At 50.4% G+C, this 59689-nt stretch overlaps 7 protein-coding genes across 20 annotated transcripts; 3 read left to right on the forward strand and 4 right to left on the reverse strand.

Moving 5' to 3' along the window:
* Positions 1–12596: 12596 nt before the first annotated feature.
* Positions 12597–17943, reverse strand: CFL1 (cofilin 1). Of its 5 annotated transcripts, XM_081281911.1 has the most exons (6): positions 17017–17154; positions 16535–16583; positions 15945–16226; positions 13755–14062; positions 13456–13532; positions 12597–13245 (listed from the first exon to the last, which is right to left on the reverse strand). In XM_081281911.1, the coding sequence occupies exons 3-6, from the start codon at positions 15945–15947 to the stop codon at positions 13133–13135; spliced, it is 501 nt and encodes a 166-aa protein (XP_081138037.1). In that variant the 5' UTR covers positions 15948–16226; positions 16535–16583; positions 17017–17154; the 3' UTR covers positions 12597–13132. The 5 variants fall into 5 exon arrangements, with proteins under 5 accessions (XP_081138037.1, XP_081138039.1, XP_081138038.1 ...); XM_081281913.1 differs by lacking the exons at positions 16535–16583; positions 17017–17154 and adding an exon at positions 17815–17943; XM_081281912.1 differs by lacking the exon at positions 16535–16583.
* A 515-nt stretch (positions 17944–18458) lies between these two features.
* MUS81 (MUS81 structure-specific endonuclease subunit) lies at positions 18459–24130 on the forward strand. 5 transcript variants are annotated; one of them, XM_081281858.1, is made up of 16 exons: positions 18459–18602; positions 18698–18872; positions 19044–19129; positions 19603–19701; positions 19865–19933; positions 20082–20167; positions 21152–21202; positions 21540–21635; positions 21726–21847; positions 21937–22034; positions 22597–22713; positions 22806–22901; positions 23055–23183; positions 23257–23360; positions 23793–23876; positions 23959–24130. In XM_081281858.1, exons 1-16 carry the CDS (start codon positions 18468–18470, stop codon positions 24023–24025), a joined length of 1614 nt encoding a protein of 537 aa, XP_081137984.1. In that variant the 5' UTR covers positions 18459–18467; the 3' UTR covers positions 24026–24130. The 5 variants fall into 5 exon arrangements, 3 of the variants coding, with proteins under 3 accessions (XP_081137984.1, XP_081137983.1, XP_081137985.1); XM_081281857.1 differs by lacking the exon at positions 21152–21202 and adding an exon at positions 21248–21388; XM_081281859.1 differs by lacking the exons at positions 21152–21202; positions 23055–23183 and adding an exon at positions 21248–21388.
* A 711-nt stretch (positions 24131–24841) lies between these two features.
* On the reverse strand, positions 24842–31599 carry EFEMP2 (EGF containing fibulin extracellular matrix protein 2). Of its 4 annotated transcripts, XM_081281870.1 has the most exons (11): positions 30766–30986; positions 30345–30462; positions 30069–30117; positions 29226–29432; positions 28556–28678; positions 28163–28279; positions 27901–28020; positions 26550–26669; positions 26335–26461; positions 25912–26107; positions 24842–25144 (listed from the first exon to the last, which is right to left on the reverse strand). In XM_081281870.1, the coding sequence occupies exons 2-11, from the start codon at positions 30453–30455 to the stop codon at positions 24983–24985; spliced, it is 1332 nt and encodes a 443-aa protein (XP_081137996.1). In that variant the 5' UTR covers positions 30456–30462; positions 30766–30986; the 3' UTR covers positions 24842–24982. The 4 variants fall into 4 exon arrangements, with proteins under 4 accessions (XP_081137996.1, XP_081137994.1, XP_081137993.1 ...); XM_081281868.1 differs by lacking the exon at positions 30766–30986 and having other exon boundaries at positions 30345–30756; XM_081281867.1 differs by lacking the exons at positions 28556–28678; positions 30345–30462 and having other exon boundaries at positions 30766–31599.
* A 2403-nt stretch (positions 31600–34002) lies between these two features.
* CTSW (cathepsin W) lies at positions 34003–37652 on the forward strand (the record flags this gene model as incomplete). The annotated part of the gene is made up of 10 exons (XM_081281885.1): positions 34003–34089; positions 34544–34628; positions 35395–35508; positions 35885–36036; positions 36297–36393; positions 36473–36553; positions 36637–36762; positions 36938–37002; positions 37077–37280; positions 37364–37652. 10 exons carry the CDS (start codon positions 34003–34005, stop codon positions 37472–37474), a joined length of 1122 nt encoding a protein of 373 aa, XP_081138011.1. The 3' UTR covers positions 37475–37652.
* A 119-nt stretch (positions 37653–37771) lies between these two features.
* On the reverse strand, positions 37772–42048 carry FIBP (FGF1 intracellular binding protein). 2 transcript variants are annotated; one of them, XM_081281886.1, is made up of 10 exons: positions 41867–42048; positions 41466–41664; positions 41142–41268; positions 40138–40238; positions 39467–39600; positions 39022–39130; positions 38882–38945; positions 38531–38617; positions 38347–38444; positions 37772–37893 (listed from the first exon to the last, which is right to left on the reverse strand). In XM_081281886.1, the coding sequence occupies exons 1-10, from the start codon at positions 41949–41951 to the stop codon at positions 37824–37826; spliced, it is 1074 nt and encodes a 357-aa protein (XP_081138012.1). In that variant the 5' UTR covers positions 41952–42048; the 3' UTR covers positions 37772–37823. The 2 variants fall into 2 exon arrangements, with proteins under 2 accessions (XP_081138012.1, XP_081138013.1); XM_081281887.1 differs by having other exon boundaries at positions 41884–42025.
* Positions 42049–44745: 2697 nt separating this feature from the next.
* On the forward strand, positions 44746–45739 carry CCDC85B (coiled-coil domain containing 85B). 2 transcript variants are annotated; one of them, XM_081281902.1, is made up of 2 exons: positions 44746–44958; positions 45114–45448. In XM_081281902.1, exons 1-2 carry the CDS (start codon positions 44890–44892, stop codon positions 45300–45302), a joined length of 258 nt encoding a protein of 85 aa, XP_081138028.1. In that variant the 5' UTR covers positions 44746–44889; the 3' UTR covers positions 45303–45448. The 2 variants fall into 2 exon arrangements, with proteins under 2 accessions (XP_081138028.1, XP_081138027.1); XM_081281901.1 differs by having other exon boundaries at positions 44746–45739.
* Positions 45740–45892: 153 nt separating this feature from the next.
* Positions 45893–52867, reverse strand: FOSL1 (FOS like 1, AP-1 transcription factor subunit). The gene is made up of 4 exons (XM_081281896.1): positions 52568–52867; positions 50222–50419; positions 47742–47849; positions 45893–47386 (listed from the first exon to the last, which is right to left on the reverse strand). The coding sequence occupies exons 1-4, from the start codon at positions 52667–52669 to the stop codon at positions 46967–46969; spliced, it is 828 nt and encodes a 275-aa protein (XP_081138022.1). The 5' UTR covers positions 52670–52867; the 3' UTR covers positions 45893–46966.
* Between the last annotated feature and the right edge of the window lie 6822 nt (positions 52868–59689).

Raw genomic sequence — 59689 nt, forward strand, 5'->3', positions numbered from 1 at the left:
AAGTTCAAGGCCAGCCTCAGCAAGTCTCAAAATAAAATTTTAAAAAGGGCTGGGATGTAGCTCAGTGTGGTAAAGTGCCCCTGGGCTCAATCCCCAGTACCAAAAAAAGAAAGAAAAAGAAAATCGGTCAATGCAATGTGAAAGATAAGAGAAGAAAGTGATAGCAGAAATTGATATTAGAAAATAAACATATATAAAGAGAAAACAATAATGTAGATTTTTGAAAATGTCAATAAAATTGATAAATTCCTAGCATATAAACAGAGTAACAGGAAAATCTATATGATTATTTCAAAAAGGTAGAAAATGAAAATCAACACTCTGGCCAAATTAGGCATAGCAGGGAGCTTCATTAATCTGAGAAAGTATATCTAGGAATATCTTCATTGAATTTTAAAAGCATCCCCTCAGTCAGGGGCAGTGTTGCATACCTGTAATCCCAGTGGCTCAGGAGGCTGAGGCAGGGGGATCGAAAGTTCAAAGCCAGCCTCAGAAATTTAGTGAGGCCCTAAGCAATTCTGCAAGACCCTGTCTTTAAATAAAATATAAAAAAAAGATGGCTGGGGGGCTGGGGATGTGGCTCAAGCGGTAGAGCGCTCGCCTGGCATGCGTGTGGCCTGGGTTCGATCCTCAGCACCACATACCAACAAAGATGTTGTGTCCGCCGATAACTAAAAAATAAATATTAAAATTCTCTCTCTCCCTTTCTCTCTCTCTCCCTCTCTCTCTCTTAAAAAAAAAAAAAAAAAAAGATGGCTGGGGATGTGGCTAAGTGGTTAAGCATCCCCTGGGTTCAATTCCCTATACCAAAAAAAAAAAAAGAGAGTGTGTTCAAAGCCAGCCTCAGCAATTTAGCAAGGCCCTGTCTCTAAGTATAAAAAAGGGTGGGGGTGTGGCTCAGTGGTTAAGTGCCCCTGGGTTCAATCCAAGGTACCCCTATCCCCCCCGCCCCAGGAAATAAAACCAAGACTTTCCTTTGTCGCCATAGAGTTACTTCGGTTTTGTACTAATTTCCCAGTGAGTGCAGTAAGGCGAGAAAAGGAACTGAAAGCATAAAGAATGGAAAGGGAAAATATCATTTTAGATTACAGGATTGTATATGTAGGAAACCAAAGAACCTATAAACTATGAAGTTAATAAGTAAATTTATTTATTTACTTTTTAATTTGTTCTAATTAGTTATACATGACAGTAGAATGAATTTGATACTTTGTACAGAAATGGTACACAACTTCTCTTTTTTTTTCTTTTTCTAATATTAATTTTCCAGTTATCGGCGTACACAACATCTCTCTCTTTTTTTTTTTTGTATGTGGTGCTGATGATTGAACCCGAGCTGCACACATGCCACTCGAGCGCGCTACCGCTTGAGGCACATCCCCAGCCCTGGTACACAACTTCTCATTCCTCTGGCTGTACATGGTGCAGTCACACCAGTAGTGTAATCAAACCATGTATATAAGGTAGTAATGTCTGCCAGTAAATTTAGCAAGGCATTTTAGTAATTTATAAAATTAAAGAGTAGGTGCTGTAGGTGTTGTAGTTCAATGGTAGAACACTTGACTGGCATACACAAGGCCCTAGGTTCAGTCCCCAGCACTGCAAAAATAATAATAAACAAACATACCTGGACACAAGGTAAATATATATTGTTTCTGTGTATCAGTATGATTGTAAAATTTTAAAATATGCCATTTAAAGAAAATTTTAAAAGAAAAAGAATTTTTAAGATAGCAAAAAAAAAAGATCATCAAATATCTAGAATAAATCTAACAAAAGCTATGTAAGACCTTTAGACAGAAAACTACAAAACATTACTAAGAAAAATTGAATTTCTTAAAAATTAGAAGATATTCCATGTTCATCGATTATAAGATTTAATATTTCAAAGATATCTGTTTTTTTCCAAATTTATCTACACATTTAATATAATTTCAATCAAAATCCCAACTTAAGGGGCTGGGGCTATAGTTCAATGGCAGAGCACTTGCTAGCATGTGTGAAGCACTGGTTTGATCCTCAGCACCAAATAAAAAATAAATTAATAAAAAAAGATCTTGTGTGTTCATCTACAACTAAAAAATATTTTTTTAAAAATCCCAACTTAAAGGGGCTGAGGGGGCTGGGGATGTGGCTCAAGCGGTAGCGCGCTCGCCTGGCATGCGTGCGGCCCGGGTTCGATCCTCAGCACCACATACCAACAAAGATGTTGTGTCCGCCGAGAACTAAAAAATAAAATATTAAAAATTCTCTCTCTCCTCTCTCACTCTCTCTTTAAAAAAAAAAAAAAAAAAAAAAAAGGTGGGGCTGAGGTTGTGGCTCGGCAGTAGAGTGCTCGCCTAGCACTTGCAAGGCCCTGGGTTCTATCCTCAGCACCACATAAAAATAAATAAAGGTATTGTGTCCAATTACAGCTAAAAATTAAATATTAAAAAAATCCCAACTTAAAATCAGCATACAGGCTAGGATTGTGGTAGAGCACTTGCCTAGTACATGTGAGGCACTGGGTTTGATCCTCAGTACCACATTAAAATGAAAGTATTGTGTCCATTTACAACTAAAAATATTTACCAAAAAAAAACCAGTATACTATAGTGATAATAGCCACATCAATGTTTATAGCAGCTCAATTCACAATATCTAAGCTATGGAACCAATCTAGGTGCTCTTCAACAGATGAATGGATAAAGAAAATGTGGAATATATACACAATGGAATATATTACTCAGCCATAAGAAAAATGAAATTATGGCATTTGCTGGTAAATAGATGGAACTGAGGCTATCATGCTAAATGAAATAAGCCAATCTCAAAAAACCAAAGGCTGAATGTTTTCTCTGATATTCAGATGCTAACACATAATAAGGGGTGGGTGGAGGCAAGAAGAAGTTCATTGGACAAAGGGGAATGAAGGGAAGGGAGGGGGATGAGAATAGGAAAGACAGTAGAATGAATGAATTTGATATAACACTGGTCATGTATTCCTATATAATTTGTTTATACACGAATACATGACCAGTGTAACTCCACATCATGTCCAACCACAGAATGAGAAGTTATGTTCTATGTATGATATGTTAAAATACACTCTACTGTGGATGGTGGTGTTGCTCAGTGGTAGAGCACTTGCCACGTGTGAGGCATTGGGCTCAATCCTTAGCACCAATATAGAAAAAAAAAATAAAGGTATTGTGTCTATTTACCAAAAAAAAAAAAAAAAGGTTTTTTTTTTAAAATACACTCTAAAGTCCTATATAACCAATAAATAAATAAATAAATAAATTTTAAAATAGACAAGTAGAGAGGGGAAAAAAATCAGTAAGTTTTTTGGGGGTAGAAATTAACCAGCTGAATTGATGTGAAAATGTAAAGGACTTATAATAGCCAAAATGATTTTGAAAAAGAACAACAAAGTTGGAGACTTTACATTATCTGATTCCAAAGCTTGCATATCAATTTACCATATGCAAGACTATAAGAGAGAATGTCATAAGAATAGTCATAAAAATGTATGAACAGGAATTTGGTTGCCATTTGGGTATGTTCATATACACATGAATGGATAGAAACATGTAGGAATATATATGTGAAAATATATATAGATATTCAAATTTAAAAAAGTAAAGTTTAAAAAACTGAGCACAAACCAAAAAAATAAAAAAGAATACACTTATAGATCAATGGAACGAAGTGATCACACTTATACGGTTTTTTGAATTTCTACCAGCATGTGCACCAAAGCAATTTAATAGTGAAAAGAAAGTCTTTTTTAATAGATAGTGCTAAAATATCTGGCTGATATCCAGCAAAAATGAACCACAGGGCTGGGGTTGTGATTCAATGGTAGAGTACTTGCCTAGCATACATGAGGCACTGGGTTCGTTCCCCAGCACCACATTAAAAACAAACAAAAAACCTCAATAAACAAAATGAAAGTACTGTGTCCATCTACAATTTAAAAAAATCAAAATGAACCACAATCTATACCTCACACTATATACAAAATTAATTGAAAATGGACCCTACCTGGCTGGGGATATAAGTTAGTAGTAGAGTGCTTACCTAGCAGGCACAAGGCCCTCAGTTCGGTCCCAGTGCTGAAAACAACAACAAAAACATAAGACCTAAATGTAAAAGGTAAAACTTAAAACTGTAAAAGTTCTAGAATAATAATAAATAGAAGAATATCTTCAGGACCTTGGGATAGTCAGATTCCTTCAATAGGACATAGGAGCTGGGGGTGTAGCTCTGGTAAGAATGGGTACCTAGTGTACTCAAGGCCCAGGATTTGACTCCCCACCACTAAAAAGGAAAAGGAAAATAGGACACAAAAAGACTTAACTGTCAGGAGCTGCCACATAGGAGTGAGCATGGACCCTTAGCCTTGAGCCATGGAGGTGTGAGACTGTCCCTGGAAACAGGTAGATCTCATCTCCACTCAGCAGGGAAATGAAGTTCTGAGAGTGGGTGTCACCCAATGAGACTGAGCTACACCCCCCTGAAACCCAATCCCTTGCCTCATTTGGGTGGAATTTTCTCCAGTGTCTTCCCTCAATAAATAGGGCTTCAGGCATGTGCTCTCCCTTTTTTGCTAGACTCCCTTGTGGGAGCTGGGGCAGAAGAGCCATCACTGAACCCCAAGAAAAAGGTACTTTCTGTGTCTGTGTGATTATTTCGTGCCAATCCAATTCACAAGTAGTGACCTGACTAATTTAGAGTTTCATGGCACTTAACCATAAAAGATATAACCAGGCATGGTGGCACAGTCTACTGTAATTCCAGCAACTTGGGAAGCTGAGGCAGGAGAATCACAAGTTCAAGGAAAGTTCAAGGCCAGCCTTGGCAGCTTAATGAGATCCTGTCTCCAAAAGAAACAAGGAGGGTTTAGAAAAGATGTTCTAATTTTAAAAGAGAAGGGCAAGAGAGGAGCAAAAGCCTGAGATAGGCACTTTACAAAAGAAGACATGCAGATGGCTGATAACAAAATACTGTCCCATATCATTCCTTAAGAGGTATCACACCTGTACTAACATGGCAAAAGTAAACAGGTGGTGCAACTGGAATGTTCAGACAATGTTGGTGAAAGTGTAAGTCGGTTCAACTGTCTTGAAAAAATGGCAGTATCTACAAAAGCATTTTAAATGTATGCCTGCCCCATTACAAAGTGATTCTCCTGGGCTGGGGATGTGGCTCAAGCGGTAGCATGCTCGCCTGGCATGCGTGCGGCCCGGGTTCGATCCTCAGCACCACATATCAACAAAGTTGTTGTGTCCGCCGAGAACTAAAAAATAAATATTAAAAATTCTCTCTCTCCTCTCTCACTCTCTCTTTAAAAAAAAAAAAAAAGTGATTCTCCTACCCAGCAGAAATAAGGCCTTCGGTATCTCAAAAGAAATATGCAGAACCAGGTGCCATGGTGCATGCCTGTAATCCCAGCAGCTCAGGAGCCTGAGGCAGGAAGATTGGTAGTTCAAAGCCAGCTTCAGCAAAAGCGAAGCACTAAGCAACTCAGAAAGACCCTGTTTCTAAATAAAATACAAAATAGGGCTGGGGATGTGGCTCAGTGGTCTAGTGAACCTGCATTCAATCCTTAGTACCCCCCCCCAAAAAAAAGAAATATTCAGAAGTATTCATGGCAATTTTATTCATAATATGTGGGGAGCCATTCTCGCACGTGATTGGGCACCTTCCTGATTGGGTGTGAGGGGTTCTGGCCAAACTGTATTGGAGCTAATCCCCACCCTCTCCAGGTGCTAGAGCCTGTCCGTGTGGGGGTGTGACTGACCATTGACCCTGAGACCAATCACTGACCCTGACCTTGGAATGCTGCCCCCCTCGACCTTCATTAGATGGAATTTTCCCCTCAATTTCTTGTTCCCCAATAAAAGGCCACTCCCTGGCGTGCTCTCTCTCTCTCTCTCTCCTGTTAGTCCTGAGTAAGCCTTGCTGCCCCACGGGGGGGGGGGCGTGGGGGGGGGTGGGGGGGTTCAAGGTGAGAGCTACGTCTGGGACCTGGTCAAAAAAAAAGGTAATTGAGTCTTGTGTGTTTACTTTGATCTCACTAGTTAACTTCTATGCTACAAACCTCTTGTATGAAACCAGTGTGCTGGTCGCGCGGTGAATATAATAGTCAAAAACTTGAAATAATCCAGATGCCCTTTCCCAGTAGAATGGGTACAGAAATTATGATATGATCACATAAGGGAATATGACACCGTAATTAAAACAGCCACTGCTCTATTCAGCAATAGGTGGATCTCACTCGAGAACAGGGCCACAAGAAGGCATGGAATAATAACATTTATGTAAAGTTCAAGATTATAGAGAATTAATCTATCATGGTAGAAGTCAGAATAGTCATTAGCTCTGGGTTGGGGAGTAACTGACTAGGTTGTAGATAAGAGGTAGCCTTTTGGAGTATAGAAATAGCTGAATATCTGGATTTAAATGGTGGTTTCACAAGGGTATACATATGTAAAGATTAACTGTGCTTTACACTTAAGATTTGTACACTTTATATCTCAATTTAAAAAAATAAAAAGGAGCCAAGTGCAGTGGTGCACACCTGTAATCCCAGCCACTCAGGAGGCTGAGTCAGAAAAATCACAAGTTCAAGGCCAGCAACTTAGATCCTGTTTCAAAAAACAAAAAGGGCTGGCATGTAGCTCAGTGATATAGCACCCAGGTTCAATTACCAGTACTGAAAAAAAAATTAATAAGTAATAAAAAGGAAGGGCTGGGGTTGTGGCTCAGCGGTAGAGTGCTTGCCTACCATGTGTGAGGCCTTGAGTTCGATCCTCAGCACCACATAAAAATAAATAAATATAATAAAGGTATTGTGTCCAACTATAACTAAAAAATAAATAATTAAAAAATAATAATTGGGCTGGGGTTGTGGCTCGACGGTTGAGCACACAACTAGCAGATGTGAGGCCCTCAGCACCACATAAAAATAAATAAAATTAAGGTATTGTGTCCAACTACAACTAAAAAACAAATATTTATTTTTAAAAAATTAAAATAGTAATAATAATAATAAAAAGGAGACAGATAACTTCATAATTGGTGATCTCAGGGTCAGTTCCTTCATGGGCTAACGCCAGAGGAGGGGACAGGTGTGGTTGTCTGCGTGCGTGGAGGAGAAATCACTAGACCAACCACAGATGTGCCATTGTTAGGCAGGGCCTGGTCTGTTTTGGGACCCATAGATCATTGATCCCCATCATAGGCGTCTCCAAAGCGTGCCAAAATCAATGAGAGGAGAGTGAGGAGGTCTGTAGGGGCAGGTGCCCATTTGTGGGTGAGCAGTGCTTAAAGGAAGGGCAGCTTCATTGATGAAGGCTCTTCCCTTCTCCTTGGCATCATCTGGCACAGTGGTGTGGACATATTCAATTAAGTACACATGGAAAAGAAATACACAAATACACACACAACACACACACACAAACACACACTGAATAGCTTAAAGCAAGAATGAACTGACAGAACTGGAGTTGTGGCTCAGCAGTAGAGCATTCACCTAGCATGTGCAAGGTGCTGGGCTCAATCCTCAGCACTACATAAAAATAAATAAGATAAAGGTATTGTGCCCAACTACAACTAAAAAATAAATTTAAAAAAAAATGAACTGATAGCTTGATGCTTCCTGGACCTTTTCACTTGGAGAAATGTTTATGCCTGAAGTCTCTTGCCTCTTGATAGCAAAAGTAGTGATTGGGATGGTTTTGGCAGCCCTCAACAGGTAAGGTGGGAACTTATTTCTTATGCCCAGGTGAAGGGTCCCTGAAGTACCAACAGGGAAAGGGGTAGGTCTAGGAATCAAGAAACTGAGTTCAAATATAACCCTGTTACTTTGCAGCTGTGTGCCCTTGGACAAATTACTTCACTTCTCTGTTAGACTCATCTTTAAATGGGGCGGGGAGGGTGTCTTTTTGGTTTCCAGAGCTGCCTCCCTCATTTTACCCACACCGAATTCTCAATTTTATGGCAGCATGGAGAAATTCATCTGCTTACATGACACCTATACAGGGAATGAGGACTACACCAGGATGGGCTGTGAGAGGCAGGCCAGATGCATGGGTGAGTGGCCTCCTCAGCAACCTATTCCTCCTTTGAGGAGATTCCCCCCGCCCCAGTTCCTCCCAGGCCAGGCTGAGTCTTCAAAGGAAAATCTGCAGAAGCTCCATGAGCAGGACAACTAACCCTAACCCTAATTAAGAATCTGCCAAAATGAAGCAGGAGCTAGAAGCATGAGTGCCACCTCCTCCTCCTTCTGGTGGCCAAGCCCCAGCCCCACTCTTCCCAGAACTCCATGATTTCTTACCTATGCCCCTATGAAAGTTCCTCTGGCCCCAGGACTGCTGAGGGGAAGATGGGCAGGGCAGTGGAGCCCAACAGGGCCCCAGAGTTGCCTACACTCCTACAAGCAGTCCCTGGCCATCTTTAAGATAGTTTGCAATGCATGAATTCTGCAACACTGGCAACCCACCCAGCCTGCATCAAGACCACAACTTTGTGGTTTTGGAACACTGCTGGGATGTGAGTCAGGCCAGAGTACTATGGTCACCTTCTGGGTGGAGTTGTCAAGCTAAAGAAGACTACCACTAGGCTCAAGCCCCTATCTCATGATTGGGGATGGGCAATTCAAGCACCCACCCCAGCATCTCATCTTCCTTTTGTGTGCCCCAGCTGAGTGTCAGAGGGAACAACAGGAAAGAGCTCATGGGGCTTCTGAAGTATATCACAAGGCTTGCAGATGAAGCCTCATCACTGGTATGTTAGGGCTCAAGGTGACCCTGGAGCCCCTCTCTGGATTCAACCCAAGTCCTCAAGCCTATGGCAAGGTTGGCTGTGGGAGGGAAGCCATGGACAGACTGGGCTGGGTTGCAAGATTTGCCACCCTAGGGGCCTGTGTTCCTATTCTGGTAACCTAGGTAAGCATCTTGTCTGGCTCACTTAGAAGGTGGATGACTTCTTTGAGCATGAGAGGACCTTCCTGTTGGAATACCATACCTGCATCTGAGATGCCTATCTCTGGGCAGACTGTGTCATGCCTATCCACAGTGGACACAGGGTCAGGGGGCCCTGGACACCTGCCTTCTCCTAGTGGTTTCACTCCTTGGGGGAAAGGAGAGCAGGGAACACCATGACATCTGTCCATCGTGATGAATACCAAGGATGAGGCTTGATGTTCCCACGTAGAGGCTCTGATGGCGGGTTGTTCCCCAACAGGCCCAGCAGATTATTATATTCTTTTCAGCTGCACTGAGCAGCCTGGGAACACAGGAAGTCAATCAACTAAAGATTTGAGGAATCATAACCTCTCTTGCCCTGTCTATGCCTGTAAACTGTGTGCCCATTGAAAGGTCACTCTGTAGAAGGCTGCTTTTAGCTCTAGGTAGGAGGTACACAAGTTCCCACAGAAGATTGGTTGGAAGAGAAAGGGGAGACTCCCAAGGAGGGGGCTGAGGGCAGGGAGGCTTTGAACTGCACCAGAGCCCTGTCCTAAGTCCTCCCCATCACCTAGAAGCTTGCCCAAATTGGCAGAGCTCTTTGAACAACTGAGGGCGAATACTGCCTTGTTATGCTCAAAGGCTTTCACAATGAGTCTCTGTCAGGAAGAAGAGTCCTGGGAGAGGGCAAAGCTGCAGGGCCAATTTGAAACATTAGTGATAGGTGGGCCTGGTGGCACTTTGGACTCCCACTAGACTAGTGTAATGAGATGTGGAATGAAAGAAAGGATCCTCAAGGGTGTGTATGAGATGAGGGAAGGGTAGGAAGTCGGCTTGGTAAGGCACAAGGATGTGCCACGTGCCTCTGGCAGGCTACCATGAGCCACTAACATCCCGCCCAGATACACTTCCTGAACTCTTCAAGGAAGTCACTGGAGTATGTCAACCTTTCTTCTTTTGGACTTCATCTCTTCCCCACCTGAGGCCTGCATGGGGGCCCTCCCCATTTCAGAACCTACCCAAGATACAAAGCCAAAGCCTTTAAACTTTACTTTTTTCTTTTAATACTTTTTTTAGTTGTAGATGGACACAATACCTTTATTTTGATTATTTTTATGTGGTGCTGGGATTGAACCCAGGGCCTCATGCATGCTGGGCAAGGGCTGTACCACTGAGCACAACCCCAGACCCTTAAAATTAACTTTCAAGCCTTTTGTGATCAGGCCACTGCTGCCTTTCTCAGCTTTGTCCAACATGCCCGCCCCCCCAACCTATGACGGTCCTCTGACACATACCAAGCCTACACATCTGCAGAGCCTTTGCCTCTGTCTGGCTAACTCCATTGCAAAGGCCCAGATCAGAGACCACTTACACTCTGAAGTCTTCCCTGGATGGCTCCCTTGAGCATCAGGGCTTTCTGACCTGTAGTGGTTACCAAGTGAGTCTCTGCTGGATATTTTGAGGAAGAGGGGGACTCCCACACCTTAGCTGCCCTTTTGAAGAACTTGCTTCCCAGTCCCCACCAACCTGATGCACAAGTCGGAGGGCCAGGTGGCCTGTCAGACATGCTGATATTACATACTCATGGACAGTCTAGGTCAGGCGCAGCCCCAGGGAACCCTCAGAGCTGGAAGTCAAGTGTGGGGAGGGTGGGCAGGCTAAGGCTGTGAGCAGTGATTACCCTGTGACTGGTGGCTGTAGGACCTACTGTACCAGCAGCTACCGGCAACCATGAGAATGCCAGTAAGGATTTGGATAAAGCATGCACCAGGAACTGGGAGATGGCCAGCTGAGAGCCACCAGCAGCTGTGTTGCCAGTGATTTGATTGCCTGACTCTGCCAAGCAGGGTGATCCCCACAGCCCATAGTCCCCAAACTGCTACCCAGCTATACTGCCTATTCCCAATCCTCCTCCACCTTGCAAGAGCCTGTGGTCTGCAGATCCTGCTGGGTCTCCTCTTTCCACAAAAAAGTTGGTAGAGCTGGAACTCAACATGTGAAGGTGAGAGCCCCCAGCTTCTCCAAAGTGTGTGCCTGTGTTGGGCAGGGTTCAGGTGGCCTATTAGCAGCCCCATCTTGGGCCAGGACCCATCCCTGTAGAAAGGGCCCAAAAGCTGAGGTGTGGAAAGGAAAGCTCCCAGCTTAAGGAAGGAGTAGGGAAATTAAAGGATCTCTCCTTTGCAGGTCAGCACCCTACTCCTCCAGAAAACCCTTGTTCTAGAGATTCAGCAGCCAGACCCTGCCCTGGGACCTTAAATAATAAGGGCCTCAATTCCTCCTCCCCTAAAAATGGTCACCCAGCCATAGCCTCATCCTGAATCCAACTTTCCCATCATTGAAGTTCATTAGACACTGTTGCCCCACCTTCGTTCTTAATAAAGAGCCTGACTTTGGGGCTGGGGATGTGGCTCAAGCGGTAGCGCGCTCGCCTGGCATGCGTGCGGCCCGGGTTCGATCCTCAGCACCACATACCAACAAAGATGTTGTGTCCGCTGAGAACTAAAAAATAAATATTAAAAATTCTCTCTCTCTCTTTAAAAAAAAAAAAAAAAAAAAAGAGCCTGACTTTGCAACAAGGGGACCTACTTGTCTTTGCTTCTCACAGCTCAAGGTACACCTTAGGACAGGGCAGGATGGTATCGGGCTCTTCAAAGGAACCTGTAAGACCCAGAACAGCCAAGGTTTGCCTCACAAATCCTAGGAAAGACCATACTTCAGACTAATCACATTTTCTTGACCAAGAAAATGGAACCACATCTCCAGCCTCCCTCCCAGAACTTGCAAAGTTAAGGAATGGCATTAACTCCAGAATTTTCCTTCTCTCACTCCAACCAACTACTATGATTATTATTTTTGGTCCTAGGGATTTGACAGTTCTATGCCACTGAGCTACATCTTCCAGCCCCTTTTGGGGTCTCCCAAAGTTGTCAAGATTATAGGCACACGCCACTGCCCCCAGCTTGATTGGGGTAGTTTTAAACTTCATATTACCTCAACTCACTCTGCCCTGGGCCAGGCTTCTTAGCTATTTGTGCCTGTTAGGCAGTGAAAGCCCCAAGTGTAGGCTGGAAAGAGCCCACAGCAATACTGGCAAGAGGCTAAGGACCTTGGTTATATACAGAGAGGTGGGGCTACAGACACCTGAGTCTCAAGTCCTGGGCTCCACCTGGCTGGCCCCACCCTGCATGGACTCCAGCCAAATCTAGAGAAGGCCAAAGGCTTGGCTTAGCTTTCTGACTCAGAGCAGCCACTCATAAATTATGTTAATCAGCCATCCTAAGGATGAGGAGAGGAAAGATAACCCAAGAAAACCTTGAGGGTGGACAAAGTAGTTCAACAGAGCACTTGTAACCTGCACTGCAACCCACACCAGACCAGGGACACCCCACCTCAATAAGGGTCCAGGGGCAACTAATTCCGGTGTGAAGCTATTTCTGTTAGTGTTCCTGCATTAATAGCAGACACACCATGTGCTCTGCCACCCACCTGGTAACAATTGCAACATTAAGAGCACCAACTATTAGAAGGGAGTCTCAGAAAGTCATCAGGAAGACAAGGGGGTGGGGGTGCAGAGGAGAGAGGCTGTTCCTTTCAGTACACCCCCCTGCCAAGCCTCAACTAAAACACACACCACATTAACAAGCCTTTTTATTGTTGTCTTTTTTTGTTTGTTTTTTGTTTTTTAATTGAAGGTCGCTTACTGATCCTGCTTCCGTGAATGGTCAAGACCAAGAGAAAAGGGAGGGGAACCAGCCGGCACAGGGAGGGATCATCTCCACAATATTCCATTTATACACAGAACTAAACAGACAAGCACAGAGTCACTATTGCGGTTAGAAGTTGGCAGCATGGGATGAGGAAGGAACAGGTGTGAAATAGGGGTGTCGTTAAAAAAAATACAGCCCCCCCCCCCACTGGGTGCCTGGGGGAAGACTTGGTCTGTTTCAACCCAAGAGGAATAGAAGATCAAAAGCAGTTTGGGAAGGCCAGAACCGTCAGGGATGGAGGGAGGAGGAAGGTCCAGGGGGTTGGGGGGCTGTTTGGCAACTGGGGTGAAGGGAATGCCCTCCCCCTGCTGGGATCCCCCCAGCCCCTCCGGTCTGGCAGGAAGGGGGCAGCCTGCAACCCCCTAGGGCAGGTCTGGGGTTGCCAGATGCTCCAGGCAGGGGGCTGGAGGGGGCTCACAAAGGCTTGCCCTCCAGAGAGATGACGGCACTGCCCCCCAGTTTTTCGGCCAGGGTGCAGCGGTCCTTGACCTCCTCATAGCAGTTTGCTTGTAATTCGTGCTTGATCCCTGTGGGGAATAAAAAAGAGCATCTGTGAACAGGAAGCACTGGGGTAGGGGGTTTCCTGTGGCTGGGAAGAGAAATCAAGAGCCATCAAGAGCAGATGGACGAGATAAGAAACCACCCAACAGGAGTGAAGATGGGAGGGGAAACCCCCTCTGCCACGACATTCACCCCACCTGCAGCCAATACAGAAAAGTACACATTGTGGTCTCTACCTGTCAGCTTCTTCTTGATGGCGTCCTTGGAACTAGCATAGATCATTTTGCTCTTAAGGGGTGCGGATTCAGGGGCCCTAGAGACAAACCAAGAGTCAGGAAACTTGCCACCAACTGCCCTCAGGCTCTGCACAACCCAGAGAAACACTTGAGCTAACCTCCAGCACTGAGGAAGTTTGTCAAGTTCCCCACTAACAAGTGTTATTTTACAAACCCTCCTCCAAATCCCCTCTAACTAGTAAGACAAAAGTCAAGCTCTTCTGAGAAAGAAGACAAAACTGCCTGAATGAGAAGCTCACCAGAAGATAAACACCAGGTCCTCTTTCTTGCTTTCCTTGGTCTCGTAGGTAGCGTCATAGAGGGCATAGCGGCAATCCTTGTCTGGCAGCATCTTGACAAAGGTGGCGTAGGGATCATCCACAGTCTGGCCCACATCACCTACCAGGATCTCCTTGCCCTCCTCCAAGATGATGTTCTTCTTGTCCTCACTCAGGCAGAAGAGCACTGCCTTCTTACGCTTCTTCACTTCCTCTGGCGTCGAAGACTTGCGTACCTTCATATCATTGAATACCTTGATGACGCCATCAGAGACAGCCACACCAGAAGCCTGAGAAATGAAACCAGACACACCTCATAAGAAAAAGAATTCTGTAGAACTGCTCCTTACAGTCCCTCCTTTCTGTTCTCAAGAGATCTGTCTGGATGCCACATACAGTCCTTAGCCCTAGTCTCAAGGGATCACTAATTCCCTTTCCAAGGCAAGTCATTACTTTCCCACTCAAGTTACCACCAAAAAACCAAACAGCATACAACCACTACATGGCAGCCATGGAAAAGACCTTCAGTTACCTAATTCAAAATCCCCTGTCCCCCATCTTATAGGATAGCAACTGAAAATCTGTAAAAAGCAAAGCCTTGGCTGCACTGTGAACCCAGAATTAAAAAAACCCATGGGCTAAGAGTTTGGTTCCTACTCTTCGTACTCCTTCTCAGTCTTTGGATAAAGGGATGCCTTTGAACTTCACAGGCAGAAGGACCAAACACCTGGGCCCTAGTCTCCTCTTCAAAGAGGAAACCAAGATTCTACAACACTCCAGATGGGTCACCAACAGGTATACAATTAGTTTTGGCAAGCCCATCAGAACGGCTCTATGCAGTTATTACAAAACGACACTCTTCCCTTCAGAGATCTTCCCCAAACAAGAAAAGAATTCTAACTCCCAAATAGGACCCTGCTGGACAACTCCCTGTCCTCCGGGAGTGGTTCTGGATCCCACAGTTGCTAATACCAGGCATAACTCTAGTTCCCAGCATCTTCGAGCCCTCTTTAAACTATGCTGGATCGTACTAGAGGAAGCTCTAAAGAGAGGCGAAATCCGCCTCCCCGCCCGCGGAACTGCAGCGGAAGCTGGCCACGTGACTCGGCCACTTCCGGAGTAGGCGGAGAAGAGATGGGCTAGGTCCGGCCCCCTCCCCAAGAGAGAAACCCGTTCGGGAAAGGCAGTGGCACCTCCAGGACCTCAACATCCAGAAAGCGCCTTTAAGGACGAGTCGACTGTAGGCCTGTCAGCTACAGGCTGTAATCTGGGAGCTTACACAAACCTTAGTTCTCGAAGCCTTCGGGCTAAATATAGGGGGCGGGACGGTTTCCGGGCGGTGCCCGCCTGGGTCACTTCCCTAAACTCGGCTCCACCCTCAGGCCCCATCCGGCAAAGCCAAAGGCCCGTTTGTCCGGAGCTTTCAGCCCCGATGGACAGGCTTGAATGTATGCGCACGCGCCGGCCGGTCGACAGTGCTGTTCCAACGCTGGCCGGCGGTACAGGCGAAAACCCAGTTCGCAGTGCGCGCTCGCTCGCTCCCGAGTAGGTCCACGGCCTCTAAGATCCACTCCAAGCCTTACAGTGCAAGCCCCTAACCGTCGGCCCGGCGCCCCAAACAGGACGCCGTCGACATAGCATCCCCCTAGGCACCGCGCCCCCGCCTCTCCCGGGAGCCGGCATCCCCTGCCACCTGCTCCCGAGACAGACCCGGCCGCCGAGGGAGGGTAACGAAGAGAAAGTAACAGCCCTTGGGTGGGGCGCGCGCGCGCCGAGACCTCTCGCGCGCTTTTCTCTGGCCGCCCCCGGGCCAGGTTTGGACGCCGCGTGCTCTGCCGGGGGCGCGCCCTCGTGAAACGCGCTACGCCGGCTGCTTCGCGAGGGGCGCGTACCCGCGAGCCCCCTCCCCCACTCTCCGTGTCCGCGCGGGCGCACCAGCGGATGGGGGAGGGGAAAGGAGTCCAGGGGGCGCGCGAGCGACGTCCCAGCCGGCCCTTCCTCGCTCCCACGGGCGCGCACGCGCGGGCCATCGCCGCCCGCCCCTCAGAGCGAGACCCTCATCCCGCCTGGGGCGCTGGGGGAGGGGTTGCCGACATCAATCCCCGGTGACCCCCGCGCGCAAGCGACCGATCCGCAGCCGCCTCCCCTCGGGCACCGTGACCTGCCGCTCACCATGTTTCCGGAAGCGAAAGAAGACGACAAGAAGAGCCTACGAAGACGAGAGCCGCCGCAGCTGCTGCCGGGATCCGACTGAACGCGGCCTCTCCCGGCCCCTTCCGTTTAGTAGGAGCCGCACAATGAGGGGCGGGGCGAGCTTCCGGCGCTCCCCGAGCGGGCCGACGGGAAATGGAGTCCAAGGGTCCTGCGCCGTCGTGGGGTTCTCTGGGTAATAGTCTGTCGCATGGCCCACCACCCTGCTCCGCAGTGCATGCGTGGAAATGTAGGCCGAGGCAGCTGAAGGGGTGGAGACATGGCGCGGAAAGTGAGCCCATTGGTGGAATTTCCCAGGAAACGTTCTGATCTGAGCTATAGTCCCGGCGCTGCGTAAAATGACCTGAAAACCTTTCCCTACTAAACCGTTCCCCAGTGAAACGGTTTTTCTACGACCCATCTGTCACTTTCTGAATCCCTTAGTCTTAAGTTTTTATCTGGAATAGAATTTTGCTTCTCTGAATCGAAGCAACTATTCATTGGCCTGGAATCTCGTCCTAAAGCAAGGAGAATCGCAAGTATAAAGGTGTCCTAAATAAATATTTGAGTACCTTTCGTATGCGAAGCCACTGTGGTCTCCGGAGGAAAGGTCATATGCAACTTCAACAAAATAAGAATAGGAGGGAGAAAGGCCATTAGGAAAAATTTGAAAGGGGAGCTTTGTTCTTGCTTAAAGATGTTTGTAAAATCCATTAGGCAATAAAGAGGGGAGGCGAGGATTTGTGCATTCAAGAATTCTTGTGCCTTTCACCATATAGGGAGAAGAGGGGAAAGATACCAAGCTAGATTTGAACCTAGTTCATAGGGTTATGGCTATTCTGATACTCGCAAAAAGGAGCAGGACCTTAAGGGTAAACTAGAATGGGAAGCTCTGGGAAAATTTCGTTAGCCTAGAACAATGGCCATGACTTCACATTCTGCAGGAAAAGAAGGCAAGGTCACGAACATGTCAGAAGCAAGGGGAATTGGCGACCTTAATCCCATTAGCAGAATAAAGAGTGTAAATGGAGAACAGTGCCAGGGAGTGGGGTACCTCACAGAGCATGCCGGGGGTTGTAGTCGGGGACACCCAAACGCACCGCCGACGGGCCAAACTCCTGGAGCTTCAGGTAGAGGCGGTAGCTCGACTCCGCCTCCCCCAAGCGGGGGCGCTTCAAGAGGCTACTAGCACCACCTTTTAAGAAATTAGCATTTTCCCAGAGCAACGAGGAGGGGGAGGGGGCTTCGCAGTTACCCTGGAGAGCTCTGCGCCCGCCCCCGACCGCGGGATGCCCTAGATGTCCTTATTAGGACAAGAGACCGGAGGGGGTGGGGCCAGGCCGAAAGCCGACTTCAGGCTCCTTATAAGGCCTCGTGGGGAGGGAGGCGGGAGCCGGGAGCCTGCTGGGGATGCTACACCGCTACCTAGGCGGAGTCTGAAGGGCGGACCTGAGGCCTGGCGCCCGCCCGCCTCTCTCCCTGCAGGCCCACACCTCCCGACTTCCGGCAAGATAGCTAGAGGCCTGGGCGGGGAGCGGGAGGGGTTGCTTCAACCCGTGTCCTGCTCCATTGTAAGTGTCCGTCAACCCGGAACCTCTTTTAAGGGTCCTCAATCCATTCGAGGATCCCCCACTTCGAATGAGCCACAGAAGTGACGAGTGTTCTTTTCTACCTTTGTCTACAGCGGCCACGCGAGATCCGACCACGTGCCCACCTGAGGCCTCCCCACTTAGTTGCCAGGACTGGCGGCATCTCTTTCTTACTGTCTTTCTCCTACTTTTCCTCTCCCTCGGTCCACCTAGCTTGGGCTTTCTGTGCACATCCCCGACTTCGCAGCCCCAGTCACACTCACACGCCGCACACGCTGCACACGCAGGGTCCCGCGGCTCCGGATCACTATTTCCTCAGATCCTTCGCTCTTTCTGCCTTACCCTTGGGTCCTCATCCCTTGCACACCTTCCTAGATGTCCCTCCCACAAATATAATTACACTCACTTGCCCACACCTCCTACAAATCTTTTCAAGTCCAGTCTCTGTCCTTTGCAAAGGTGAGGCTGAAACTCAGACCTTGGAACAGCCAAATTAAGGTTGCTCGGTTAAGCGCCGGCTCAGTCTGCCCTCCCAGTCGCAAGAGGCGCTGTCGGTCTTCCTATTGCTTGCACAAGATGCCCCTGCTCACTCATTGGAGAAGGGTGGGAGGAAGGGGCGTGTCAAGGCTCCAAGGCCTGGAGACGGCGGGTCCTGAAGGCTGATCCTGGACTGGGGGAGGGGAGGCAGCTTAAGCGAAAGGTGATAGTGACCGCTCTCCAGTTAGTCACTTCGAGTAGTGCAGGGGCGGGCAGGGCGGCAGGAGGCTACCCTCCAGCTAGTTACCCTCTGGGGCCACGTGATTAGACAGGTCCCGCCCTCACACTACCCCCAGCCAGGTGTTCCATTCCCGACCCCAGAACTGGAGGTGCCCCAGTCTCACGGGCTCGAGGCGCCAGAGGATTCGCCCTGGGACTCATGGCGGCGCCGGTCCGCCTGGGCCGAAAACGGCCGCTGCCGGTTTGCCCCAACCCGCTTTTCGTACGCTGGCTGACCGAGTGGCGGGATGAGGCGGCCAGCAGGGGGCGTCGCACGCGTTTCGTGTTTCAGAAGGTGGGTTCCAGTCAACTGGGAACAGGGAACAGGTGCTGGCGGAACCAGACGACCTGGCCTATCCTGACCTAGTTCCCTTCCCCTACCCCTGCCAGGCGCTGCGCTCCCTCAGGCGGTACCCTCTGCCCCTGCAAAGCGGGAGGGAAGCTAAGATACTCCAGCACTTCGGAGATGGGCTCTGTCGTATGCTAGATGAGCGGCTGCAGCAGCACCTAGCTTCAGGTGGTGATCGCCTCCGGCAGGAATGGGAAGATCCTCCGTTTCCCCCAAGTGCAGCCTCTGTCTCGAATACTTAAGTTTCGAGATTCCCAACTCCTGTCCTAGTTGCTGTTTGACTTGGGGCTAGTGATTGGTACTCACATACACAAGCAGACTGCATCCCAGACCTGGCGACTGCCAGATTACGTGTGATGCGGGACTCGATTTCTTTTGTTCTCACAGATAACCCAGCTTCTGGCTCATCATCTGGAGAGATGCGTCCAACCCAGAAAGGGTCACCTGCCCATGTCCAGGACTCTTCCATGCCAGTGAGGAAACGGCAAGGGGACTGGGAAACGAAATGGGAGTACTGCTAGTAGGATTTCTTGATTTGAGAATGTTAACAGGCCTGAGTCCAAATCTCATGGGTGATGCCTGGCCTAGGGCAAATGACTTATCTTCTCTGAGACTGTGTTTTAGCTGCAATGGGAATATTGACAACAGCTGTAGAGGGAATTCCTTAACTAAGCTATTTAAGGGGGCCCAGCCCAGGAAGTAATGGGGCTGCTGTTGGTGTTCCTGCTCTGCAGTGGGTGGCAGAACTGAGGCTGGGCCAGGCAGCTGCCCCCTGCTCTGCAACTCTGCACTGTCCCATCCAGATTTGCAGGGGGTCATTCAAGAAAACTGGAGGCAACTGAGGGACTTGCTCAGCACCATGAAGTCAGCTGAAACAGCCATGCCAGGAAATGAGCCGTCAGTGACTTGCCAGCATTTGTGTTCAGAGTCCCTATGTTCCTTTCAGGTTCTTGCCCAGCCCCAAGCAGGAGGCTCAGGTGGCTACTGGCCAGCTCGGCACTCAGGAGCCCGAGCAGTTCTGCTGGAGCTCTACCAGGAACACTTGGTTAGTGCCTGGCCACACTGGTAATAGCCAGTAGAGGCAGTGGGGGTGAGGGGAGGCTCCTGGAAGTGCCTTTCTGGGTAAGGTGGGCAGAGAACATCCCTGTCACTTTGGCAGAGTGAGGAGGAGCCTCAGCACTGAACCTACCCTGTTGTTTCTGTTTGAGAATCCCGCAGGCCGCAGCTTCCTAACCAAGGAGGAACTGCTGCAGAGGTGTGCCCAGAAGGCCCTCAAGGTAAGCACCAAGGTGGAGGAAGACAGGTGGAGCCCATCAAACTGCACTTCCTGGCAGTGAGCAGTGGCATGGGTCCTGGCCAGCACCTGGAGCCAGCTTAGATTTGTAGCACTACAGGCTCTCTGAGGGTCTCTTTCTCTATCAACAGGTAGTCCCTGGGAATGCTCAATCCTGGCCAGCTCTCCGTTCCCTCCTGCATAGGAACCTGGTCCTCAGGACACACCAGCCAGCCAGGTGAGACCAGATTCAGGGAATACAGGAGGCAGGGACAGGATACATGTGATATTCTTGGTGAGTCCCTACAGTTGCATAATTTGCTGTTGAGGCAGGGAAAGACTGGCCTTTCCCACAAGGAGCCTACACTAAGCTGGGAGGCTGAGAAAAGAGGATTGCAAGCTCAAGGCCAGCCTCGGCAACTCAGCGAGACCCTGTCTCAAAATATAAAAAGGGTTAGGGATGTAGCTCAATAGAAAAGTGCTCCTGGATTCAGTCTCCAGTATCAAACCAACAAAGGAGCCCACACTGTTGGAGTACCAGGAGCATGTGAGCAACTGGGGGCAGCAGGGGATGGAGGATGGGTGCCAGAGTTGTTACAGGAGCTGAAAGCCTTTGCCAAGGAGAGGGCATTTAGCATGTCTTAAAATTTGCTTTTCTTGTTTGTTTGGTTTGGGCAGTGGGAATTAAACCAGAGGGCCTTTACCGCTGAGCTACATCCCCCAGCCTTTTTACTTTATTGCATCTATTTTGAGACAGGGTCTTACTCAGTAGTTCAGGTCCTCTCTAAGTTGCTGAGGCTGACTTGCACTTCTGATTCTCCTGCCGCAGTCTCTGGAGTTATTAAGATTACAGGCATGGCATGTATTAAAATCTGGCTGATAGGCCTCCACCACCATATCCCACTTTCTGAGATCCTAGCTACTTGGTAGGTTGAAGTGAGACTCTAAAATTTAGCAAGAGGCAGACTCAGAAATTTTAAAAAGCTGGGAATGAGGCTTAATGGTAGAGTGTCCCTGGGTTCAATCCCCAGGGCAAAAAAAAAAAAAAAACAAAAAAACTGGGTCTTATAGGCAGGTAGGAGGGAAAAGAACGAGCAAACGAGGAGAAAAAAGTTTTTGCCTGTGACATGTATTACACAGGGCAAATAACAGTAGGCAGGCCCCCAGGAAACTGATCTGAGAGACAAGAAGACAGGGAGCCAGTGGACTTGTTTTTGCACAGGGCTGCCAAGATGGAGAGAGGCCCGCCTAGCTGGGTGACAGCCTGCCAGATGTGAGTGAAGAAGGGAAAGCTATGTTTGTCTCCTCCACCTCCCAGGTACTCACTGACCCCAGAGGGCCTGGAGCTGGCCCAGAAGTTGGCTGAGTCAGAAAGCCTGAGCTTACTGAATGTGGGCACTGGACCTGAGAAGCCCTCTGGAGAGGAGTCAGCAGTGCCAGGAGCAGCCTCAGCTGAGCTGTGAGGAGGAAAGGGGGGGGCGGGGCAGAAATGAAGCCAACACCACACCCTTATCTCCATGATCTACACCTGCTGCCCTACCTTCTATGGGTTGTAGGGGGATGCCCTGGCACTGGGAGTTCTAGCCTCACATAGAGCACCCCCTCCGTAGTGGTGCCAGTGAAGGAGGGGTCCATCAGCCACTGCTGGAGCTGAGGCCTAGAGAGTACAGGGTGCTGTTGTGTGTGGACATCAGCGAGACCAGGGGGTAAGTAGAGGGGGGAAATCCATGAATGATCAGAAGATGCTGCAGGGTAGAGCGTACTGGCCTGATCTTGGTCTCCCTCCGTTATTTCAGGGCAGGACATAGGCAAGAGCTTCTCCGAGAGCTACAGCGGATGCATGTGGCCCATACAGTGCGCAAGCTGCACATTGGGGACTTTGTGTGGGTGGCACAGGAGATCAGGCCCAGAGACCCAGGTAAATGGCTGTGGATGGGCAGGCATTAGAGGCAGGCCTTGGGGAGAGAGGTGGGACACAAGCCAATGGGTTCTTTGACTTCTTGGCAGCCAGACCTGGAGAGTTAGTCCTGGATCACATCGTGGAGCGCAAGCGCCTGGACGACCTGTGCAGTAGCATCATCGACGGTCGCTTTCGGGAGCAGAAGGTTCCTTTGCTGGACCTCCTCACCTTGCTTTTTCTGCCTGCACCAGGGTCACTGTCTCAGCCCAAAGGCGGCTGGGGAACACTGCTGGGTGTTCTCAAGGCAGAGCCCTCATGGCATGCAGCCACGCCCCATTAAAGCTGCTGTAGGCAGCCCCAGGTTCAGATCCCCTCAGGCCACCAGGAATATAGTGAGAATGGAGGATCCTTAGCTGGGCCAAGGAGCACATTAAAGATCCCCTCTGTACCCAGCCCCTGCAGTCTTGGTTAAACAGGGCCCAAACGTCTGCAAATAGAAATGCAAAGGCTGTGCCTTGGTCCCTGCTGCTACACTGATCCTAGATCAGAGGCCACATAACCCAAGGGAGGCTTGAAGGATGGGCAGTGTTCAGAAACAGAGAAGGGCTTTCCCACAAGTCACAGCACAAGCTCGGGTGTAGAGGCTCTCTGAGATAGCAAAGATGAGGAGGCTAACTGGTGAGACAGTCACACAAATGTGACATGATAGACAGCCCAAGCACGTGGGCTTACAGGCCTAACCGTCTCTCCTCTGTCTTCCTCCCTAGTTCCGACTAAAGCGCTGTGGTCTGGGGCATCGGGTGTACCTGGTGGAGGAGTATGGCTCAGTCCACAACCTTAGCCTTCCTGAGAGCACACTGCTGCAGGCTGTCACCAACACCCAGGTAAACCACGAGGCAGGGCCAGGCTTTCAGGGGATATGGTCTATGGTGGTTCAGGCCAGGATCTGCCACTTCCTGTGGGTCCTTTTCACCAGGTCATTGATGGCTTCTTTGTGAAGCACACAGTAGACATTAAGGAGTCAGCTGCCTACCTTGCCCTTTTGACAAGGGGCCTGGAGAGACTCTACCAGGTAAGCAGATGCACCTGTCTCAACTGGTCCCTTACCTGAGCCATCACTTCCCCAAGGAGGAAGGGCTGGCTCACTGAGGCCTAGGACCGGGAAAGACTGCTGGGGGCTGACCCTTAAGAGCTCTAGCCTGGCCTTAGTCCCCTCTTCCCTCAGGGACACACCCTACGCAGCCGTCCCTGGGGAACCCCAGGGGACCCTGAGTCAGGGGCCAGGCCCTCCCCAAGCCCACTCTGCTCACTCCTCACCTTCAGTGACTTCAACACAGGAGCCATCAAGAACAAGGTACTGCCTCTGCCCAGTTTTTCTTTAGGCATCTTGGCCCCCACCACCTGACACATGCCTTCCTCAACCTCAGGCCCAGTCTGTGCGTGAGGTGTTCGCCAGGCAGCTGATGCAGGTTCGTGGAATCAGTGGGGAGAAGGCAGCAGCCCTGGTAGACCGATACAGCACCCCTGCCAGGTACATCCCTGGATGGCCTTCTAGGGGTCCTCAGCCCTTGCCCTCCTTGCATGGAATGTAGCTTAACCTGTGCTTTTGGAGAGTGGGCCTGGCTCCATTGGACTGTGCAGAGCCAGAGTTGGGCAGATTCAGCTGAACCCAGGGTTGCTTATGGAGGTTGGTCAGCCAGGACTAGATGATGTCCCAGATATGGGGGAGGGTACATATGGTGCAGCAGAGAATGCTTCCTGGAGGAGAGGGCTGGGGGGGAGCTTTTGCTAATTCTGTCCCAGTGTTCCCAGGAAGCAGGCAGGGCAGGATGGAGCAGGACCAAAATGCCAGGCACAGGAAGTCTGCTGTGTCCTGACCTCCCCACCCCAGGTTGACCCTATTCCTGCTTTAGTTCTCATTGTGCTGGCTCAGATAGTCAGCCATCAAATACCCCATCCCCAGCCTCCTGGCTGCCTATGATGCCTGTGCCACCCCCAAGGAGCAGGAGATGCTGCTGAGCACCATCAAGTGTGGGCGTCTGCAGAGGTGAGAGTGGGAGAGAATCTGAGGGAGTCTGGGGCCTGGGTCACGCTAGATCCCAACCAACCCTGCCATTCTCTTCCTGTAGGAATCTGGGACCTGTTCTGAGCAGGACTTTATCTCAGCTCTACTGCACCTACAGCCCCTTGACTTGAACTGCAGCCAGAGCCAGAAGCCATCTGGCTCCCCTCCCCCCAAACTAGCCAGCCTTTTAACCAGGACTTTTGGAGCTACAATAAAAATCTTGATGTGTTTGCAGACTTATGTATTATGGAGGTGACACTAGGCTCCAGGGCCCTTGTGAAATATGCAGCAAGTAGATGAAACCATATGGTCCTGAGTTGTTTTTTTTTTTTTTTTTCTTATTTTTCTTATGCAGTGTTGAGAGTGGAACCCAGAGCCTCCCAAGTGCTAAGCAAGCACTTTACCACTAAACTACACCACCAGCCTGTCTAGCGTATTTTAAAGCAAGCTTCTCAGGACCTGGAGTTCCCTGGTTAGGGAGATGGAGTCAGTGGGGCATTGCAATTTTGAATCTGTATAATCAGATGGTCCCTGACCATACAAAATTTCCTTTGGTAAGAGGTTCTGCAAGTTGGAAAAGATGAAAAACTACCCACTGGTTGCCTAATTTTATAGATTAGAAAACATGCCCAGGAAGCTACCTAGGACTTGTTCCCTACCTAGTTTGAGGCACAGCTAGGACTGGAACCCTGGGCATTCTGTTATTGTCTGGACCAGGGTTTCTCAGCCAGATCTAAAACTCAACTGGGGCCCAGGATCTGCATGCCTTATTACCTTCTTCTCCCTCAGGGTGACTGAAGTCTGTGACAGAGTTCCCAGCTCCCATCAGTGGAGCCCCTCAGCCTGAACACAGAGCCCCCATCCCCCTCTAGGTAGGCTTGGCCTGCCTCCCATAAGCCCAGCCCCTCCTCCAGGCTGAGGTTACCCACCACCTCAGCCACCAGGACTCCTTCTTTCTCCCTTTATTGCCTTTCTCTTTCTGCCCTTCACAACATCTCCCTTTTAGCAGAACAGTCATTCCTGGGCCCCAAGCTCCTTGGCTGCAGGGAGGGTAGCTCCTCCTTCTCCCTTGCTGCAGGTCCCTCCCCTCAGAAGGTGTAGGCCCCCACGAAGATGGTGAGTCTCAGTACAGAGCTGGCCCGGTAGCTCATGAGGGAGTTCATGGTGACCATCTCCAGGTCCAGCACGTACTCCCGGGGGCCCGTCACTGGCCGGGCGAGGACCAGCATGGCGCTGACGTTGTTGATTTGCTGCAGGGCACAGTGGGTGGCAGGAGATGTAGACTGTGTCAGCCCATGTGCCAGGACCCTACCCCAGCATCACCTCCCTCCCTCTGGCTGAGAGGTGGGGAGACAGTCCTGGCCATCAGGCTATAACCCAGGTTCTCATCTGGCTCTGACACCCTGACTGTCTCCTCTCTCCTTTACCCTGCCCTCAGATTCTCCTCTCCCTGCCCTTTTAGGTAAAATTACCTAACAAGGGTTCACACTGATGATTCAAGACCAGGTGTGACTTGAAACTGATGGGGACCCTTGGTGATCCAGAGCAGGCAGATTCCCCTTCAAAGCAATCAGTTTCAAAAAGAAAAGCTCTAACACCAATCGCCTCATCATGCTGAATACAGCACGAGGACCATGGGTCTGAGACCCTCTCACTGTTCAGTGAGCCACACACAGACCCCCACCCCTACAGCTTATTAACAGAGAGAGCTTTTTGGACCCCTTCACAAAACTCTGCCACTGTCCTATTTTCATGGGTGAAGAAATTGTGGCCAAATAGGAAAACCAGTCCCAAACCCCAGTGCCCAAGGGCCTGTTAGAATTGCCTTTAACATCTATAATTTATACCTTAGGAATGTAGAACGGCCCCTGGCTTCCCAAGAAGTCCTACCTCCCAACGGGGAGCTTTGAGAGGAGAGTCTGGGCATAAGTACAATCTAGTTTCTGTTGAGGGCTTCCTGGAATTCCATTTTGGAGTACGCATGTCAGTTAGGGGTGGGAGCAGAGGAGAGCCTTACCCTAATGTAGAAGTCCCCCTGTGAGTTTCCAGCACGAATCTGAAAGGCATTGTAGGCGCCAGGGTAGACAGAGGTCGCCTGAATCTGGAACACATCTGCCGGCACGCTCCGCTCTGAGGTGATGCTCATGTAGCGGTGCACGATGGATGAAGGCTGCTCCCGACACAGGGGGTTGGAGGCAGGACAGAGGCAGCGGCTGGAGACCCCCCAGGTGGGGGAATATGAATGAGCTCCTGGCCCATCCCCCAATATTGCCCAACCCGGAAAGGAGGGACTCCCAAGAGGCTCTGCCTACTTCTGATATAAGTCTACAACTCCCACCAGTCCTCAGGGGCACTTACCAGTCCAATAAGATGCCAGTCTGCTCCACAGCCCTCTGGGAGTTTGTAGTTTTTGTGAAGGCAGTGCATTGAGCTTACTTACTTGTCTGACACCTGGACATAGGGCTCCAAACAGCGGTTGGTGTCCACACAACGGTAGCCCCCATGGAAGTTGACACAGGTTTGGGCCTCAGAGCACTGATGTGCTCCAGACTCACACTCATCAATGTCTGTGCCAAGAGAGAGGGGCTAAGAATCAGGGGCTTTAGGCCACAGGCCTGACATTACTCTGCCCACCCCCCTCCGGGGAACTTGTACCTTGGCAGAGGCGTGTGGCCAGCAGCTGGTAGCCCTGTGGGCAGTGGCACGAGAAGCGGCCTGGCTCATTGACACAGCGGTACTGGCACAGGTAACTGGAGTAGCTGCACTCATCAATATCTGAGGGAAGGCAGGGATGAGGACTCCGGCCATCCTCATAACTGAGTCTCACAAAGGTGTACTGAGAGAGCCCATTCCCAAGTTAGGCTGAGTGTGGGAAGAGAGGGCAAGAAAAGCTCTGCAGATCTCAAGAGGAAGATAGAGGGTTCAAAGAAAAGTCTGGGTATAGCTCTGTGGTAAGAATTCAGCATGTGTGAGATCCTGGATTCAATCCCCTGCACCACCAAAAAGAGGAAAAAAAGAAAGGTCTTCCTGCCTTCTGGCTCACAGCTGTCTCTTCAGCCTAGGACTGTACGTACAATAAGTGGGGTGGACCCTAGGAATCTGGAGGCTTGGGTATGAATCCTACTGATTTGGGGGGAACTTCAGTTTCCTTGTCAATAAAATGAGCAGTTAAACAAGTCCTGAAAGTGCAGCCTGCTCTAGTTTTCAGTAATCTATCTGATAATTCCTGCAGTCCACAATCAGGCCAAGCACCCAGTCACCTCTGCACACTGTGAACTACACAGGCAGGGCACCATTTTTCTGGCTTTGTTCCCCTCATGCTGCCAGGCACCAACAAGGCTGTATTCCACAGTGAAGCATAATATAAACAGAGACCATGCCAGGTGACCTGGAGTGAGAAATCCAGGATAGAACCCTGGCACTATCTCACCCTTGCTGTGTGAACTTCGGCAAGTTACTTAACTTCTTAGTGGGAAAATGAAAGTCACTGTTTACCCCGGACTTATGCTTATTCTCTGCAATCCTCCCACAAACCTGGAGAGAGAGATCAATGTCCTCATTTTGGAGAAAGGAAAAAATCGTACCCACCTCCTAGATTAAAAACAGGATGAAACGAGGCCAAGTATATGAGGAAAGTGCCCAGAACAGCCTAGTTCTCAGTAAATGGTTCACTTTTTAAGATTTGATGAAGCCTGTTATTGTCTGACTTCACCCTCCATACAACCCATTGTATAGAAAAAACAGGCTTGAAGAGAAGAGTGACTTGCCCTAGTGAAGATTCAAACCCAAGTGGGCATGACTCCCAGGAAGAGTAGCACCCACATCCTTCTCTGTTTCCCCAGTGAACTTCAGTAGGGACCTAATTGCCTTCCCCACCAGCCTAGCCCAGAGTACATAGGAAATATGTGGCTACAGAGGATAGGACATTAAAGAAAGGACAGTGTGGCCAGATGCTGCAAGGCCTGGGGAACCAATGTAGGAGCTGGGACAGGGGTGGGATTCTCACCACTGCAAGAGAAGCCATCTCGGTGCAGCTCATAGCCCTGGTGGCAGCGACACAGGAAAGTCCCATAGGAATTGAAGCAGCGCTGCTCACACGGGGCCCCCATGTCACACTCGTTCACATCTAGAGGTTCCAGGAAGGAAAAAACGGGAAGGGTGAAAGCCAAAGAATGGTCCAGAGCCCCCACTCCACCTAGGCTGGTCAGGAAGGAAGCTCCCTGACCTCACACCTCCCTGCCCAGAAGCCTGGCCTGGCCCAGCCTTACCCACACAGGAGCGGTTGTTGGGCCCCAGCTGGAAGCCCGGCTCGCACTGGCAGCGAAAGGAGCCAGGTAGGTTCACGCAGCGGTGCTGACAGTAGCGGTAGCGACACTCGTCTATGTCTGAGGAGGGCAGAGCACAGAAGTCAGGTGGGGCCCAAGCAGGCTGGGACTTAAAGGCTCGGCACCCATAGTCCTGTTTGTGTCTAGGGGGATTGTGTCAGCCAGAAAACACCCACATACAATCTTCCATGTCTGATAACAGGAGGGCACAGGTGACAGGGGCCTAGGGGTGGGCTGGAATCAGGGTCAGGTGCTAGGACAAGAGACAGGTGAGAGTCAGGTGCTAGGAAGAGAGCCAAGCCAGAGACACAGAGAAAGGTTGCTCCCTGAACTCACCCACACACTCAGGCCCGATCTTGCGGTAGCCATCAGGGCAGGTACACTGGTAGGAGCCAGGAAGGTTATGGCAATCCTGGCTGGGCCGACAGTCATGCAAAGCTTGGGCACACTCATCCACATCTGCAGGAGATCCCACATGCCATCAAACATGAGTGAGACACCTCAACTTGGGAGGGTGACACAAGCCACATGCCACTCACATGGACACATGGGTGATGAGTGACCCCAAAAAGAGGAACAGATGAATTAGACTGTCCAAGCAGCACAAGTAAGAGTCCATGTGGGGGCACCCCTAACCTATGACACCCATCAGGGAAGCTCAGGAAACAAGACCTCGTCCATACTCTACCCTCCTGGGGCAACACTGACTCCAGGATCCTCCCTCCCCCAAGGCCTATGGCTCCCAGGGGTGGGGTCCACACCAGAAAGAGGGCAGGGACAGAGACTGGGAGGCAGAGTTTTTGCATGTCTCTGCAGGAAACAAGGCAGGATCCCAGGGTCTGGCGGGACAGTGGGACACGCACAGGGCCTGCCATGGTGAGGATGTGGATGAGGATATGGATGGCTCCCTGAGGAGTCTTTGAGCAAGGGAGGAAAATGAGGTCTGAGTTTTGAACTTGCTTGCTGAGAAGAAAGGAAGCCTGGATGCAGAGTGGCCCCCACTCACCCACACAGCTCTCCTGTTCGTCGGGCTCATAGCCTGGCGGGCAGGAGTTGGGGTGTTGAGCAGGAGGCACTAGTGGAGGGGGTCCCTCGCCATGTAGGTCATTAATAACAGCAGCTGAGCGGGGCAGGCACAAGTAGCCCCCGTAGTGATTGATGCATTTCATTTCTCCCTTGCAGGCCTCAGGGATGGTAAGGCACTCATTGACATCTGCAGAGAGGGACCTGTTAGACACAGCCAGTCTCCTGGGCTGGCCCTGGAGGGAGTGGGAGGCAAGGAGCCTAGCATAGTCACCTTTGCACTGTGATTGGGTAAGGCCTTCTCTCTACTCAACAAGCCAAGCTGCCTGCTCAGGACCCCTCCCCAGATTCTGCCAGGGCTGGAGGTAGGACAGCTGTTCCCACTATTGCCCACATTCTCCCACCTCCAAGTGACTCTCATCCTTTCTCAAAGCTCTAGCTTTCGCCTGGACCAAGAGAGATTTGCAGGCCTCTAACCCACCCCTATGGACACTGTCTTCCCAGATTTCAATGGGACAAAGAGCTGGCACAAGAGAGTAGTTCAGAGAGGATGTACACAACCTGGCCCCTCCGGGCAGGGCCTTATTGGGGTTGGTCTATTGGGGGGAGGGGGTAGAGGCAGAATTTCCTGAGTTTTTTGGAGAGGAAAGGGCCAGCCTTAGGTGAGCTGGCTCCCAGGGAATCAGAGTCAGCCTGGGTCCAACAGGACTGGGCTGAGAACAGGACCCTGAGGTCCTATTGCAGCTTTTGAAGGTGGTGGTGTCCTTGGGAAGCAGAAATTCCCTTCCCAGTTCCTAGGGGTGGTTTGTCCCCCAGGCACACTCACCCCGGCAGTGCTGACTGTCTGGGTCCCACTCATAGCCATCTGTGCATTCCTGGAAGGAACCAGAGGTAGCCATTGATCACCCTAGATTTCTTCCAACCGGCCAGGCCAAGACAAGGGCCTGAGCTCCACCACCCTCCGGCCTGCTCCAAACAATGGTGTCCAGATCTTCCACCAACCAGGGGAAAGGAGAATTTTCCCCAGCAGCAGCCACCCCAAGATCTTGGTCTCTCTATCCCTGCCCATCCCATCCCAGGCCAGTGGCCCCACTGTCCCCACCGTGTAGCTGTCCGGCTCCTCGGAATCCTGGGGAGACGCTGCCCCCAAGAGCAACAGCAGCAGCGCCCAGAGCAGTAGTGAACCGGGGAGGCAGGAGGCGAAGGGGAGCATCCTGGGGCTGGGAGGTGGTGGGCAGGGGTCAGGGGCCTCGGCCATGGCACCCCCCATATTCTGTCTTGGGACTCGGAACCCCGGTCCCAGCCTTCTTCAGCTCAGGACCATGTTTAGGGCCCTGAAAGCCTTCCGGAGCTGGGGGCTGACTCCTCTCGCAGGCCAGGGTCCCAGGCCCACCGCCCGGGGCCGCCCCGCCCCCGCCGAGTGCCTAGCGGTGTGGGCCGAGGAGCACAGGCCTCTCAGCTCTGCGCTGCGCCGACTCCACGGACACTCAGGCCTGCGCCCTCCTTCCACGACTGCCACTTACTTGGGCCCGCAGCGACCAGCTACTAAGCTGACTCCAGCAATGCCTGCGGGCAGACGGACAGGCGGACGGCGCAGCTCCCTGGACGCGCGGCCCCAGGAAGCGCCCCCCGCCCGCCCGCCCGCCGCGGCGCGGCCCACCCCGGCGCCTCCGCCCGCCCTTCGGCGGATTCCTGAGCCCGCGCCAGGGGGAGGGACCCCGACCCCCGCTTCTCCGCCCCCGGCCGGCCACAGGCCCCCACCCGATCCCCCACGGAGTCAGCCGGAGCCTATTCCGGGCGCCCGGCCATGGTCCCCCAGTACTAGGTCCTGGGGCCATTGGCCTTGATGCCAGGGCCCCATCAAAAATGTTATTCTGCGCACCTAGACTCTACCCAGTCTGTGCCTCCAGAATCCCATCCTATGCACCCACTCCTTAGTCCCGCGAAGCACGCAGGCTGATTCTGTGCCTCCCAGGGTAACTGGGCACCTAGACCCCCACTTGATACTGGTCTGCCACATCCTCACTCTAACTCGCTCCAGAATTTTATTCTGTGCCCCCTGACCATCACACTAAGCAGTCCCAAAACTTCATCCAGGCATGAGACGCTCCCAGGCACAAAACTGTCCATGTCTTCATCTGCCCTCCACCCAGGCCCGCCTTCAGCCAGGTGGTCTCTTCACTCCTCACGGCCTTCCCCGCGCCCTGCGTCCGCAAAACTACAACAGTTTGGGGGCTGGGGCGGAAGTTCCCTTTTGGGCCAAAATGAATGGAACCCCCTGAGAAGGCGGGCAAGCCTGAACTCGGGAGCGCAACGTGACTGGGGACAGTACCAGCCGCTTCCCGACCCTCCTCCAGCCCAGGCCCGCGGCACGAGCAAGCCTTGGGGGCGGAGTCTGGGCGGATCTGGCTCCCAGGAAGGGGCGGGGCCTCGCGTTGCCCACGTCTCAAGGCGGGACCAGACGGGAAAGGGCCGCGTGTCCAGAGATCCCCCTGGGGCCTGGCTGCAAGCGGGAATAGTCGCTCCTCCCTGCCCTTTCCCATCCCTGTATATCCCCACAATCGCATCCAATGTGGCTGCCAGGAGGGGATGTACCGAAAAGGGAACGAGCAGGTGAGTCCTGAGGTAAGCCCTGTGAGCTTCAGGCCGAAAGGCTGAGGGTTCATTCCCCGCTCCTGCCACCGTTCTTCCCAGCCTCTGGGATGAGCATTTAAAAATCACATTCATAGTGCAGCCTGTAATCCCAGTGATTCGGAGGCTGAGGCAGGAAGATGGCAAGTTTGAGACCAGCCTCGGCAACTTTGAGAGACCCTCTCTCCAAATTAAAAGTAAAAAGGCTGGGGATGTGGCTCAGTGGTAGAACGCCCCTGGTTCCAATCCCCAGTACCACCAAAAAACAAAAGAAAAGCAACCCTAAAACATAGCTCATTAAAATAAAAAAGACAGCCAATAACAAAGTGTTGACAACGGTATGGAGAATGGGAGGTGTATGTATGCCCAGGAGAACTGAAGACATGTATACACACACACACCAAAAAAAAAAAAATCTAAACACACTCTTCACTGTATATGAAAGCCAAAGTGTAGAAACAACCCAATGTCCATCAACTGATGAGTAAACAAAATGTGGTACCTCCGCACAAGTGGAATATTATTCAATCATAAAAAGGAATAAAATACTCGGGTTGTGGCTCAGAAGTAGAGCACTTGCCTCGCAGGTGTGAGGCACTGGGTTCGATCCTCAGAACCACATAAAAATAAACAAACAAAATAAAGATTTTGTGCCCATCTACGTATAAAAAAAATCTTTAAAAAGGAAATACTGAAACACATTATAGTATGGATTAATCTTAAAAATAATACACCCAGTGAAGGAGCCAGACACAAAAAAAACCACATATTCCATTTATATAAAATATTCAAAATAGGAAAAGAGAAACTAATGGTTTACCTTTCCAGGTAAGGGGGGAACATGGAATGACTGCTAATGGATATGGAATTTTTTAAACTGTTTTTTTTTTTTTTTTGTAAAGATAGAGGAGAGAGAGAGAGAGAGAGAATTTTTAATATTTATTTTTTAGTTCTCGGCGGACACAACATCTTTGTTGGTATGTGGTGCTGAGGATCGAACCCGGCTGCACACATGCCAGGCGAGCGCGCTACCGCTTGAGCCACATCCCCAGCCCCTAAACTGTTTTAAAAAATGTTTTTATATGGGGTTGGGGGTGTAGCTCAGTGGTAGAGTGGTTGCCTGACATGCATGGGGCACTGGGCTCAATCCTCAGGACCACATAAAGATGAACAGGTAAAATAAAGGCATTTCTGTCCATCTACAATTACAAAAAAAAAAAAAAATTAAAGATGTTTTGTAGTTGTAGATGGAGAGCATGCCTTTATTTTATTTATTTTTATGTGGTGCTAAGGATTGAACCCAGTGCCTCACCCATGCTAGGCAAGTGCTCTGCCACTGAGCTATAACCCTAGCCCCTAGAATTTCTTCTGGAATGATGAAACTGTTCTGAAATTAGTAGTGATGGTTGCATAACTATGTTAATATATTAAGCAACTCAGCAAGACTCGGCTGGAGATATGTTCAGTGGTTAAGCACCCCAGGTTCAATCCCCAGTACCAAACAAACAAACAAACAAACAAAAAACATTGAGCCTACTCTATGTAGGCCTGTCCTGAACATTGAAGACAGGTAAATTGGACATCTCTGGTATGATTGGGAGGCAGATGCTAAGTGGGCACAGGAGCAGCAGGGGCTCATGGGGCTGAAGAAGGTTATACCACAGGACAGGGGAGCAGGGAAGGCTTCTTGAAGGAGGTAGCCCTTGTATTGACTAACTGCATATGAGAAGCAAGAATGAGTCCCCAGGGGGTACTGACCATCCTCTGTCCTCACCTGGTTGCCATGTGTCTGAGGCCTATAATCCCCTGGGTCTCCCATCATGGCAGCAGTGCCTTTATTGTCACTGCCCACTCAGTATCTATCCTTGTCTCTTTCTGATCCATCTCTGTATCCCCAGATTTTCCCAGAACAGTGGCCTAGAGCACTGTTAAATAAAGAAAAAGGATTGGGGTGGGGAATAGCCAGGCAGATAGAGGGACAAAAACATGAATGCCCGAGGCAGCTTGTGTGCTCTAGGGGTCTACCCCTACCTCCAGCCCAGCTTCCTTTAGTGGTTTCTCCAGCTCCACCCACTCCAGCTTGGTCTGGACAGCTTCCTGCCCATGCACACATTTGGGGCTGCACCACCATGGCTTTGACTACCTGCCTCTTCGCCATCTTGGCCCTGTTACTGGCAAGCCTAACCCAAAACATCACAGGCTCCCATGCAGCCCAGGTAAGTGCTCCCAACTTGCTCCCCGTACCCTCCCCACTACCAGTGCCAGGTCCAGGATCATCCCTTCAGAAACAACTGACTTGTTGCCAGGCAAGATGGCACAAGCCTATAATCTCAGCAACTTAATGAGACCCTCAACAATTTAAAGAGACCCTGTCTCAAAATAAATAAATAAATAAGGACCAGGGATGTGGCTCAGTGGTAAAGCTCACCTGATCTAATCAAAAGAACCGGAAGGAAAGAAGGAAGGAAGGGTGGACTTGGCTTGCCATGCCTATTTCTCGGAGGGAGTAATAGAGACTGGAAAGGTGGTTGCTGTGTCCAGGCTCACAAAGGAAGACCAAGAAGGATAATTCACTGACACCTTAGCCCAGTCTTAGGAGATGGAGCTAAGGTGGGGTCCCAGCAATGACTTTCCACCTGTGCTTTCTCTTCCATCTGGATTCCTTGCCAGAATCTAGGTCCCTGGCCACTGGAGCTGAAAGAGGTCTTCAAGTTGTTCCAAATCCAGTTCAATCGGAGTTACTTGAACCCAGCAGGTATCTTGGGTCATATAAATCTCCAGTCTAGCCTCCACTCCAAATAGATGAACTTGAGGCTCATGGTGGGAGATAAGCTTGGCCCAGGCTACTCACTTCAGCAGGGCGGGGATATACTACTTGGTTCTCCAAATGCACATGTAGGTACAGGAAGGAGCATCCTCTGCCATGTTCCTGAAGGGAAGATGGCAGCTGTTGGACATCTCTCCTAGCCCTGCAGTTGATTTCCCTGCCATTCCAGGCAGTGGAAAAGGAACTACCATCTAGTCATGAGTTCATTGAACAAGCACCCAAATATACCCATTTTGTCCCCAAGGTAGGGACTCCCTCTCTCCCCATGAGCTGCCAACCCAGCTCCTGCCCCCTCTGTCCTGGATCTCCTCTTCCGTAGGGGGCTGATCTGGACCCCATTCTTCCACCCTACCCTGTTCCAGCTCCTGATCTGTGGTCAGAGGTGTGAAGAGGAGGTGGCGGATGTGGCCTGGCAGGAAGCCGGTCTCCAGCCACTCACTTTCCCTTCTGAGTCACTCTGCCCTTCACTCAGCCTCCCCAGGGTGGGAAGATGCTCCTCTTGCTGCCTCTGGGAAAGTCCTAACTCTAGGTGGGTTGGGTAACCACTTCCTCACCCACTGTCTACTGTAGAGCCTGTAGGGGCTACAGGAAAGGAGCCAGTGCCCACCTGGGTAGGAACATGCCTGGCCAGTGCCCACTTCCTGCCTCTGAGGGGGCTTGGGAATCAGCCTGAGATAACTCTCTTTTGGTGTAGAGTATGCTCGCCGCCTGGACATCTTTGCCCAGAACCTGGCCAAGGCTCAGCAACTACAGGAGGAGGACTTGGGCACAGCTGAGTTTGGGGTGACTCCATTCAGTGACCTCACAGGTACCTGGACCCTCCTGGGCCACAAGTGGCGGGTGGGAAAGCTGGATCTCCTGTAGGATATACTGGTAGAGCAGATGAACAGAACAGACTTTCTACTTTGAGGACCAGAGGGTGCCTGTCCCAAATCTCAGACTGCAAGGGCAGGAACTCAGCCAACCTGTCCCAGCCCAGCTCAAGGGCTAGAGGCAGCAGGTGAAGCAGAAGATACCAGCAAAGAGCTTGGTGTGAAGAGGAGGTGGCGGATGTGGCCAGTACCCTTATCTTGCCACCTCTGAGGGACCCAAATGGCCAAGGATGTGGATGGCTAGGATGGAAGGGGCAGAATATGGAGAAAATGGGGTCAAAACTGACCTCTGTGGCCCTGTCTGTCCCCCAGAGGAGGAGTTTGGAAAGATCTATGGACACTGGAAAGCAGATGGGAGCCCTAGCATGGGAAGAAAGGCAGGGCCTGAAGAGGCAGGGAAGCCTCTGCCCTCCACCTGTGACTGGCGGAACGCAGATGGCATCATCTCATCTATCAAGAACCAGGTATCTGGGGCCGGGGTTGTGGCTCAGTGGTAGAGCACTCGCCCAGCACGTGCGAGACCCTGGGTTCAATCCTCAGCACCACATATAAATAAATAAATAAATAAAGTAAAGGTATTGTGTCCAACTACATCTAAAAAATAATTTTAAAAAAGAACCAAGTATCTGCCCTCACCTGGATAAGTCTATCCGTATGCGCCCAAGGGTGGGAGAAGGGAGAATAGGCCTGAACACCCACGGTGCTCTACCCTCTAACCTCCCAGGGGAACTGCAATTGCTGCTGGGCCATGGCTGCTGCAGGCAACATCGAGGCCCTGTGGGGCATCACATACGGACAGTCCGTGGAAGTTTCTGTGCAGGGTATGGCTGGGAGAGGGGTGTATGACAGGGAGAAGAGAGATAGGGGCCTGGTCACTCACACTGTTCCTTTCTGCCCCAGAACTGCTTGACTGTGGCCGCTGTGGGGACGGCTGCAAGGGTGGCTTCATCTGGGATGCATACATAACTGTCCTCAACAACAGTGAGTATCCCCATCGCTAGCCAAGCACAGGGCTGGGGGAGATTCAGGAGCAGAGGCTCCTTCCTTATCTTGCTTGTCTTCAGGTGGATTGGCCAGTGAAAAGGACTACCCATTCCAGGGGCACACCCAGGCCCACATGTGCCTGGCCAAGAAGTTTAAGAAGGTGGCCTGGATCCAGGATTTCATCATGCTGCAGGAAAACGAGCAGAGTATGACCAGGGTGGACACAGGCAGGGGATGGAGGGGCTGAGGGACAGAAACTAGGATGGAGGCACCCAGACTGGCCACAGACAGAGGTGGGGGGTAGGGGGAGAAAGGGACACCCCTATGACAAGAGTAGCAACCCCAGGGCAGGCAGGACCTGATTGCACCCTCCATCTCCAGCAATTGCCTGGTACCTGGCTACCCAAGGCCCCATCACAGTGACCATCAACATGAAGCCACTGCAGGTGGGTAGGGTAGGACGTGGGAGGTGGGGCATATGGGATGGGTGGGCTCAGACTCAACACTTCTGCCCCTGTAGCACTACCGGAATGGTGTGTTCAAGGCCACACCCACCACCTGTGACCCCCGGGTTGTGAATCATTCTGTCCTGCTGGTGGGTTTTGGCAAGAGCAAGGTGGAAGAGGGGATACAATCAGCCTCTTCCGCATCTTGTTGCCGTCCTCGCCCCTCCACCCCTTACTGGATTCTGAAGAACTCCTGGGGGGACAACTGGGGTGAGAAGGTGAGTAGGATCCATTGCAAGAGGGGTCAGGGTAGAACAGGCCCTCTCCCACCTTCTGGCCTTGATGTCCCCTAACTTCCTAGGGCTACTTCCGACTGCACCGAGGAAGCAATACCTGTGGCATCACCAAATACCCAGTCACAGCCCGTGTGGGAAAACCAGCTAAAAAGCAGCCAGTCTCCTGCCCTCCCTGAACATGTCAGCAGCCTGCTGGCCCCTCCTGCATGCCAGCTGCCTCTACATAGGCCCTGCCTGAGGTTTTTGCCTATCCTCCCAATCTTCTATACAACTTGAATAAACCAAGACAAAACTCTTGGCTCCTCGGTATACTTAGCTGGGGCATGGAGATGGCACGTGGGGGAGATAACAGACAGTACTCCTGACCTGCCCCAGTCCCAGAGGGGCTGGCATACACCAATGACACTCAGGTATACACAGGTATACACGGCACATGTCCCCAAATGCTCCTCTCCCTAGAGTGAAGATCAGTCTTCAAACTTATGGCAACTTTATTTTCAGTGTGCTCAGGATAGAAGAGGAGCCTCAGTCATGATAGAGGCGCAGGAGGCAGACACGGAGAGTGCCCATGTACCGATCCCAGAGGGTTGGGTGCCTGTAACGAAAGCAGCAACAAGTCTTCATATATACATATATATATTTTTTGGGGGGCGGTTGGGGATTGAGCCCAGGCTTGTTCATTACTGAGTTACAATCTTGGCCCCTTTTAAAATTTTTTATTTTGAGATAGAGTCTTGCTAAGTTGCCCAGGTTGGCCTTGAACTTGTGATCCTTCTGCCTCAGCTTCTCAAGTAGCTGGGATTAAGGTGTGCACCACCATACCCAACAAGTCCTCATAAATTCTTGTGATTCTTCTAATTATTATCCTCAGTTTATGTGAGGAAACTGAGGCATGGAGAGGTTAAATAACTTGCTTAAGGTCATACAGATTCTAAGAGGAATCCCTAAGGCAGCAAGATAGGGAACCCTGAGTCTGCAGGAGGGTGAACCCTGGCAGGTGGCCAGCTGGATCAAGGCTAAGCTAGACACAAGGTCTGGGGTCTCTCACCGGAAGCCATCCAGGGAGTGAACAGATGCTGAATACTGATTCAGGAAGAGCCGCACGTCATTTAGTGGCCAGTGGTCAGAGCGGCAGGGTTCCACAAACTGTGGGTTAAAGAGAACAGTATCACCAGTACCATCCAGAGACAGGCTGGGTCAGGGATCCCAGGGTGGCAGGAAGGACATCTCACCTTCTCAACAAGGTCCACAAACAGGTCTCTGACATCCTTATTGTGGGTCAACTTGGCAGCCACATTCACCAGCCCCCGAGACAGGTTCTGTGGGGCAGGGACCCTGGGAGTTCTGCTTTCTGCCCAGAAGGAGCTGGGCACAGAGGCTATAGGGTGAGGGGGAGAGGCCCCTCCTCAAATCTATCCACCTCCCTCAATCAACCAGGTCCCTTCAGTTTATAAGCCTGTCCCTCCTCACAGGCAGGCAGAGGGAGCAACATCGCCACCTGCCAGTTAACCTCAGGCAAGAGCACAGTTGCCGGGAGGGGTAGGCTGAAGATGCCAGGGGAGAGGCTGGACAGGGCCACAGACCTTGAAGTTGGCTTCCATCTCAGAAAAGACGCCGAGCTTTCCCCGGAGGGCAGTGCATACCAGGCTACAGGGAGAAAGGGTTATGCCTAGAGCCATCTCAGCCCCCACTTCAGGCCCTGCCCATGGACTCCCAAGGTCACCTCTTGTGTAAGTCCAGAAGGTCCTTGTCAGCCACTAGCACCTTGAGTTCCTTCAAGTCCTGGAGAAACTCCTTATCTAAGTCCACATCCATATCGTCCACCTGGGAGTCTGTGTGAGGCCCATGAAGGGAGTTGGGGTAGGTAATAAACCCATCCCATAAGATGCTGAGCATTCCTCACCCACTACCTCATTGCAACCCATGGAACAAAAGAGAAAATGAGGTCTCAAGGTGGAGTGACAGGTGCCATGTTGTAGAAGCAGTGGGCTCTTGCTCTGCAGATAAGGTGTGTGGGGGAAAGCAGACTATGAGCAGAGGTAGCCTGGGTGGGGACCTGAAGACAAAAGGATGCTGGAAACTGGGCCTACAGGAGGAACTGCAGGTGGGAACCAGGCCCTAGGAGGGTAGGGAGAGTATCCAGGCACCTGGGTCAGTGGGGGCCTCACCAACAGCTCCAAGAGTCCAGTTCTGGATCATGAGCTCAGCACAGAAAGCAAAGTCGCCGAAACTCAGATACTGTAGCTTTTTCTTCCCTGTCTCAAAGCGGTTGTTGGCAAAGAAGACGATGGCTGCATAGTCCCTGCAGGGAGGAGGAGGCAGGTCCTCTCAGTGCTTGAAATTCCTTTTCACAATGCCTACAATAATGTCCTGAATATTAAGCTTACTAGATAAATGTTTAGTGTGGAATAAAAAAAAATCCTTCTTAGCAACAAGCTCCCACAGGCAACCTCAGCTGGGCATCCAAATTCTGGCCTCTTTCTGTCCTAACTCATTGTGTGAAATGTCTCATGTCACTTCTCTATGGGACTCTTCATCTGTGCACAGAGAAGCATTCAGCCCAGGTTTATTAAGGAATAATGTGGAAGACTACAAGGGTACCAGCTACCATTACTGAGCACTTCCTAAGTACCTTAATGTGTCACCTCATATCAGACCAGATGCAAAATGGCAGGACAGAATTTGAATCCAGGTCAGTCTGATCCAAAGTACAGACCAGAAGTGGGATAGCCACCCCCCTAGTAAAGCTAGGAGGTGGAAGAAGTTGAGGTGAGCAACATGGGTCAGACTTAGGGCCCAGGGAAGGTGTGTGCAGAAGGGCAGATGGCTGGCCCCTCACCTGGCCAATCGGTCGGAGAGGAGGAAGTGTTGCTGGATGTTATCCACCAGGGAGCCCCGCATTTCCTCCACCACCTTGAAGACTCGCTTAAAGTTGTCAAACTAGAGGGCATTTAGGGGAGGAAGGAAACTGGTTAGAATGTGCTCACCCAATGAACTGCTTAGTGAACATCCCTCTCTCTCCTAACCACCTATTCAGTTGGCAGATGCTGATTTAGCACTTGCCAGTTCTTCAACAAACTACTAATTATTAGTAGCTATTATCAATTCAACAAATGTTTGCCAGCTTTTGTCATCTTGCCTTGAATAATTAATATTTACTCACTTTTTTTTTTTCTTTTTCGTGGTGCTGGGGATGGAACCCAGGGCCTTCTGCATGCTAGGCCAGTGCTCTACCAATGAGTGATGCCCCCCGCCACCCTTACTCCTCTCTCTAAATGTAACCCCAATTTGCACCATCATGTTCTCTTGAGTCTTCAGGAACTTAAACAGGAACAGACTTTCCTAAGTCCTAGGAATTCAAAGCCATACTTGGGGAGCTCATGGAAGGCACAGAAGAAGGGCATCAAAGGCTCAAAAAGCTTACTTCTCCCTGGCACTGACAAAAAGTCTTGTGTGGAAGACTTTAATTTCAGGGAGACAGATAAGGTCAAAAATAGTACCTTCCAGGTAAAAGCAACATGAACAAAAGAAATCCTGGGAATTGAGAAATGAAAGCCTCAAGAGGTCTGCAGGGAGCAGGAGAGGCTGAAGATTAAAGGCAAGAAGTACAGTTTCTACCCAAGAGGTAATGAAAATTTATGAGCAGGGGAGAGCCAAGGTCAGATGTGTACCTATGAAAGGTCATCCTGGCCATAGGGAGGGGATGACTTAGAAAGAACAAAAAGAGTGGGGGAAGAGACTAGGCATGAAGCTGCTGTCACAATCAGAGGCTGGAGGTGGGACAGTAGCCTAGGGATGGAATAAAGGAGAGGACTGAAAATGGACTTTGGGTGCAGTGCCTACCTGTCTCCGACAGCTCTTGAGAGTGATGCCTGTTTTGGTACTGATGTCGTCCAGGTCTTTCTTGGTGCCCTTGGACAGCTTCTTGCCCAAGACCTCTCGAACAAAGGCCTCATCAAAGGCATAGTATCTTGTGGAAGCAAGAAGACACCACTAACTCTTCATAAAGGAGGGGAAAAGGGGTCCCGACAGGGCCTGGGGCTGGCCTCATCTTTCAACTTTCTTAGTTCTTAAGTAAGTCCCGTCCCTCCCAGACCTCGGTTTCAGCCTGCAAAACAGGTATACGGTCAGACTGGTTGACGTCCCCACCATCCACCAGGTGAGCACCTCTCAATGAGCAACGCCTGCCGGGAGGGCGGAATCTGGAAGATGAGTTGGTGCAGTAGCTTGGGTGGCGCGTGCAGCAGGCGCTCAAGCATGTGGAAGGTGCGGTAATGGTCCATAGTGTCGCTCTGCAGCACCGCCGCCGTGGCCCCTGTCTGCTCCAAGATTCCCGAACGCACTCTCAGAGCCACAGCGTCGCTCACTGGGGAGTGGGTGCCATCATCAAGACCCAGCCCCCCTGACCCCTGAGTCCCTTCAGGAACGCCAGCACTAACCCTTCTACAAGCCTCATTCCAAGCCAGGTGACCACTTCCCTAGAGGATGTCTGAGTCCTGGCCCCGCCCCCTGTTCCATTCAAAACAACTGCTCAGCCCCACTGGTTCCCACAGAAGGACCCCCACAACCTGAGTAACCATCCAACCAGAGGCGATACACGTCCTCGTCGATAAGGGTCGTGTTCCCCACGAAGATGTCCAGTTCGCTGGTCATGGCGACGCCCGGGCCCGGGGCGCCCCGAGCAGGAGCTGGCACTGCCCGGGCCCGGCGCGCGGTTGCCGGGCCACTTCCGGGAGCGCAGAGATTACGCTCCGAGCACCCGGAGCCAGTGAAGGACCACTTCCGGAACGGAGGGGGTGGGGCGGGGACAGCTAGGAAAGAGGTGGAAGCCTGTCTGTAGAGTAGCTGCTCCCTACACTGAGACGGATATATCCCAGATCTCTCGCTCTCCCTACTCTGTTGATCCTAACTGTTTTCAGGAGGGCATCCTAAGTGCCTCCCGCTCATCTCTCCTGCCCCACAAATTCTCCCCTCACTTCCTTTCACCATCTCTGCCCTCCTGGGGCCTCTCAACTTTGATCTGCATCCTAAACATCACAGGGCTCTCTCTACCCTAAGTCTCTCCTCTGCAAAATGGGTGTGGGGTCCTACTTCCAAGAGCTCTTTCTGGGGATCCCTCTGATCATCCTGCAATTGAGCACCTTCCCTGGACACAGGACACCTACTCCCACCATGGTTTTAACCACAATCCTCACTCTCACACCAGCTAATAACCTTATTGGACTCGCCAGAACTCTGCCTGGAGCCAGCATCCACAGGGTTGCCTATCTACTAAGTCTCTCCGTATTGTCTTCCCATACGCCCCTCAAAAGCTCAACACATTCTAGACAGACGTTTTGCTCTTCCCAGATCTCTTCCCTATCTCAGTGACAGCCCCAATATCCACCCAATTCTCACACTAGAAACCTGGACTTTCGCCCAGATTCCTCTCTTTGCATTTGCCTCCTGAGTATCTTTAGTATCTGTTTCACCCCCTCCACTCCCACCGACACAGTCCCAGCCCAGTCTGCCTAGCTCTCCTTGTTCACTGACACAATGTTACTAATCTCCCTGCCTATCCCTGCCTCCCTTCTCTCCTCACAGGATCCATCCCACACAAAGTCGCTGAACAATCTTTTTTAAGTGCATAATTTAAAATTTACTCCCCTGTTTTAAATCCTTGTGGGCCTTTGGAAACTCTCCAGTCTAGTACTGGAATTTCTTAAGGATTTTAACTGAATGTGGTAGTGAATGCCTGTAATCCCAGGGATTCAGGATGAGGCAGGGGAATGCAAGTTGGAGGCCAGCCTGGGAAAGTTTAGACCTCGTCTCAAAAAGAAAAAAAAAATTAAAAGAGGTTGGGGATGTAGTTCATAGATAAAGTGCCCCTGGGTTCAATCCCCAGTATTGCAAAAAGAAAACAAGAAAAAAAAAAAAAAATCTGGGGCTGGGGATGTGGCTCAAGCGGTAGCGCGCTCGCCTGCGTGCGGCCCGGGTTCGATCCTCAGCACCACATACAAACAAAGATGTTGTGTCTGCCAAGTACTGAAAAATAAATATTAAAAACTCTCTCTCTCTCTCTCTCTCTCTCTCTCTCTCTCTTAAAAAAAAAAAAAAGAAAAAAAATCTGGCTTCCACCTACTCTTCCACACCACTTTCTATACACCTCTGTCTTTGAAAAAACATCAGGCTACTCTCATTGTTCCCAAAGCAGCTAGGCTTTTTGGAGCATCAGTGTCTTTCACTCCGCTATTCTCTCTCCCTCACATAGTTTTCTCTCTACTTGGCAAAGTCCTATTCACCTTTCAGGGTCAAATTGCATATTACCTTTTTGGAGAAATCTTTTGGGAATCCTCTAGACTATACTTGAGGACTCCTTTTTATTTTATTTTTTTTAAAGAGAGAGAGAGATAGAGAGTTTTTTAATGTTTATTATTATTATTATTTTTTTTTTAGTTTACGGCGGACACAACATCTTCGTTTGTATGTGGTGCTGAGGATCGAACCCGGGCCGCACGCAGGCGAGCGCGCTACCGCTTGAGCCACATCCCCAGCCCACTCCTTTTTATTTTTATTTTTCCTTCTTGGTACTGGGGATTTAACCCAGGGGTGCTTAACCACTGAGCCACATCCCAGCCCTTTTTTATATTTTTATTTTGAGACAGGGTCTTGCTAAATTGCTTAAGGCCTCAGCAAAGTTGCTGAGGCTGGCTTTGAATTCACAATTCTTCTGCCTCAGCCCCCTAAATGCTAGATTCCAGACGTGTGCCACCACAGCCAGCGTTTCTTCTTCTTTTTGGTATTGGAAATGAACACAGGATCTTAGGCATGCTTGGTAAGCGCTCTATCACTGAGCTACACTCCCAGCCCTCCTCCAACATTTTGCTTCTTGTTAATCTCAGCATGTTTTCTTCACCAGATTTTGGACTCTTTGAGGTCAAGATCAGGATCTTGGTCAAATTTATTTCTGCTTGAGCTTCACACATAATAAAGGTTTATTGAATAAACGAATCCTTTGGATGTCCAATTCCCTGGGAGGAAGGGTAGACTGATAAATGAAGCCAGGACATTTGAATTCAGGATCCGGAGGAGCTAGGAGTAATGCTTAGAGAGCGAAGACTAGAATTCCACAGAAGATAGGAGAGAATGGAAAGCTATCCGTCTGGTTTCCGTCGCGGATTGGGCAGGAAAGAGTCAGAAGCGGTCGCCCAAATCTTCGTTCTCAGATGAAGCTGAGAGGCTTAGGCTCAGGATTGATGAGATCTGGAACTTGGAAGGACTGAGCCCCTCCAAATTGAGTTAAGACTGGCGCCAGGGGTCGCGATCCCTCCAGTCGGAATGGGCGGGAAGAGGCGCTCAGCGCTCAGGCCCCGCCCGTTTCCGGAGAGGCTTGCCGGATTGGTTGTCCTTTGGTACCGTCACGCAGCCCCGCCTCGGCGCGCGTCCCGCCGCGTGCCCACCCCCGGGTGGTTGCTGCAGCCTACGCTACCTCTAGGACTGCTGGCCGCCCGCGGAGCCGGAGCCGGAGCCAGAGCCCGAGCGGCGCCGGTCCCAACGTCGGGCTCTTGGGCCGCGGCGGCGGGCGGGCGATGCTCCAGCGGCCTGACCAGCCATGGAGGCCGAGGCAGGCGGCCTGGAGGAGCTGACGGACGAGGAGATGGCGGCACTGGGCAAGGAGGAGCTGGTGCGGCGACTGCGGCGAGAGGAGGCGGCGCGCCTGGCGGCACTGGTGCAGCGCGGTCGCCTCATGCAGGAGGTGAATCGGCAGCTGCAGGGTCACCTGGGCGAGATTCGCGAGCTCAAGCAGCTCAACAGGCGCCTGCAGGCCGAGAACAGGGAGCTGCGCGATCTGTGCTGCTTCCTGGACTCGGAGCGCCAGCGCGGGCGCCGCGCCGCACGCCAGTGGCAGCTCTTCGGGACCCAAGCATCCCGGGCGGTACGGGAGGACCTGGGCGGCTGTTGGCAGAAGCTAGCCGAGCTGGAGAGCCGACAGGAGGAGCTGCTGCGGGAGAACCTGGCGCTTAAGGAGCTCTGCCTGGCGCTGGGCGAAGAGTGGGGTCCCCGGGGCGGCCCCGGAGGCGCTGGGGGCTCCGGCGCCGGGCCGACCCCAGAGCTAGCCCTGCCTCCTTGCGGTCCCCGCGACCTAGGCGACGGGAGTTCCAGTACCGGCAGCGTGGGCAGCCCCGATCAGTTGCCCCTCGTCTGCTCCCCGGATGACTGAGGGCGCTGCTTCTACGCCAACGCTCGCCAGAATTGCTTCCTGAGCGCCAGGACTGCTGTGGATCTCCGGACCTCGACGGTCGCTTCGGCAGTGTAATAGGGGCCGCTGCCATGGACTAAGAATCCCTGACATTGAGGAAGGCCCCCCGCTCTCGCAGGCGGGGTAGCAGGGGGACTGGAGGCTGGAGCGGAGGGACTTGCTGGGGGTTGGGTGGGGACTAATAAACTCGGACGGAAGCGGAGCCTGAAGCCTGGGCAGCATCTGTCTAGGACTCGCCGGGGTTGGGGTGAGGGAGGGAACGCTAAGACGGGGTATCATTCCCTTCTAGAGGGACTGCTTCAGAACTAAGGTGGCTTACTTCCCGCATTACTGGGGATCCACTGGGGTGGGATGCAGAAAGGTCTTACTCCACTGTCTCCCGCCCCCCCCCCCCCGTTGGTTGCCCGGATAGGCTGTAATCAGCCCCCTGAAGTGGCTCCAGCTCCCATCCCGGCTCCTTCCTGTCCAAGACAATGGGGCAGGAAGCAGGTGTTGGGGACCTAGAATCCACTGACCGGCTCCTCGGAAAGTGGAGGGGGCATAACAGCGCCCCCTGTGGCGCACGCAGGAGCACTGTGGGCCCCCAGGGGGAGAAATTAGGATCTTAGCTTGCACCCTACGTCATTCTCACCTCTTGGTCCTGGAGATGAGGCAGAGCATACATAACCCTATTTATCAGATAAGACAGTTGAGGGCCAAGAATATGACCAAAGTCACTGCAGTGAGTCAGGAGCTGAGATCAGAACCTAGAACTTCTTACCCCAAATTGTCTCTTTAAAAGCATCTGGATCCAACCATGCATCCAGGCCAAAGCTTCAAGCCTTTTATTCCATTTTGGCAGGTTTGTATAAAAATACTCTCTTTAGGAAAATAAATAGCAGCTGCCCTCTCTGGGAGGCTTGGATTTCCTGGAGCTAAGGGCTTCTCAGAGCTGGGGGCTGCAAGTCAGCTCATCACAGAAGCCTCTGACACCTCCTGAGCTGTGCCATTCAGGAGGGGCTGGCAGAATGCTCTGGTCCAATCACCTGGAGCTGCTGGCAGTGGGCTGGGTGAATTAGTGTTCTAGGCTGGTAAAACAGCACCTTCTGTCAGGGGTTAGGGTTGGCTGGGTTACAGGATAATGGAGTATAGTAGGTGTGGTCTAGAAGGGGTTAGGAGCTGCCAGAGTTTCTCTGTCATAAATGGGAAATATTTTGTTTCTGATTTAGTGCAACTTGTGATGGAGAGGCCAGCTCTAGAGAAACAGTGGGCAGCTTTGGTGGCCCCAGGCTGGTTCTACTGCAAAGCAAAATATGCTCAGTCTCATCTGGAAGGATGGAGAAGAACCTGCTGGTATTGGGCATGGGATATGGTCCAGGCCAGCTGGACTAATGGGGGGAAAAGGAGATGTTGACTAGGATAGCACCTGCAGGGGATGGCGCTGGGTGCTTCACAAAGCGAGGAGGGTGGGAGAACCCAGGGGGTCAGAAGATGGGTCTCCACTGCTGCTGCTACTCTTTCGATGAGCTGAGGCACAGGGCTCAGGGGTGCTGGGATAGGTGAAGACCAGACTGGGGGTAAAAGGGGTCAGAGAGGGTGTAGTCATGAGTGTGGGGGTGTGCAAGGCCTCAGGTTCAAGTACAGGCCCTGGGGAAAGGGAGATGCAAGGTACAGGGCGGCAGGGGGCTGGTGAGCTGCTGGTGCCCCCTGTACTGCTGGTACAGCCTGTGTCCCTCTCCTTGTCTCCCTCTGGGATTTTGCAGATGGGGCGGTGAGCTTCCAGCACCAGCTCCAGACGCTCCTTCTGCTTCTGTAGCTCTTCAATCTCTCTCTGCAGTCCAGATTTCTCATCCTCCAGTTTGTCAGTCTCCTATAGAGGGTTAGGAGAAGATGAGGACTGAAGACCCCCAAAGCCTCCCCTGGAGGGAGGTTGGGGGAAAGCAGGGGTTTGGAAGTTCCCTGCAAATCTGGACTGCAACTCCCATAAGCCCCTGGGAGAAAATGGGCACGGGCATGACTCCCATCAGGCCCAGGGCTTCTTAGGAAATTGTCAGCTGGCTTCATTTGGTCTCTGTTGAGAAGCGTGCTGCAACTAATTTTTAATTACCTTGTCCTCGTCCTTTTCGCAGGCCAAGGAGCTAGGATGGGGCATGGGGGCTAATGTACTGGGGTCCCGCGGACCTGGGATCAGGGTCCCTTTGCCCCCTAAATCGACCAGTGCTCACCGCCTGCAGGAAGTCAGTCAGTTCCTTCCTGCGATTCCTGCACTTGGCCGCGGCCAGCTTGTTCCGCTCGCGCCTCACTCGCCGCCGCTCTTCCTCCTCGGGGCTGATCTAAAGGGAGGGGATGGGGGCGTCAGTGAGGGGGTCCCGCGCCACCCGCCGCCTGGAACTCGCCCTCTGCGGAGGGCACGGCAGCGCGGGGTCACAACCCTCAACCTGCGATGTAGTGACCACCACACTCGGACTGGTTCTCCGTACTCAGGCGCAAATCCTCCTCACCCCTAGCTTCAGTGCCTATTTCTCTACCGAAATGCCCTCGCCTCCCACAAAACTTAACCCTTCTCATCTCCCAGGACCAAACTCAGAAGCCCTCGCCTCCATGAAGCCCAGCAAGAAGTGAACTTTTATCTTCTGAGCCCCTAGGTCAGGATTATCCCTGTTCCCAGGACCCTTGTCCTTTTGGATCTCTGGTAGGACAAATCTCTTCCTGCAGGAACAGTGACGCCTTAGTGGGGCTCATGAGTGCTGCTGAAGGCTTTTTTTTTTTTTTTTTTAGTATCTCTATTCTATTTATTCATTTGTATGTGGGGCTGAGGATCAAACCCAGGGCCTCACATGTGCTAGGTAAGCACTCTACCACTGAGCTATAGCCCCAGCCCCTGCTGAAGGCTCTTTATTGGGAGCCTTCTGTATACCATCTAAACACTTTATTTAGGTTTGTAGGCTTTGTTTGTTTGTTTGTTTTTGCGGGGGGGGGGGGGAGAGCTAGGGACTGAACCCAGGCCTGGTGCATGGTAGGCAAGTGCTGTACCACTGAGCGACATCCTCCAGCATGCATGCATATGTGTGTGTATATGTCCATATGTATGCATTTTATACTAGAGATTGAACTCAGGGATGTTTTGGTGGTGGTGGGGTTTTTTTTGTTTGTTTGTTTGTTTGTTTTTGTTTTTGTACCTGGGATTGAACCCAGAGGCACTTAACCATTGAGCCACATCCCCAGCACTTTTTTATATGTTATGTAGAAACAGGGTCTTGTTGAGTTGCCTAGCACCTCCCCACCGAGGGAGGCTTTGAACTCAAGTTCTGCCTGCCTCAGCCTCCCAAGCTGCTGGGATTACAGGCCTGCACCACTGCGCCCAGGCCCCAGGGATACTTTTTACCACTGAGCTACATTCTCAGCCCTTTTTATTTTTTATTCTGAGACAGGGTCTCACTAAGTCGTTCATGCCGGCCTTGAATATGAGATCCTCCTGTCTCAGCCTCCCTAGTTGCTGAGATTACAGGTGTGGGTCCCTATGCCTGTCCCCTACATATATTCGTATCAAATTTCCCTTGTAAGGAACTGAAGCCCAGAGAGGATGAATAATATGTTTATGTTCTGGAACAGGAATTATTATCTATTCCCTCACTACTTACAATGAATGAGAAGCCAACTGATGGAGGCCCCCTCCCTCAGGAAGACCCCACTCATAGCTCAGCCCCAACCCAGTAGTACCCAGGATCAAAGGGTCACACTCAGGACAGGGACAAAAGAAGGAAGCACAGGAGTGGTTACCTTTGCCTGTCTCTGTGGCTCATGCTCCAGTTCCCTTCCCTAGTTGGTTACAAAGGTGTGGCCACATGCACCCATGGCAAATCACATATCTTCCAGGGTTCCACCCTCCCTCCCTAACCTCTACCCAGTGTTCAGAGGAGACTTTTAAATGTGGAAACCTCACCTCACTATTGTCTCATATGCCCAGGAAGAAAAAAAGAGCATTTGCCTCCTTAAAGACCCTTTATGTCTCATTCATTTATTTTGGGGAAGCCAGAACTCTTAGTTCCCTCTTCCTGGAATCTTTTGTCAGCTCCCAGTGACACAGTGTGGGTCAGTGGTCAGATCTGACTCTAGAGTTGTGTAGACCTGGGGCTAAAGCCAGTCCTGTCTCATCACTCACTACTTGTATGATCTTGGGCAAGTGAATACCTCACTGTGCCTTCATTTTCTTGTCTGGAAAATTATAAAACCAAAGTACCCCCCCAAAGGGTTTTTGTGAGGATTAAATGAGATAGGAAACCTCGAGACCTGGAAAGTAGCAAACCTTCTTGTTCCCATTCCCCCTGCCCCACTATATAGACTGCATTAGCCCACCTCTTCATGTATATCAGCAGTGAAGAGACCCTCCCATCTTTCCACAGGCAAGCCTTATACTCTTTCTCCTCCATTCTTGCTCCTGCATGGCTTCTGCCTGTGCAAATCCTATCCTCCTTTCATGCTAGAATGCTGCCCTCCATGGGGAGCATCCCCTGATCCAGAAGTGATCTCTTTACTATCTGAGCCTCCCCCTGGACTCCTATCACTCTCTGACTTGGGCAGAAGTCACCAGTGACACTGCCTTCCCTCTTCTAAACCTGAGTTCTCCTTTCTAGAAAGAGCTTGTCCCCTGTACCCTATCACTCCTGTGGGCAATCAGAACCAGCACAACACCTTGGCTTCTTACCTGTTCACAGGGCCTGCGACGAACCCCTGCAGGTGGCCCAAGGGTCCGAATGACTCCTGGCCGGGGTTGTGGGGGGCTGTATTGAGGGTAGGTCAGAGGCCTGGGGTAGCTGCTGGGCCCCAGGAAATGAGGCTGTACCATCCACTGCAATTCCTGGCTGCCACTCAGAGCATTGATGCTTGGCACAAGGTGGAACTTCTGAGGGATAAGAAACACAGGTTCAGGGATGTATCGAGGGCCTTCCAGAGGACAGAGTCCACACTGCTGTCCACTGTCAATGCACATACCGGTTCTGGGAAACTAGAAATAGCACAGTTTGGCAATCAGAGAAACTGACTTGGTGGCAAATCTTGTTCATGAGCTGTGTGTCTTTGGGCAGTCACACAGCCTCTCCATGCCTTTGTTTCCCCATCAGAGTTAATTTTCAAGCGTGAACTGCTCAGCATTGTTCTAGTGACTCATAGAATTGGCACAATAGTATCTTCATTTTCAGACAGGAGAACAGTTGTCCACAAACACACAGCCACTAAGTAGGAAATGGGATCTGAGCCCAAGTGGCTGGGCTCTTACCTACTTCTGCACCCACTGGAACAAAGAGGAGAATTACAGTCCTAGCTCCCAGTGTGGCTATAGGAATGTATGTCACAGAGTCTAGTAAGTGGCAGATGGCAGGTGTCCAATGCTGAGAGGCTGTGATGGGCAATAGCCACTGTTCTGAATTCATCTGGTCCCAATTCTACAGACATTTACTGACTGTGATTCTGGGCAAGTTATTTGATTTCAATGTGTCTCAGTTTCCTCATTTTAAATATTATAGGTAAAGATTAGAGCATTTTATTGATTCGAAGCAGCAGAGCTTTAATAGCTCTGAAATCACAATTGAAAGTTTTAAAAAGGGCTGGGGATGTGGCTCAAGTGGTAGCGCAGTCGCCTGGCATGCGTGCGGCCCGGGTTCGAACCTCAGCACCACATACAAACAAAGATGTTGTGTTCGCCTGCTGAGAACTAAAATAAATAAATAAATATTAAAAAAAAAGATTTAGCATTATAAAAAAAAAGAAAGTTTTAAAAATTTAGTGGCACAAAATAATGTTGTTGTTGTTGTTTAACTATGGGGTTTTAGAATCTATGAAATATGGTAAATGCGGTGGAGAGCACCACCACAGGAAGCGCCCATATTAGCGACCCCTGTTGCCTGTGACCATTCCCTTTCAGCTTGAAATCTGAGGAGTGGGTTGGGATGTGGATTCAATGCTCTGTGAAGAAAACTGGGTTACAGCCCTGTGGCTGGGTCCTGGGTGTGGGCGCCCAGCTGTCTAGGAAGCGCTCCACAAGCCCAGGCAAGTCCCGACCACGGTGGCATTGGCTCAGAGGTGCGGACCCAGCGGGCCAGTGACCCTAGTTCCGGGATCAAGGAACCGCCAGCGGCATCTCCTGCTCCCGAGGTTGTCCAGGCCCGGGCCGCTAGGGGCCAGGAAGGGAGGGGCGCCCGGGGTGACTCAGATGCCGTGACTCGGCCGCCCGCCGTGAGTCGGCGGAATGAACGCAGCTCTTCCCTCCCCTTGGCGACACGTGCTCATAGCCCCTCGACAGGAAATGGGCACCTGCAGCCTCCCGGGTCTCTCCAGTGGGCAGTGGGCGCCGTCGGTGCCGAGAGTCGGGGACGCGGGAGTTGCCAGTTGCATGACCCGGTGTACGTCCCAGCACCTCGCGCTATTTGCCGGTCCGGCATAGAGGTGGAAAGCCACTCTCCCAGAACCCATTATATTCCACTGTCAGGCCCATGGGGTCCACTACGCAGAGAAAGGGATAGTGATTTGTCAACGCGGTAGAGAAGGACGGACAAATGGACAGACACACGGACGGTCATAGACAGACTGTCAAGGATTCCCCACTCTGTCCAGGCTGGTTCTCCTGGACCCCGTCTCCCTCCTATGACGGGACATCCCCACAGCCCAGCCCCGGGATCCCAGGAATTCAGCCTGAGATGGAGAGCTCAGTTGACCCTGTGTTGGGCAGGGTGAGGCAGGTGGGAAAAAAAATAGCGGTGAACAGGAGGAAAGAAAGACCGTAACGAAGACTGAGGGATAGAGACAGGCAGCGAGTGGGCAGGGGGCAGGCGAACGAAGGGGGCGTTCGCAGATCTCCTTCGCGCACATAGCGCGCGTTCCCCTGGGTATTGGGGAAAATTGGCCCCTGGAAGGCAGAGAATGGGCAGGATCCTCGTCTCTGGCCCCCGAACCCCGTCCCTACTCCCGGTCCCGGCCTTAGCCCGGGATGTACCGGAACCGATCCGGCGTCCCAAGCGTTGTCCACCCTGGGACCGCGGGTTCCGGCGCCTCTCACCTGCTGAGCTGCTGCCTGCGCCGCGGCGGGGGGCTGCGCGGGACCGCCGTACGCGCTGCCGGCCCCGGAGCTCGGTCCGGGTTCCCCGAAGTCTCGGTACATGCCCTGGGCTGGCTGCTCTGTGGGGTCCGCGTCGGCGGCAGGGGTTCTGACTCACTCGCGCCTCGCAGAGTCTTTTCTTTTTATGAATGAAAAGTTCTCGGGCGGAACCACTTGGACTGCGGGGGGTGGGGGCGTTTCGAGGCGGCGCAGGTCACCTCGGGGCCCCACCTCTCCAGACGCGCCGCCTTTCACTGGTCGGCACCGAACTTTTCCACCCATCCTACAGTCAACAGCCGACTTTCCTTCGGAAAAGGGGCTGCCTTTGGCGTCCCCCAGCCACCACGGCGGGCCCGCCCCCTCTGACGTAGCTGCCCATACATGGTGCAATTTCCTCGCCGCGCCCAGGTGGAGTGGAGGATTCCCCCGCGGATTTACGCACCTGCCCGGAGCTTGGCGCCCCGCCGGGTCCCGCCCAGAGCACGGATCCCGAGCCGGCTGCTGGCGCCGCGGCCCGCGCCCCCAGTCCGCTCCCAGCCTGGGCTGGCCTCAGTTTCTGCTTTCATAAAATAGGACGGAGAAGGTGAAAGCTGCCTGGAAACTGTAAAGTGAATTACTAATGTGATGGATGATAATGATTATTTACTAGATGTTTATTTCTATGCCAGGAACCATCCCTACCGCCACCCAGGGTTTCACCTTGAGGCCCCCTCCACTGGCATTGTTTTAAGGCTCCAGCTACTGTAAAATGAATAAATGACAAACCAGGGTTACAAAAGCTATGGGTTACAATAAACAAGGTGATGCTCTGATCTGCTCACAAATACAACGAAATACAATTGGGTTACTCAGGCTCATTTCAGGAGCAACCATCGTTTTTTTAATTCAGCGCTCCTACAGGCAGTGGGAACCTGCAGTAGGACACAGGAGTCCTGAGGTCTGCTGAACGCCAACTTCTTTTTATTTTATTTTTTTAATATTTGTTTTTTAGTTTAGTTGGACACAATACCTTTAGTTTATCTATTTATTTTTATGTGGTGCTGAGGATCGAACCCGGGGCTTTGCATGTTCTAGCAAAGTGAGCGCTTTACCACTGAGCCACAACCTCGGCCCTAAATGCCAACTTCTTGACTGCCAATGGTATTCTGGAATTGTGTGTAGCCAGTCTTGGAGCATGTCAAAAGTCTGCATGAATGAGAGGCCCTGGCCAAATATCCTTGGGAGGTAGGTACCATCATTATCCCCATTTTTCAGATGGAAAACTGAGGCTGAGAGTTGTTCACTAAGTGAGGTGGACAACTCAGGGCTGTGGGAGCTCCAGGCCTAGGCTCAGGCAAGTTTTCAAAGCCCTCAAAGCTTCAGGGACAGCTTTCCACGTGTGCAGAATGTCAGTGCTGAAAGGACCAACCTAACCTCCCTCCCTATTTCCTCCCATTTTATAGATAAAGAAATCGAGACCCAGAAAGAGTAAGGAGCTGCCCTGGTCACACAACTACAAAAAGAGAGTTGAACTTTCTTTCTTTTTTTTTTTTTTTTAAAGGAGACAAACTCCCTCCGTCAAGGCCTTTTTAAAAAAAAAAAAAAAAAAAAGAGAGAGTGAGGAGAGAGAGAGAATTTTTAATATTTGTTTTTTAGTTCTCGGTGGACACAACATCTTTGTTGGTATGTGGTGCGCTACCGCTTGAGCCACATCCCCAGCCCCAAGAGTTGAACTTTCCTGCTTTCCACTGATACTTCCTGTTGACAGCTCCAGTCTTGCCTGGGACCATAGGGAGCAATGGTGGTGGTGGTCCCAGGCTGCCTTTCTGGAAAGCAGCGGCCAGGGGTCTGTGGGTGCCCTCAGGACTTTAAGACAGGAGGACAGCTTGGCCCTGAGGTTCTAGTCTCAAGGTTACCATTTTCTGTTTGTGTGACCCTGGGCAGGTTACCTTCCCTGAGCCCCAGTCCCATCTGGGCCTCCCTGCTGACCTCATAGGGCTGCTGTAGGATCAAATGAGATCACAAATGTGAAAGTGCTTTGTAAGCTGTAAAGTGCTGTGAACTCAGAAGGTGCTTACCAGCCTAGTGCCCCTCCCTTGCCCTGGTTCTACTCAATGCTTGTCTTCCTCTAAAAAGAAAACACAGCAGTTTACCAGAATGAGAAATACAGTGTGTGTGTTTGTGTGTGTGAATGACAGAGAGGCACACAGACAGAGATAGTGTTTTTGAGATAATGGGACCCATGGGAAGAACATGAATGCTGAAGTCAGACAACTCTGGAACTCGGGGTTCTGGGTTTGAAATCTGGGTAGGCTGCTATGTTGTATGACCTACATGAAGCACTCAATCTTTCTGAGCCTCTGTTTCCCCATCGGTAAAATGAAGACATGAGCCAGGCACGGTGACGCACACCTGAAATCCCAGCAGCTTGGGAGCCTGAGGCAGGAGGATCTCGAGTTCAAAGCCAGTCTCAGCAAAAGCGAGGCACTAAGCAGCTCAGTGAGACCCTGTCTCTAAATAGAATACAAAATAGGGCTGGGGATGTGGCTCAGTGGTCGAGTGTTCCTGAGTTCAATCCCTGGCACACCCCCTCCAATAAATAAATAAATAAAATGAAGACATGGGATAAAAACAAAATAGTGTCACATGCTTAGGACAGTTTATAGTAAGAGTTTGACAAATAATTATGAAAATAAATTCATATATGAATAAAAAACCCCAGCAGGAGCAGCCTTTGGGACTCTGATCACATGTATGTTTACACACATACACACCTACATGCTCATATGGATATCTGGACTCCTTGGCTGAGCCCAAGCTGAACAGGTCAGGGGTGACACAGGCAGCCAGTCACTGACACATGTGAGGCTTGTCATAGAGGGTCAGCCTTGACAGTACCCACCCACCTGACACAGGAATATCACCCTGGCCCCTCCCCAAGTAGTCTGGGATGGCTGGCTGAGCAGGACTCTTGTCTCAAATTGTGTGTGTGTGTGTGTGTGTGTGTGTGTGTGTGTGTGATTACATGACTTTGAAAGTCCCTTCCTGCTCTAACCGTCAGTGGAGCCACAAGGAGGCCCTTTCAGAGGCAGCACATTCCAAGCTCCTCAGTCATTAACTCCTGCTTTGTGGCCACACAGGCGTTCCTGGTGCCTGACCTCACCAACTCTTACCCAGGGAGCCAGAAGAGAAGCCCAGGAGGCCTCAAGGTTGCTGTGAGTCTGGGACACCGGGAGTTGAAAGACCCTGCAGCTGCCCCTTGATCCTGGCTCCATCTCTTCTCCTCTCAGAGCCCAGAGAATCCCCTGCTTCCAGGGCTGCAGTGAGGCCAAAGAAATAATAGAGGTGTGTGCCAGGCATCTTGTAGGTTCTCAGGGTCAAGGGTGCGTTGGAGGTGATGTTTATGTTTTTCAGTTTCCATTCTCTTTTTAAATTGAAGTGTACTTTTTAATTGAGATGAAATTCTCGTAACATACAATTAACCATTTTAAAGGGTACACTTCGTGGCATTTAGTGCGTTCACCATGTTGTGCAAGCACCTCTCTGGTTTCAAAACTTTATCGCTCCAGAAAAACACCCCATTCCCATTAAGTAATCACTCCCAATTTCTCCCCTCCTCCACCCCCTGGTAACCTTTAATCTATTTTCTGTCTCTATGACTTTGCCTATTCTGGACATTTCTGTAAATGGAATCATAACAATATATGACCTATCATTTTTGGCTTTTTTTCACTTAGTGTAATGTTTTCAAGGTTCATTCATGTTGTAGCATGGGTCAATACTTTGTTCCTTTTTATAGATGAATAATATTCTTTGCCAGGCATGGTGGCACACATCTGTAATCCCAGCGGTTTGGGAGGCTGAGGTAGGAGGATCGCCAGTTCAAAGCCGGTCTCAGCAACTTAGTGAGGCCCTAAGCAATTCAGTGAGACCCTGTCTCTAAATGAAATATGAAAAAAAGGGCTGGGGATGTGGCTCAGTGGCTAAGCACACCTGTTCAATTCCTGGTGTGTGTGTGATACACATACACACCCACACACCCACACACACAAATGTTCACTGGTATGAATATACCATAGTTTATATATTTGTAAGTTGATGGACATTGGCTTATTTCCACTTTTTGGCTAGCATGAGCAATTCTGCCATGGACCTTAGTATACAAATTTTTGTGTGGACATACATTTTCACTTTTCTTAAGTATTTACTTAAGTTGCTGGGTCATAAGCTAACAGTCTGAGAAGCTGCCAGACTATTTCCCAAGGTAGCTGTACCATTTTACTTTTCCACCATCAGTGTTTGAGAGTTATGATTTCTCCAAATATTTGCCTATCCTTATTGGTTCCTAGTTTTTTAAATTAAAGACATCTAAGAAAATTTAAAACATTCTAGAGCTGTGAAGTTTTTTTTTTTTTTTGTACTGGGGATTGAACTCAGGGCACTTGCCCACTGAGCCACATCCCTAGCCCTATTTTGTATTTTATTCAGAGACAGGGTCTCACTGAGTTGCTTAATGCCTTGAAGTTGCTGAGGCTGGCTTTGAACTCTTGATTCTCCTGTCTCAGTCTCCTGAGCCACTGTGATTACAGAAGTGCATAACTGCACCCAACTTATTATGTTTTTTTTTTTTTTTTTGCTCATTGTGTTTTGATTTACATTCCCTTAATGATCAGTGAATATCTTTACTTTATTTTGGGGAATGAGATCTCACTATGTTACTCAGGCTGGCCTTGAACTCAAAATCCTCCCTGCTCAGCCTCCTGAGAAGCTAGAATTAGCAGTTACCATCTTTTCATGTGTTTCTTTTTTTTAAAAAAAAATATTTATTTGTTAGTTGTAGATGGACACAATACCTTTATTTATTTTTTATGTGGTGCTGAGGATCAAACCCAGGGTGCGCACATGCTAGGTGAGTGCTCTACCGCTGAGCCACAACCCCAGCCCTTCATGTGTTACTTGGTCTCCGTATACAGTATATTTTTGGACAGATGTTTACTCAAGTTTTTTGCCCATTTGTAATTTTTTTTTTTTTTTTTTTTTTTTTTTTGGTGCTAGGGACTGAACCCAGGGACACTCCATCAATGAGCCGCATCTCCAGCCCTTTTTGAGACAGGGTCTAGCTAAATTGTTTAGGGCCTTGTTAAATTGCTGAGGTTGGCCTTGAACTTGGAATACTCCTACCTCAACCTCTCAAGTCACTGGTATTACAGGTGTGTACCACCTCCATGTGGCAAAAGTTTAACTTTTTTTAATTTTTTTTTTTTGTGTGCCTGGGATCGAACCCAGGGCCTTGGGCTTGCTAGACAAGTGCTCCACTGAGCTATATCTCCAGCCCCAATGTTTAAAATTTTTTGTGAAGCCAAATTTATCTACTTTCCCCTTTGTTGTTTGTGCTTCCAGTAGAAAATCTAATGATTGATTACCAAGTCCAAAATAATGAAGATTTATCCCTATGTTTTATCTATTTTTTTATGTTTATTTTTATTTTTATTTCGTTTTTTTTTTTTTTTTTTTTTTTTATGTGGTGCTGAGGATCGAACCCAGTGTCTCACATGTGCAAGGAAGGTGCTCCACCACTGAGATACAGCCCCAGCCCCATGTTTTATCTCTTAAAATCAAGGTGTTGAGGGCTGGGGTTGTGGCTCAGTGGCAGAGCGATGGTCTTGCATGTGTGAGGCGCTGGTTTCAATCCTCAGCACCACATAAAAATAAAAATATTGTGTATACATGAGTATAACTAAAATTTTTTTTTTTAAATCAAGGCATTGATTAAAGTATAACATGCATACAGTAAAGCACACATGCCCAGTGTACTCAGGAAGCTCAGTGACTTTACATATATATAAACCCATGTAGCAACCACCCAAAGACAGAGGGCGTTTCCAGCAACAGAGAAGGCTCCTCTCAGGGTCACCACTAACCACCTATAGTAACATATAAATGAATAATATGTATAAATAATTTATTTTATATACACATTTATTTATTTTTTTGTTTGTTTATGATACTGGGAATTGAACCTGGGCGGGGGGGGCTTTACTGCCGAGCTACATCCCTAGTCATTTTTAATTTTTAATTTTGAGACAGGATCTTGCTAAATTACTGAAGGCCTTTCTAAGTTGCTGAGGTTGGCCTCAAACTTGCAAGGCCTCCTGTCTCAGCTTCCTGAGTAGTTGGGATTACAGAATGTGCCACCTGCCCAGCGGTAAGCATTTTTTTTTTCCTTTTTGCAATGCTCAGGATTGATCCCAGGACCCATGCATGCTAAGGCAAGTGCTTTCCCACAGAGCTACATCTCTGGCACAGCCTGGTAAACACTAGTTTGACTTCTATCTTCACAGATTTTCCTATTGTTAAACTTCATATAAATGGAACTGTATTGTGTACACCCTTTCGGGTCTGGTTTCTTTTACTCAAGATATCAGTGGAATTGTCCCATTGACAGGTGAACCAGCAACTCAGTCTTTTCCAATATGGTGGAGCATTCCGCTGTACAAATATTCCATAGTCAGTCTCTCTATTCCCACTGACTTGGGGGTCTCTTCAATTTGGGGCTCTCATGAATAAAGTTGCTGTGAGCATTCTGGATATGTCCTTTGGTGTTCAATTCCAAGTACTTCTCCTGGAGTCATGCTTGGGGAGGGAGTTGTTGGGCCATTGGGTAGGTGTGTATTTGGCTTCAATTGATTCTCTCCAATAGTTTTCCAAAGGGGCTGTAACATTGTACATTTCACCAACATTGGGTAAGAATTCCAGCTGCTCCACATCTGGAGACAACTTTTTTTATTTTTTGCTTGGGATCCAATTCATGCTAAGTACACATTCTACCACTGAGTTACACCTGCTTCTATACCCTGAAGATGACTTTTTTTTTTTTTTTTTTTTTTTTGCTGGGGGTGGGGAGTGCTGGGGAATTGAACTCAGGGGCACTTAACCATTGAACCACAGCCCTAGCCCTTATTATTTTGAGACAGGGTCTTGCTAAATTGCTTATGGCCTCACTGAGTTGCTGAGTCTGGCTTTGAACTTGCAATCTTTGTGCCTCAGTCTCCCAAGCCTCTGGGATTACAGGTGTGCACCAGCTGGAGGTGACATTTTAATTCA

The sequence above is a fragment of the Spermophilus citellus genome, assembly GCF_964194105.1.
Source record: "Spermophilus citellus genome assembly, chromosome: 2".
In the NCBI taxonomy this organism is placed as follows: domain Eukaryota; kingdom Metazoa; phylum Chordata; class Mammalia; order Rodentia; family Sciuridae; genus Spermophilus; species Spermophilus citellus.

What these genes read in the sequence shown, in the direction of transcription:
- CFL1 (XM_081281913.1), bottom strand. An exon ending in GACCTGGTGTTTATCTTCTG is followed by an intron (nt 13,533 to 13,754) that starts GTGAGCTTCTCA and finishes GTTTGTCTCTAG; the next exon opens with GGCCCCTGAATCCGCACCCC. An exon ending in CATCAAGAAGAAGCTGACAG is followed by an intron (nt 13,246 to 13,455) that starts GTAGAGACCACA and finishes TATTCCCCACAG; the next exon opens with GGATCAAGCACGAATTACAA.
- MUS81 (XM_081281857.1), top strand. Translation starts at nt 18,468, where the DNA reads ATGGCGGCGCCGGTCCGCCTGGGCCGAAAACGGCCGCTGCCGGTTTGC. An exon ending in GTCGCTTTCGGGAGCAGAAG is followed by an intron (nt 22,035 to 22,596) that starts GTTCCTTTGCTG and finishes CTTCCTCCCTAG; the next exon opens with TTCCGACTAAAGCGCTGTGG. An exon ending in CGATACAGCACCCCTGCCAG is followed by an intron (nt 23,361 to 23,792) that starts GTACATCCCTGG and finishes CCCCATCCCCAG; the next exon opens with CCTCCTGGCTGCCTATGATG.
- EFEMP2 (XM_081281867.1), bottom strand. Translation starts at nt 31,080, where the DNA reads ATGGCCCCAGGACCTAGTACTGGGGGACCATGGCCGGGCGCCCGGAAT. An exon ending in GCTGGTCGCTGCGGGCCCAA is followed by an intron (nt 30,118 to 30,765) that starts GTAAGTGGCAGT and finishes GGTTCCTTCCAG; the next exon opens with GAATGCACAGATGGCTATGA. An exon ending in TATGTCCAGGTGTCAGACAA is followed by an intron (nt 26,108 to 26,334) that starts GTAAGTAAGCTC and finishes GGGGGTCTCCAG; the next exon opens with CCGCTGCCTCTGTCCTGCCT.
- FIBP (XM_081281886.1), bottom strand. Translation starts at nt 41,951, where the DNA reads ATGACCAGCGAACTGGACATCTTCGTGGGGAACACGACCCTTATCGAC. An exon ending in CTCTCCGACCGATTGGCCAG is followed by an intron (nt 39,601 to 40,137) that starts GTGAGGGGCCAG and finishes TCCTCCCTGCAG; the next exon opens with GGACTATGCAGCCATCGTCT. An exon ending in CACTCCCTGGATGGCTTCCG is followed by an intron (nt 37,894 to 38,346) that starts GTGAGAGACCCC and finishes CTTTCGTTACAG; the next exon opens with GCACCCAACCCTCTGGGATC.
- CCDC85B (XM_081281901.1), top strand. Translation starts at nt 44,890, where the DNA reads ATGGAGGCCGAGGCAGGCGGCCTGGAGGAGCTGACGGACGAGGAGATG.
- FOSL1 (XM_081281896.1), bottom strand. Translation starts at nt 52,669, where the DNA reads ATGTACCGAGACTTCGGGGAACCCGGACCGAGCTCCGGGGCCGGCAGC. An exon ending in CGCAGGCAGCAGCTCAGCAG is followed by an intron (nt 50,420 to 52,567) that starts GTGAGAGGCGCC and finishes CTTATCCCTCAG; the next exon opens with AAGTTCCACCTTGTGCCAAG. An exon ending in GTCGCAGGCCCTGTGAACAG is followed by an intron (nt 47,850 to 50,221) that starts GTAAGAAGCCAA and finishes CCCTCCCTTTAG; the next exon opens with ATCAGCCCCGAGGAGGAAGA.